The 66,995-nt window shown below is 42.7% G+C and overlaps 3 protein-coding genes across 6 annotated transcripts; 1 reads left to right on the top strand and 2 right to left on the bottom strand.

Moving 5' to 3' along the window:
* The first annotated feature begins 2,363 nt into the window (after positions 1-2,363).
* Positions 2,364-4,839, top strand: LOC133979557 (L-serine dehydratase/L-threonine deaminase-like). Its single transcript, XM_062418097.1, has 7 exons — positions 2,364-2,516; positions 2,629-2,668; positions 2,764-2,903; positions 3,270-3,361; positions 3,822-4,049; positions 4,160-4,284; positions 4,378-4,839. The coding sequence occupies exons 1-7, from the start codon at positions 2,364-2,366 to the stop codon at positions 4,569-4,571; spliced, it is 972 nt and encodes a 323-aa protein (XP_062274081.1). The 3' UTR covers positions 4,572-4,839.
* A 1,653-nt stretch (positions 4,840-6,492) lies between these two features.
* On the bottom strand, positions 6,493-50,575 carry LOC133978880 (probable E3 ubiquitin-protein ligase HECTD4). Of its 3 annotated transcripts, none has more exons than XM_062417221.1 (76): positions 50,032-50,575; positions 44,922-45,475; positions 43,151-43,240; positions 42,938-43,065; positions 42,002-42,110; positions 41,018-41,156; positions 40,094-40,264; positions 39,794-39,986; positions 39,510-39,671; positions 39,026-39,139; positions 38,773-38,913; positions 38,452-38,687; positions 38,168-38,310; positions 37,995-38,065; positions 37,795-37,900; positions 37,526-37,646; positions 37,313-37,441; positions 29,023-29,147; positions 28,466-28,619; positions 28,266-28,369; positions 27,916-28,114; positions 27,695-27,814; positions 27,492-27,596; positions 27,240-27,403; positions 26,793-27,038; positions 26,254-26,446; positions 25,942-26,046; positions 25,737-25,829; positions 25,482-25,650; positions 25,122-25,257; positions 24,878-25,022; positions 24,599-24,765; positions 24,253-24,399; positions 23,973-24,157; positions 23,675-23,828; positions 23,288-23,568; positions 22,940-23,126; positions 22,760-22,841; positions 22,464-22,666; positions 22,208-22,343; positions 21,824-22,006; positions 21,536-21,700; positions 21,266-21,435; positions 21,043-21,158; positions 20,826-20,929; positions 20,390-20,551; positions 20,107-20,255; positions 19,891-19,970; positions 19,479-19,642; positions 18,983-19,220; positions 18,733-18,869; positions 18,518-18,644; positions 17,645-17,782; positions 17,359-17,495; positions 17,110-17,270; positions 16,845-17,026; positions 16,548-16,753; positions 16,315-16,445; positions 16,001-16,206; positions 15,708-15,887; positions 14,065-15,464; positions 13,761-13,968; positions 13,440-13,663; positions 13,168-13,313; positions 12,983-13,086; positions 12,475-12,598; positions 11,727-11,917; positions 11,493-11,639; positions 11,206-11,325; positions 10,950-11,105; positions 10,736-10,839; positions 10,248-10,469; positions 9,950-10,116; positions 9,620-9,815; positions 9,205-9,427; positions 6,493-8,652 (listed from the first exon to the last, which is right to left on the bottom strand). In XM_062417221.1, the coding sequence occupies exons 1-76, from the start codon at positions 50,176-50,178 to the stop codon at positions 8,516-8,518; spliced, it is 13,359 nt and encodes a 4,452-aa protein (XP_062273205.1). In that variant the 5' UTR covers positions 50,179-50,575; the 3' UTR covers positions 6,493-8,515. The 3 variants fall into 3 exon arrangements, with proteins under 3 accessions (XP_062273205.1, XP_062273206.1, XP_062273207.1); XM_062417222.1 differs by having other exon boundaries at positions 22,760-22,838; XM_062417223.1 differs by having other exon boundaries at positions 37,319-37,441.
* Positions 50,576-56,749: 6,174 nt separating this feature from the next.
* On the bottom strand, positions 56,750-59,623 carry LOC133978976 (procathepsin L-like). Of its 2 annotated transcripts, none has more exons than XM_062417363.1 (8): positions 59,568-59,623; positions 59,188-59,288; positions 58,761-58,903; positions 58,397-58,594; positions 58,121-58,312; positions 57,594-57,759; positions 57,389-57,494; positions 56,750-57,119 (listed from the first exon to the last, which is right to left on the bottom strand). In XM_062417363.1, exons 2-8 carry the CDS (start codon positions 59,285-59,287, stop codon positions 57,020-57,022), a joined length of 1,005 nt encoding a protein of 334 aa, XP_062273347.1. In that variant the 5' UTR covers position 59,288; positions 59,568-59,623; the 3' UTR covers positions 56,750-57,019. The 2 variants fall into 2 exon arrangements, with proteins under 2 accessions (XP_062273347.1, XP_062273346.1); XM_062417362.1 differs by having other exon boundaries at positions 59,188-59,292; positions 59,568-59,606.
* Between the last annotated feature and the right edge of the window lie 7,372 nt (positions 59,624-66,995).

Here is a 66,995-nt window from a genome sequence, read left to right as displayed (position 1 = left end):
ACACAGACAGCAGGGCAGGGCTGATGAAACTGATGTGGAGAAGAGTAAAGGGATAAGCTGGCTGTGGAGAAGCACAGGTACACAAATGGAGAAAAGTCTGAGGGCCTCAAGAGGACTAGTAGAAAATGGCAGCTAGGGACACAGCCAGACAGTGACGATATGAATAATAATAGGTCAGTAGAGTAGTGCACAATGGTTTGGAACAGAAGATAACAAGTCACATTATTAGACATATTAGTAATTTAAGTACAATGTATTAGCCACTAATTTTGCTGCTGTTTGGTGCTGGGCAGGTAGCCTATAGTGGCTTTATAAGAAGGTTTTCCTTTAAAAACAGCTGAAAACAGCCAACTGTTGATATGAGAAGAGTTGCTTGCTGGAAGACCGGAAAAAAAGAAGAAACAAAATAATGCTAAAACACCCTGTAGAACTGAGGGGAACCTCAGAGTTTAATGACAATTCTCTTCGTCACTATGTCATTTGATCAAAAGAAATTTGAAAATAAATAGAAATATGTGATGGAATATAACTGCACAATCACACAATCCCAGAATAAAGTCATTAAACCATATCTCTGGGTTTGGTGAACATACAATCGTACATGCAAGAGTTAGTGAGTACTTAATCTCACATGAACTGAGTATAACATACAGCATGTAGACTAATATTAGCATTATCCCCACCACCAGTACTGCCAGTACCCACCTGATCTTTATCTGGACACTGTACACTGTGTGCAGTCAACTCCACTGTTACATGAAACTTGCGATAAACCACACAGTGTACATTACTGTAGAATTTGCATTTAAGTCATTTTCTGCAAAGTTATCATGTAAAAACAGCTGCCACAAAACGAAAAATATATATATTTGCTTCAGTACAAATGCTGTTCTCATATGTTAAATATGTTGGTAGGATGAGGGATAAATATGAGTCAACAATATCCAACCTTCATATGTTTAACCAAATATGAAAAATAGTAATCTACAGGGGATAACCACATATATATATATGTATATATATATATATATATATATATATATATATATATATATATATATATATATATAATATATATATAATGCTGATATCAAACAGCAGAGGAATGAATTCACACCTGAAGACAACATGGCAACAATAAATAAACAATCACAGGAATGGTCTGATATTAAAGTCACAACCCTTGTTTTGAGAGTGTCCACTGTCCAAAACAGCTCTCACCTCTGGAGTCAGTGTCTGTAGGCTGGTGGATGTCTCAGTATAGATAATCTTTCTACAATATTTCTTCCTTCTGAAATGTAGAAAAAATAAACACAGATTAAACTTTACTCAACCAAAGCACGTCCACATTACATTTAAATACAGTAGCCTACTTGAGTAAATATACTAAGTTACTTTCCACCACTGCCTTCAGTTTAATGTTAAGTATCTTCCCCATTTCCAAATCGACACAATAATCAACCTCATTTTAAAGCACTTTATTCCTCTCATCCAGGGACAGCTGTTCACACTATAACTACAGTCCATATACACTGGGGCACCGGATCATTCAGGTTTGAACCGTCCGCACTGTGGCTGCTCATGGAGCCCGCTTTTGGTAGTTGGGAGAAGGAGCCGAAATAGTAGCGACTCTTTTGGTAATGCCAGCGGCGCCTGCGACTTCCTTTAGAGGGGAGAGAACACGCAGGGAACAGCGTGTAAAAAATGTAATGGGAGGGTTTCAAGGGAGGCGAGAGAAGAGTGTGAAATGATGTAATAATGCGTAAAGTTTACGCAAGTTTTTTGTTTGTTTTTTTGTTTGTTTACATATTTGCTCTCAGCTAAACAAATAAATTAAACATTATTTTTAAATATGACAGCAAAAAAGGGAAATTAATCCTTTTTTTGCTCCTATTTGCTACAACGTCCCTCCAGTCACACCAGCGCAAACAATATGAATGTCCCAGTTTATACCAGATCCTGATTCATCCTAGAACATTTCGAATTGTCTAATAAAGTGGGATGTGAAGTCTATTGAGAAAAACTGTATTCATCCTCACGGTCACTGGGCGGGGACTGGTGGCCGAATTACTGACGCTGATTGGTCAGTAAGTGTGCCTCCTGAGCCGTGCCCACAGCACAAGTAGGTATATATGCACTTACAGCTGCAAGAGGCAAACGATTAAGGAAGTTTTTGACCACTTTTACCCACCACAGCTTCATATCCTGCCATCCATCAGACCCTGGTGAGTTGAAGCAAACATTAGAGGCCATGCATGCATCTTTTTAGTTGTGATCAATGATTTTGGACAGTTATTGACAAATGATTATTGATGTCTTACATTTAACAGACTTCTTTCTCTGCTTCTCTGCTCCACAGTGAAATGAAGACCAAGCAGCCTCTTCATGTTGCCACCCCAGTTAGGCAGAGTCTTGCCCTGACTAAAGTGGCAGGGACCTCTGTTTACCTCAAGCTGGATTCATCTCAGCCCACAGGATCCTTTAAGATAAGAGGCATTGGCCATCTCTGCAAAACGGTGAGTAACTCACCATCTGTGCCGTGTTGATGTGATGGTGGGATTTGTCCTGTGACAAGCACCTGGGGTTTTAACATCCTTGACTGTGATTTCTCTTATTGGTTCTCTCCAGTGGGCAGAGCGAGGATGTGAGCGTTTTGTCTGCTGTTCAGGTGAGCAGCAAAGCAACCAACAAAATCCTTTGGAGAATTGTGTTTGCATCTGTTGATGTGTTTAGGTGTTTATTCATTTCTTCTGTTCACAACAGGAGGAAATGCTGGCATGGCAGCTGCTTATTCTGCCCGTCAGCTCGGGGTTCCTGCAACTATCGTCGTGCCAAGTGTCACCCCAAACCCCACAGTGGAGAGACTTAAGGACGAAGGGGCCACCGTGGTCATTCATGGAAAGGTTAGTTCATATGTTGCTTGCTTTTACACCCAAATATGACCTTTAGGACAGACTGAGAATACAATATGATAAGAACACACAAGCAGATAACATAAGAATTTAAGCTGAACATTACGATTAAAAATGTTTTTAAAGATTAACACTCAAATGCAGAAATGTAACCAAAGTGGGGAGTAAATTAATAGCAATCTATGAAGCCCGGTAAAGGTGTCAAAGATAATCTATATACTGTGATTTTAATACATATAGTTAGGAAACTCCTGATGTGCATTATAATTGTTTAAATGGTTATTTTTAGTCAAACATATTTTTGAAATATCATTTTAATTTAGCAGATTAACTGAAGTTGTGTCTCCTCTTTTTCAGGCTCTAAATGAAAGCATTGAATACGGACAACAGCTCGTGGCCAACAACCGTGGCTGGATATTCATCTCTCCCTTTGATGATCCTCTCATCTGGTGAGACAGCCTCTGCCTGTCTGTACTTCAGGGATTGTGACAGCACTTAATTTTCTTGTGCACTCTGTGGAGACATTTTTGAAAAGTAATCTTTCTGCTGTCAGAAGATAGAGAAGGAGGGAGCAGTGATAAGGCAGCTTCTCCCCCCACTCATAAGAGAATGAGATTGTTTTAAAATGAGCAAACGACTGAGTAACACCTGTCTTATCGCATACAGCATACAGAACAGTTGCAGAGGTGTTATGTCAGATACACTATATCTTATCACAGTGCTAACTATGAGGGGTCGTAAGATAATTCATTTGCAAAGAGGACGTCACAGTCAAACACAACCATAGGTCATTTACATCATGGGCTGCTTATGATATGATCAGCATTTTCTTTTAAACAAACACTTGTCCTAAATTCATTGTTGTTTTCCAGTAAACTGACTGGGCAGGCTTGTGTTTGTGTGTTGCAGGGAAGGCCACACATCTCTGGTGAAGGAGCTGGAGCAAGACATGACTGAGAAGCCGGGAGCCATCGTGCTGTCGGTGGGAGGCGGAGGGCTGCTGAATGGCGTGGTGGAGGGATTGCGCCGTGCCGACTGGGCTGATGTGCCCATTGTAGCCATGGAAACCCTGGGAGCACATAGCCTCAATGCAGCCATGAAGGCCGGAGAGCTAGTCACTTTACCTGCAATTACCAGGTATGTAACTTAGTCATGGATACTATTACACCTAAATAACATCATCCTTCCTTATTCTCACACAGTTCCTCTTCCCGTGGCTAAGACTGACCTTTCTTTTTGCTCTCCAGTGTTGCCACCACACTGGGCCTGACGAGGGTCTCCGCACAGACTATGAAGCTGGTGAATGAGCACACAGTTTTCTCAGAAGTAGTCACAGACCAGGAGGCTGTAAAAGCTGTGGAGAGCTTTGTAGGTGAGTACAATCTGGGCCTGAACAGAAGCACACTGTAACATGACAACAAGCAGAAGTGAGACTGATCTCCCCTGGTGTCTCCTCTATGTGCAGATGATGAGAAGGTCCTGGTGGAGCCTGCCTGTGGTGCAGCTCTGGCAGCTGTATACAGTGGCATCATCAAAAGTCTGCAGGATGAGGGCAAGCTGGCAGGGAGCCTGGGCCCTGTGGTCATTGTGGTGTGCGGCGGCAACAACATCAGCATGGAGCAGCTATGCAGACTGAAGAAACAGCTTGGTATTATCTAGTGTGGCAGACTACCTCAGGCTTTCCCAGCCTTTCCTCTATTCCTCCATCAGCTGGTCTCAATCCCAAAAAACCTATAATTCATGTGCTCCATAAACCGAATCATTCCAGACTGTGAGACTCTCCTGAGCACAGAGACTGACAGACGTGAGACTGATGCTGGAGGGATGTTTTGTTATCGTAAAAATATAATGCTGCTCTGGTAGAGGTAGTTGTAAAGAAAAATGTAAACAGTATTTAAAAAAAGAAAAAAGTATACACACAAGTGTATTTAGCTTGCTTGCTTTGTAACTGTGATTTTTGTGTGTGTTGTTCTCCTGTTTTTGTACTAAAATGTATTTAAATGTGAATAAATTATATTTCGGAATATTGTGTCAAGAAGCATTTCCTTCTCTTTACAAAATGAGTTAAAATTAAGATGTTAAAGATATTTCCTGAGATCACATGATTGCAAATGTTCATACTGTTTATCCTTCAACTCTTTTATAAAAGACCACCCACCAAATTTTTATAAAACTACATAAATTGCACTCACCAAAATACATATGAGAAGATGAGTACAAGTTGTAGGGTATACTGTATATGATGTGTACATGAACTGTACATTGCACAGCACCTGTTCTACACATGGTATGTACGGTACTTGTCATGGTATTTACAGGCTGTTGCAACAAGCTTCCGTTAACAGATGAAAATGGAAATCTAATGGAAAGTGATCATTATTTAGGCTATAGTAGTCTTAATAATTCATCCTACAGATTTGATTGTGATCCTCTTCAAGTTTGTCTCTTCTCAAACAGTTCTTTATTAAGAGTTGCAGCCGTGCTTCTTTATTAATGAATCAGTTAAAGTTACGTTTTTAAATATGACCTAACTTTGAACAAAGCAGGAAGTGATATCAGCTGTCCAGTCAAGCATGTTTCCATATCTTATCTTCAACGCTTCAAATATTTAGGATTTTTATGACAATGCAGTATATTTCAGCCAGCTCAAATGGCCTCCATAACATTGGTTGCAAAAGGTGTTTGTGGGTCAGTCACATGAGCACAGCAGAAGTGTCCACACCTTTTGAAAACCGCTGACACTTCCTTGAGTTTGATAGGCTGACTAGTGAGGGATGTGCCACTGTTCCAGGCTGTTTATTGGACAGTGGGATTGTTAAAACAGGGGTGGTGGTCACTTATGTCAGAAAGAGGGGAGACAGCTGTATGCCCGCAGCAGATGACTGGTTCCTTTGAAACTACGCAGTCAACATGTTGGAGACGTTCCTTAAATTCCTTCAGGGTGGCACTGTGCTTTCTGTAGTGTAAACAGAAAACATTTGACTGCTTTCTTGTTATTATGTCACTACTATTGCACATACAGTGGCTGCAGTCTGTTATGTGATTTACCACTGCTACTCCAACTGATAACTTTTATCAGTTGAGTTTGTACTGAAACACAAAAATATCAGACCAGTTCCTTCAAATGTTTGCTGATGAAACTTTTTTAATTGTCTCTGCAGTCTTAGATAATTCCCTTTGAGAACAGCACTTACTGGACAGACTGAATCAGCGAGGTGCATGACTGGGATCCAGCTTGAACTGGCCTGGCCCAGCATTTGCTGCTTTGGGGTGTCCGGTTTACAGGCAGTGGTGACGTAACCAGAGTCTGTCGCCGGGGCCTTACATAAAAAGCATGTCCTCAAGGAGACAAAAACATACTTCACAGACGTCATTCATCATGATTTACGCTCATTGTCTATACAGACATGTAATAGGCATGTCCGCTACACCATGCCAGTCAAGTATGCAAATGACCCATTATGCAATAGAGAACAACTTCTTATAAAACATGTTTTTCCTGAGCACAATGGATGTTTATCTGAATGGTATCAGAAGTGTATTGTTCATGTATAAAAGACACAAAGCAGGATATTCAAACTGTATTTGTACATGAAGACATTTCTTTATTGTGACACAGAAATCTCAAATGCCATCTGATTCTTTACATCTGTATAATCCATTTTAGATATGTTAAGTTTCTGATGTGCAGAGGTAAGACAGTAAAAGTTAAGTTAATGCAACCATAAATAATTGTAATAAATATCAAGTAAATGTACAGCACACATTTTATCGCAACACCTCTTTGTATGGATATGTCCTTTTTATAACCTTGTCCACTTCCACCCTGAGGAGGAAGTAGAAGATAGAGCGTCCCTGTTAGCAGCGGTATATTACCCTTCAAAAAAGAACAGAACCATAAACCAAAGTTGCAAGCATTTCAACAATCCAATATGCGTCAAATATCAATTCTGTTGTGTTTTTCAATCCAAGTAAAATGGCGATTTTACCCACACAAGAAAACATGTTTCACCATGAGTAGAAGAAGTTGAATCCATCTGAGTACAAGACAAAAGGTGATAGATTACTGGTATTTCCAAAAAATTCATAAAAAATAACAACACAACAAACTGGATATCCAACAGACATCACCTAGTTTGCTCATTTTAGAATCTTTTTTTTCTTGGAAGAGTAGTGCAAACCAAAAACAAAAATTATAAGGTGAAGTGAAGCAGCGATTAATAAAAACTGCCATCAAACATAACTTCAGTCTATTTACATTTTTTTTCCTATTTGATTTTTACACAGCTAAACATTTGGTTATGTGTGCAATGAACAAAACAAACAAACAAAAAACCCCAGCAGAACCTTGTTCATCTTTCAATAAAGAAAACTATAAAAAGGCAAAACTCAAATATAATCCACCGCCCCTCCCCGATGTGTAGATTGTGTATGTCGTTGGGGAACGAAGAGGGGAGGGGGGGGGGACCGCACATTCAGTAGCAGAAGCACACAAATAATGTGGGAGAGCAGCTCATGAGAACATCATCCCCTTCCCATTTCACAAAGCAACACAGGTTTCACAAACCTGAAATGCAAGTATGACAGAACCAGCAACCAGCAGGCCTCTCCTTGTCGTCCAGTCTACCTGACCTACCACGCTGCCGCAGCTACTCAGATGTAGAAAAAAAATAAATCAAACGCAATTTCATAAACTAATAGATTAATATGACTTTTTACACGATTTAAATACCCTCTCTTCGGAGACTCAGATAAAATGTACTCAGTTTATATAGGCATAAGTTAGTTTGTCCATTAGCAGTTCTTTTTTTTTTTTTTTTTTTAAACAGGCAGTAAACTTCATAATATCCTATACAGCACTTGTTCACATATTCTGCCTGCTCATAGCTGATGTGGTCAAAAATAGGCAGCATTACACGTTTTCTTTTTCTCAAAGTAGTCGTACCTCCGTCTTGAATGTCGGAAAAGTCTATGAAAATCATTTGGGTTTTCTTTTTCACACACAGCCAGCGTCACTCTCCAAAGAGAGGCTCTTACAGCAAAGGCATGTTTTCAGAAAAATCCACCCCACAGAAGGGTAGAGACAGAGGGAGGCAGCAAGGTTAATCATTCAGAGAAACAGACTTCAGCACACATGAATTGAACTTGCAGCTGTAAAGTACAAATCTGATGCCATCCCAATAAGGTGTTGTATTCACAGAACCTTGTATATCTGCTAAACCCTCTCTTAAAAAGGTATTGGCGGGGTTAAAGGTGATTAAAAAAAGGTGTCACAGTTGTTTCACTTCAATGCCATCCTCAAACTCAGTGCAACCAGAACAGACATCCATCAGCGGTGTCAGAGCTAGTTCAGATTATCTTCCCTGAATTCCTCAAAGTATATCAAACATAAACGTGGAGTTTGTGTAAACTGCGATAAAAGAGAAGCAGGGGTAAACATGCAAAGCACTAAAGCCACCAAAACTAAAATAAAATAAACGCTGTGGGTTTTATTGGGGCAGAAGAGCAGGTGGTCCAGGAGTTTTAGGTGGGGGGCAGGGACCAACAAAAGGGGGGAGGGGGAGGTATACTAGCTGGGGGAGGAGTTGGGTTGTCAAGTCTTCTTAGCCGCTGAGTGGGTCCTCGCGGTAGTGGATGGCGTAACGCAGTTTCTCCAGCATCACATCCAAAGAGGAGTACTGGGGCAGTTTCACCATGAACATGCAGGTCTCCACGCGAATGTAGCGCGAGTCTGGCTGACCTGGAAAGCAGAAAAAGTGGACGGTGAATCACAACAGAATCAGTTGCTGTAGCACATTCACTCCCTCCATGTGTCTTGTTATTGTTAGCACTGTTCATGTTTTTGAGTTTTTGAGTTTTTCATGGAACCGCTGGAGACTTATAAGTAACTGTGAAGCAAGCGTTAGCGATAATCCGCTTGTCTTGGAGATAAAAATGAGTAAGAGAGTTAACCTATCAGTAGCAAACCTTACTAAACTGTTCTAGCCTGTAGATTTTACACAGAGACTCAAGAAACTAATACAAAGAAAGATAGTTCTAATTCTGTGAAACATTTCTGATGTGTGCCATGTCGGTTTATATCTTAAAGTGTGTCTTGCAGAGTATCTCACCATTACACAAACCCATTAATATAACCAAGGCAAACAACATGTTCAAAGTCTGTCCGAGGTTGCGAGACAAGATGAGCTGCTATGATAATCACTATCAGTTGTAGTGCTAAGAGGAGCGTCACGCAGAGATAGCAGTCCTCCTGTCCAATCAGTGCTCTGCTGAAACCTTGATAGCCCTTTACCTGCTGCTCCGTCAGGGGGGGCGATCTTCATGGGGTATGGGGGAACGTGGGCTGTGTCCGGCCCACCGTCCTTGCAGGGACAAGTGAAGGGGATGCGCTCCTGGTTGCAGGCAAACTTGATGAACTTGCAGAGCTCCTCCTGAGTGAACATCTCCAGGGCGGTCCAGAAGAACTCGATGTGCTGGTCGGTTTCCATCAGACCCACTTGATACATGGTGTGAGCCTGCAGAGGAAGAGAGAGAGCGGAGATTTGATAAATACCACAAATACACAACAATATGAAAATGAGGTGTGCCAATGATTATATTATAATCATGAGCGACTGGCCCAGAGCGAGTTTGCATAATATCTGGCGGTGCGAAATGCTTCCACGTGTTTGTAATGTTCATTATTTTCACACATATGTATGCTTTACCTTGAGGAACTCCAGGTTGATGTAAGGCAAGCCGCAGGTGCGAAGCTCCACCTCGAGGGGGCTGAGCATGGTGAGCAGCTGCAGGGGAATGATGGAGCCCAGTCCTGAACGCACTGCTGTCATACACTCCACGTTCTGCAGCTCCCTCAGACGAAGGCTCCGCACCGCCCGCGCATACACATCCTTATTCTCCCAGCTGAACGCACACAATCAAACACACAATAAGAACTAAAACAGCAAACTATAGGTAGGCTACTATAGTTTGAAAGAATGAATGACAAGAAAAGCGACACTGCATGAATATAATCATCTGAGCAAGTTTCGCTGTACCTGACGGTGAGGCTACGACCTCCCTGACAAAGCTCCACCTCCTCTCCTGTCATAGTGACGTAGGTGAAGGTGCAGCAGGGCCGGCTGGGGGAGTCGGGGCTTTCTCCCGAATGGTGTTGGGAAGAGATCTCAGCGCACAGGGTCTCCAGCTCTGTCTCGTCACTCACCTGCAGGGTGAGGACAAAGAACAGAGGATAAACTGAGGTCAATGGCAGGTTGATTTTAGCAGGGAAATGCCAACAATAAAAATGCAGAGGGTAGGTAGGATTACATGAGGAGCATAGTAGGGTTCTCTTACATGTTCAAACTTTTTGACAAAGTTGTAGGTGAGCACGTCAGCCTCCTGCAGGTCCTGCTCTGGGTCGAGGGACTCGCCCACCAGACCCTTCCAAAAGGAGCCCAGCAGGTCCAAAGGTAGCGGCACGTCTGCACGGATGGCTATGCCCAGTAGCTGACCAAAGAAGTGGAGCAACTGTTCCTCTGCGTAGCTGATAGGGCAGGGGGTCAGGATGTACTTACCCTGAGGAACGCAAAATACAACCATGACTCATCTTATAACAACATCTGTGATTAGCTGTGGTCTACCAGATATGATTCTGTACTCAGAAACAGTACTTGGGAATGGGATTGGAACTGAATATTTGACTGTTTTGTAATGGCACTGGAAAATGTCCTCCCAGTTTACTGTACATGTTGTCAAAACTGTGAGGAAACATTGAGATTTCAGGCAGTATCAGGTCATTCAGTCAAAAACAGGCCATGTAGTCAGATACTGACAATCCTTACCTTGTTACGGTTCGCTGCAGCACTGGGGCAGGGAAGCAGAAGGGAAAGAGCAGAACTCTGTAACTCCTTACACACCTGCCATAGGAAGTGTCTGAAGGAGCCACCTGGAGAGACAATTTCATCAAAGCTAGAATTAGGTGGGAAAAATACACCAGGGTGGCCATCAAAAGACTGCAAGGTAGCACTGAAAAAGACGTAAAGGAGAAATTCTAACTTGTGCCATGAACTTCCTCCCCAGTGAAGCGGATGTTGAAGGCGTAGGTTGGGTCTCCTCCACTTGCCAGTTTCACACAAAGCTGGGATGATGGCATGCAAGACAGCTGGCGTGCTGCCTGACAGAAGTATGTGTTCTCTGATGATCTGATCTCCCCTGAGGGACACACGTCAGAGACACAGAGAGAATGTTTGCAAAGATCCCGTACAAGTGACATGAAACATTAAACATGTGAACACATGAGAGGATCGGCTACCTCCCACAATCTCTAGAGGGTCCAGTGTAATCTCTGGAGCTGCATGGTCAGCTGTCCGCTGTACTGTGGCGTTCAGTACTCTGTTCATTACAGTGACCTTAGTGTCATAGAAGATTAGACCTGTGACCAGTGAAGATAAAAGAAGTGGTGAGAGGGAGAAAGATCAGATTCACTTTGTTTTAGTCCAGATCAGACAGACAGGTGTCCTACATAGATCAAATACACATACATACACAAAGCCAGTTATCCCTATGACCTGCTAGATCTGTGCTGAGATCTTTGCTCACCTTTGGCCTCACATAACAGCGCTGCAATACTGTTCTGATAAGTGTGTGTCTGTCTCAGCTCCACCAGTGGCAGGAAGAAACTCTCCAGGGTGTTGTTGAGGGACTGTAGCAGAGCGAAGCGTAAACGCAGGCTCTCCACAGGCACATCTTAAAAAACACACACACACAAAAGAAAAAGTTAAATTTGGCTGACAAAGTGCAAAGACCTGCTCTATTAAACAGTGGTTTACTTACTGAGCAGGCAGGAAACTCGTGGATCGGCAACATCACTGGGGTCCAGGTAAACTTCATGGGGGTGTAGTCTGGCTGGCGTAATTGCCAGGTGACGACACAGCCTGTTGATGTACTGGACCAATGCCACGTCCATTTCCAAACTCCATTTTCTACAGGCCTTCTGGGCATGACGTGTGTCTATACAGGTGCACCTAGTACAGACGCACAGCTGATGTTAAATAGAGCTCCCACTATTATGTTTACGCACGTATAAATGCATAACAATAATAATCCTATTATAAAGCAAACATTACATCACATTCAGTGATCACGCTCTCCTAATTGTCACAAAGTAGTGTGAGATATGAGAAATAGCCTTGAATTCAATGATAGACTGGTAGGTCGTTGTAATCCTGTCAAACTGGTACGTTCCCTTTTAAATGAAGGACAGAAACTAAAATGCAAATTTAGGCAGATGTCATGCTGCATTAAAACTGATGACTAGCGTGAAAATCAAGAAGGCAGCCGACATTCATTTAAAATTGCCTTTTGTGCTTGTAAAATCTGATGAATCAGAAGTCATTCGTTTTTTAAAGAATCCTTTCAAAATGTAATTTAATTGAGGGTTTAAAGATGACATGTTCTGTCAAAACAAAACTGCAGGATCAGTTTCTGGAAAGCTAGTATATGCTTGTGTAAGTGTGTGTGTATCGTATTTGGGTTACAACAGACTGGGTGCTGGTTATTGGGGTCTAGTTCCCAGTCTCACCTTTCAAAGTGGAGGTCATAACCACAAGCCAAAATTGCCCTCCAGACGCTGCGGATGTCCTGCTTGGCTCTGTCAACTGCAAATTTATGGAAGCCTTCCAGCGTCAGGTACTTCTCCTCTGGGACTACAGAAAACAAAGTGGTATGTGAGGCAGCTTTCAGCTCCCAGATTCAAAATAAAACTACCATTTCCATTTATAGTGTAGTTAAGCATCAAAGCAGGGTTGTAGTTTCTCATTTTAAATTGTCAGTTGATGAAATAATTTAATATTCTAATTTTTCCTGAAACATGTTATTTCTATGGTTACTGTTCTCTGGCTGCTGTTCCAGTTTTGAAATACTGTAAAATTAGCCAAATCATTAATAAATCCATTGGCAGAGAAGTAGTTGATGACTAGTCATCAATTAATTGTCATTTATATTTTCATTATTTTTAGACATTTCATAAAATCTTTCCCAGACAAATTCAAGCAAGGGAAGGCAATGAAACTGCATGATTATTGTCAAACCTTCAGGTTTTTTAGCTGGAGATTTTTCCACATCTTTCTCATCAGGTCTGGATTTCTCTGGCGATTTGGGCTTCAGGACTGTTTTCTTCTCACTCAGTGCAGTCCTGGCAGAGACAAGTTGCGGGCAAGCTTAGTTAAATCACTGGATCAAAGTGTAAATTCAAACTGTAGTGCCAATAACTTACCTGACACTGTTGAGGACAGACTTTTCCTTGGTGGGAGGCTTGGTGATGGGCCTCTTGGTGCTCACTACCTTGCCTTGGTGCTGTTCTTTTCCTGCCTTGCTGTACTTGTTTTTATTGGGCTTGGGAGTGCCATACTTCCTTAGAATCTGGATAAAAACAAATTAATTTGACACACATAAATGTGCAAAGAGTACAAAGTGTTAATTCATTTGGGCCACCAAAATAAAGCCTATAGTCAACATGTGTATTTAAGTACCAGTTGTGTTACATACCTGAGTAAGTTGGTCCTCAAGGACTTTCTTGGGAGGCCGAACATTGGTGAAGAAAGTATGCAGTAGGTTGCCAGGGGTCTGAGAGTTGATCTGCTCCTTGCTGAGGTAAATGTCAGATACTTTAACTGGCTTGGCTGGTGTGAGGCTGAGCATCTGCTCCGAGTGCACACAGCTCTTAAAAATGTCTGTGAGGACATCTCGTGCTCCGGGTACAAGCTTGTCACCTTGACACATAGAGACAGATGGTTTATGATTTTACACTGGCAGAATTAATGTCACTGTATGAAAGCTGAAGATATCTAATCAGGGTAAAACACCAACCTCTGACTGACTTGTCCTGGAAGTAGTCTTCAAGAGCAGAGCTGCCCTGTGTATCAAACAGGCTTTGGTTAACACTGGAGGCTGTGAGGATCTCCTCATTGGTCAACTCCATTAGTTCTTCTTCACCTTCCAGACTGGACAAACCAATCAGGTCGCTGCTGTTGAAAAGACTGGCACGGATTTTTTCTACTTTGGCTCGAGAACGAACCTATAATTAAAGAAAGATTTCCTTAGGTTTGTGTTTATCTTTGCAAAAACACAATTGAACAGTTTAAATCTACTGTGATGCTTTTAATTAACTCACCTCAATGACAGCATAGCCCTTGATGGGCCGGGCCATGACTGCATTGCTCTCCTGCGAGGTGACTGTGTGCATAGAACCCCCATCTGACACTGATGGCGTATCAGCACTGTCCAGAGGCTCTCCCAAGCTGCCCAGGCTCCCCAGGCTTCCTGTACTACACAAGGAGGTATCTAAACTCTCCTGACTAGAAACAGTCTGGGGATCTTGGGGTCCCTGCTGGGGGTACGTAACAGCAGACGCTGCAGCAGCAGGGGTGAGAAGCGGAACAGCTGACAGTTCCTGATCAACAGAAAGTTCACTGGCAGTGCGGGAGACTCCCTGGGAGGAGCTGCAGATGGAGGTCTGGCTGGTAGAAGCTGAAGCACTCACACTCATGGCTGGAGTCACGCTACTGGAGCTGTCAGGACTCTCAGGACCTCCGTTGTTGGGGAAGGTGCGTTCAGGTTCAGAGCCTGCTTTGCCATCCTGAGGGCTAGAAACTCCGGCTCCAGCTTTGGGCTTCTTGGGGTCCTCTTCCTGCAGAGGGATGAAGACCTCATCTTTGAAGAGCCCTCCATGTGCGTTGCAAGCTCTGCGGATAGCGTTCCGAACCACTGCCTCCTCAAGGTGCGTGGGGATACCTGAGAGCACCAACAGGCGACTGTGAGCAGTGGGACCTACCAGGGCCTGGCAGGCATCTGTCACTGCATCGCTGGTCACACTCAAGCCCTGGGGATCCTTATTGGCAAGATGTCGCAGGATCATCAGCAAAGTGAGGCAGCGGTGGAACCACAGCATGTCTTCAGGTTTACTACCCGCCATGTTCAACAGGGCACTGTCGCTCTCTGACAGACGGGCACCTCCACTTCCCCTTTTCCCAGAGACCGCTGCTGCCACTGCAGCTGCTGCTCGTTCGCGCTTCATCTTCACCTTCTTACGTTTGGATAGCAGGCTGGGGCTCTGCGGTGTCTGGCCTGGGGATGATGATGAGGATGAAGAAGAGTCACTTAGGTTAGGGGCGCTGGTAGAAGACAGGGCTCCAACTGAGGAGCCTCCAACATTGAGGGGAAGCGTCACCTCTGCCACAGCCAGACAGACCTCCATCAGTGCATGGAAGTAGGTAGAGAACCGGCTCTGCTCAGCTCCCAGAGCCAATGCAATGCCCCCAGATGAAGACCCCCCTGCTCCTGCCCCTCCAGCCGTCCATCCCTGAGTCTCCCGGTCGTACAGCTTTCGGAGTTCTGTCTGCATGGCCATGAGTACTGCTAGGCAGGGGTTAAGCAGCAGAGCTATTGAGCTGGACAGACCAGCAGGACTCTTGCGCTGCTCCAAGTGGTGGATCTTCCGCAAGAGCTCAGCCAGCAAGTGAAAGATGAGTTCTTTGATGGAAGGAGCCAGATCAGTGGTCCAAAGCAAACCACCTAAAAATTATAACATAGAAAACAGTGAAAGTTTATACTGGCAGGATTTAGTATAAATGATTTGAAAGCTTTCCAGTGATGTATGCTATTAGTATACATCATATTTAATCCAAAAAGGTTTGTTAAATGTGTCAAATTAAGTTTAAAAATTCTAAACAATACCAGAGGTGCATTATACTAATACATACACTGACTATACAAACACATTAATAGATGTGTTGTAATATCTGGTTTTCAACCTACCGAGCAGTTCTACCACTTGCAGCAGCACAGATGAGGGCACTGTGTCCAGCTCATCCTCTGATCGCTCACTGCTCTCACCCAGCTTCCATGTCAACAGTTGCTCAGCGAATGCCATGGCCAGAGGAAACTCAAGCGGCAAGGAGTGCAGCACAAGGACAGCACCAGGAGGGGGCGACACTCCTAGAATCAAGACAAAAGAATATTGAATACCATCTAATGCTGTAACAGATTATTTTTCTAACAAAACTTTGTGTTAGCCTATATGAACATCTTTTTGGGGGTGAGATACTCACCCAGTTTGATGTGAATCTTATCAGTAGGGATGATAACAGAGGGGTATTGGTTGGTGGTGGGAGGGGGAGTAAGGCCTGTGTTGGTGGGTGAGGCATCCAAAGGATAGCACACTGCCTCCATCAGGTTTAACTGGCCATTTCTACGCACTTTGTGACCCAGGCCATACACCATGACTCGTGCCCAGGGAGCTTTGTACAGGCTTGAGCTAATGGAGTAGACAGGAGAGAAGTACACATTTTCATCAGGACATGGAGAGGTAAGGAATCTGGGTTCATCCTGAATTATCAAAGTTGCATACGGCCAAGGGACTCACTCTTTGCGACAGCCTAGCTGGCTCTCTTTGCAGGACACGATCACAAATGCAGCACCTGGAAAACTGACATCCATGCTAACCTTTGACTCTGTAACAGGAAACTCCTCAGATGTAAACTGCTCTGGTGCATTCTGTTGGGGTGACAACATTTAACAGAATATTAGCATCTTTCCAAAGTGGGTGTGTAACCAGAGACAAGTTCATTATATGAATCACAGAACGGCAGAGCTGACCTGTAGAAAGCAGCAGATCTGCTTGGTGAGCTCCAGCAGGCTTTCCTCTCCCTGATGCAAGGCACGGGTGATGGCCACTGTCAGCCACTCCCGGATGGGCTGAGAGTTTCCCTGGTAGAATAGATCTGTGGGAGAACAGCTCTGGCCCTGGAGGTTGTGAAGCAACGACTGGGCCAATAGGATAGAACCAGAACTAATAGTGCCATCTGTAGGAAGAAAAAAATTAGAGCATTCATCAGAAAAGCAGAAATGTCACAGTGAAAGATCCAGTTATTCACAAGATATATTTACACTGACCAGGGAGGGGTGGAGCCAGCAGCTGATTAGACAGAAGCTGCAGGTGTTCCAAGGTGATGTCACGGATAGCAGGTATGTGGAAAAGACGTGTGAAGGTGTGGGGATTCTTGGGGGCGAAGATGTTGAGCAAGGCCATACGGCAGTATAATCGAGCCAGTGCACTCTCACAGCGAAGCAATTCCCTAAAACAACGCAAAAAACTGATTTTGTGCACAAGTACAGTATGCATGTGTATAATGTTCTTTCCCATGATACTGCATGTTACCTATGAATCTGAATGTTGCTACTGTCTAGTGAGACTAAGCCATTAGCCGCAGTTCGCCGAGATCCAGCGGGAGGGCGCTCCAGCATCTCAATAGGGTACCAGTACCTCACCAGCACGCCCTCACTGCGCAGGTAGGTCTCGACCTGTACCAGCTCATTCACCTAGACAAAAACACACAACAAACTAAGAATTAATCTATGAGTTTCTGCTGATGACACAAAACATTACAGCATTAAGTATTGTACTTACAGAGTCTACATCAAGCACAACTCCATGCAAACCAAAAGTCTTCAACATGCCCCGGATGGCAAACTTGGGCAGGGCTGTTCCCCCTGTGGTGCTGTTGGTATTGTTGCTGTCTGGGCAGCGGATGACCACAGTCAAGCCTGTGTTGAAGCAGATTATCATTGAGGTCAATCTTATTCAATGGTGAAAAAGCTTAGTAGCATGTGTCACATTTAGACTGTTTTAATACAACGCTTTAAATGCAAATTTGAACTTAGTTTGGAGGCATAGGGATGTAAGTGAAACGCACCTTTGCGCACTTTATCAATTGTGAACTTGTTGGCCTCATCCTTGATATCCTCAATGGTAGGGAGGTAGAGGTCGCGAGGAATCCCGCCATTTTCTTCATAGAGGAACTCCACTGTCTGTCTTGCTATGTCAACCATGCCTGTTGTCATTGAAACACACCACAGAGATAAACAGTGTCAACATTCTCCTTAGTTAACCTGTATTAATATTTATTATATTATATTCCCTCTTTGTGTTTCCTTGGACAGTGTTTCCCTGTTAAACTGCAGTGGAAGAATAGTTACAAAGCACAAAGTAAGACAAAATACATTTTTGCACAGAAAGAGGACTGTGGATTTTTCCCCCCTTCACTTGCACTGTATGTGCATTATGAAGAGCTTCTAATAGCCAATATGAACAGGAGGAATGATTATGACAAGAAAAATGTATTTCAAAATTTCATTTTGGCACCTGACATTTGACAGACTTGAAAAATTGTGAATCTGTCCTTTAACCTAACATTAACACAAAATATGCACAGGCTCAAAATGGATTGATGGGAATGAACTGGTATCCACAATCCTATATTTTTATTTCTATTCTGCCCAAATTTTCATTCAAGCAATCGTCTAACCCAAATTGATTTATGAGTTATTAGGGGTGCCAAAGTTGTCCACTTTGATTCTGATTGTGTTGTATTTCTGATTAAATTCAAACACAAAAAGGCTTTCACAACCTTGTAACAACTACTTGAAGTTCACGGATCTGCTGAGCTCTTTAATCCTTGTCTTGGTCAAATGATGTGGGCAACATGGGGTACAGTGTCTGTTTTATGTTATGTCATTAGCTATGTAAGACTGGAATTTTGTTTAAATGATATTCGTTCATTTTTTACCCAGTTGCAAAGCTCCTTTGATTTGGTCCAGACCAGATTTCCTCTCAGCCTCGTTGCGGAACCTCCTACGAATGGTAGGGAACACTTTGGTCTCCCAGGCCTTTACCAGCAAGGCATAGTGGTCCTCCTAAGGTCAACAAAGTCAAACAAACAATTATATGTATGAGAATAAAACATTTTTAACACTGTGATTATAAAATGAAAAGCCCACTCACTCTTGGAACATCATCATCATCCTCATCATCACTCTCATCATCTGCAATTGGTGGAGGATGTGGATCAGGCCCAGAGGTGACCAGATTCTCGTAGCTCAGCTCCACCTTGTAATGGCATGACAAGTCGCTGTTGTACTCTGTGTAGAAAAGAACAAACAGATGTGATATTTATGATATTTATGCAGAAATAAACAGTTAAAGTAAAAGCATGCATGACTCAGGATAAGCAGTAATAAGGGGATAGATATACGTTGCTGGGTGACTGCCACTGCTGCGATCCGACAGGGGGGTCCATGGGAGCCAGAGTCGGACGTAACACTTGCACCTGCGTCATTATCGCTGTCTGAGGCCATGGCAAATGGTAGTGCTTCAAAATTTGCACTTATCTCCTCTGCAAGGTCTACGCACAGGTCAGCAGCATTCCTGTGTGCTTGGCCTTCTGCGTATGCAAATGGACGACTCCCAAAGTTGGCCCGAATCTTTGAGTTCTACAAAACAGTGGAGAAACAATTTGATTAGTTGCATTAATCCCAAACTGCATCACTGAAACTGCAAACATATTATATTGCTTATGTTACCTATGCTTGACCTGTGCTATGTCATTTTTATGCCTATACTTTTATATTGTTCTTCAATGTACAGCATATTAAACTTGTGCTTTTAATGAAATATACCATATAAATAAAATAATCATTGCCATTAACTATAGTTAAAATATAAAGTCACTTGAGCCAGCAGACACCCACCTTCTTTTGAATGTGTACCAGGGGCCACATTCCACCAGCTACATCCTCAAGAATGGGGCCGAGCCGCTGACCACAGTAGGTAAAGTACACCCTCCCTTTAGGGGCCTGACCAGGGGGTGGAGGAGTACCCTCAGAACGCTCCCAGCCTATTCCAGCCACGTCACCTGTGTTTATGAAAATGCGGGATTACCAACTGGATTGTCTCAGTAATTACACAATGTCGCAAAAGGACACCCTTTAAAATTTGGCCACTCTAAATAGAGCTCATATTAAGGAAACAAGATCGTTTTTGAAAGGATAGTCAAATTACAAGCTACTGAGGAATTCACAGTACTTCAAATTAATTGCATACAGAAAGGATCTCTAGATGGACTAAATCAAACATGGAGAAGAAAACTGTCTCCCATCTCACCAGGAAGTAGAGCCACATCTAGCCTCACACTCTTCCACTGGAGCAGACTGGAGCCATTATAATGTACTGCCCTACCATTACTGACACACACAGACACAACAAAGACAGAACACATAAGAGAAGGGTAGCAGTCAGCACTCCAGTTAAAGACAGAGCAGTGGAAAAAGATCACAAAGATGGAATCTCGTAGTGTTAATATGTAAGGAGTTAACATACTTGTGAAAGAGACATGTGCCAACAGGGTTGGTCCATGCTCCATCTCGCTTCTCTGCCTCAGTGGCAAAACCAAAGGAAACAATTGGCCCACTGTCCTCCTCAGAGTCTCCATAGGAGACAATTTCTATCTCCCAGTAAAAAGACGGGGCCTGCAGGGACAAAGACAAGCAAAGTAAAGACTGTGGACAGGCAGCAGTTTATCATGTTAATCTCACTAACGTGTTCAAACAATCTGAAATAGCAAAGATTAATACAGGAGGTAATTCCACAGTGATGAGCCTACCTGAATTGGTACAGGAGAGGTGGCATAGATGAAGGTGCCTCTGGGCAGCCCTCCTCCAGCACTGGGATCAGCCAAGAAGGTGACTGAGGTCAGGCGGGATGAGAACATGCAGGCGCGGACTGGGGGGAACACTCTGGATGGACACCAGGTGATTTCCTTGGGCTGGTGATGCAAACAGAGGGATAAGATTAGTGTGACCAAAAATCTGAATGTGTTTAATCTATTAATTACCAAAGGGTTTGTTGTGAACACTCATTGTAATTTTCCTGCCTTTGGCTGATTGAGTCATTTAAAGCATGTTCAAGTGAGTTTAGTAGTTTTATATTAAGTTTTAAAAAAGCTGAGTTATCATGTTTTCTCACTTGTGCTTGTTGTCAATCACTGCAAAAATGATTGTAATGAAAACAAAAACTATACTACAAATCTGGACTCTCACCTGGCGTCTGTCAGTCTGCAGTGGTGGAGGTGGTGGCCGAGCACAGTCCCGGTACAGCATTCTTACTCTTTCACATTGAGCCTCGACCATGCTGAGACGCTCCCCTGCACAAGATTACATAACGATGTCAGACACAGCTGCCAACAGTGTATGAAGTGATACAAACTAAATCCATCCATGCGTTTGAGAGGTTTGGGGTCTTATTGTGTATTCTCACCAGGGCTGCATTCTTGGGCAACCAGGTTGAGCACCTCAACAGCCGCAGGACACTGCTGGATGAACTCTTCACAGAAGGAGCTATCCTCCAAGAGCTGTGCCATCACTAAGCAGGCCCTGAAAAACACAATCAGGAACCTTGTGATTTTTGTTCATTTTCTACATCATTATATCACATGATAAGAATTACAGTGTTAAAGGGCTTCATATCAGTGTTTACTAACCTGGTTCTGATTTCAGCCAGCAAGCGAACTGCAGCCATTACTGGGCTGGAGCCATCTCCTGTAGCTGGTAAAGATGTGTGAATGGAGAGACTGCCCTCTTGTGGCAGAAGCATGGACTGCACTGCTTGTACCACCTTTTCCGTGATTGACAGCTTGTACAGGGGGAGTGCCTGACAAGTTGACAGTGAAAAAGAGACAAGTGAAATTCAGGATATTCCTTTCCAATAAAAAAAAAAGATCAGTAGATGTGTTTGATGCTGGAGCTCTTACCTCAGATCTGGGTGTACAGAGGCGTGATATGGGTACTGTCAGGATGTCTGAGGCTTTGCAAGCTCTCCTATACTCGCAAGAGGGGAATTTGACAGTTGCAATGCCCTCCTGCTCATTGATGGACATAACTATGCCCACACTGCCCAGCACTCCTTTACCTACAACCTGCAGAGTGAAGGAAACACATTTCAATTTCAACATGTCAATACTTTCAACTAAAAAGATGACACCACGTGCATGTCAATGTGTGAGCATAGCATCACCATTGATTTGCCTCCCTTTACTAACCTGGACCTCAGAGCCAATCTTAATGGTTTCTTTGAAGCCACCAAGGGCGCAGAGTGCAGCAACTGCCTGCCTACCAATGGCCTGAAGCTTAGCCAGTTTCCTGCCACTGCTGCTACCATTCTCCAAGATACTTTCAGCGTACTTCCCCAGCTGAGGGATGAACATCAGCGCCCGGGAGAGCACCTACCACAAAAGTGGGAAAGCATTAGGTTTAAGAGAAACAGCATCGTATGGATTCAAATACATGTCAGTCAGAATAAAAGTTACTTTTTCAACCGATTAAATAACTGAAAAGTCTGTTGTGATGTTCTTTGTAGCAAATAATCTGTTACCACTACCTAGAAAAAAATTTGCTATGAAGGCAAAAACATGATAATGCTTTACTTTTTCAGCAGTGGAGGTCCAGATTTGAGCAGTGTTGGACTCTGGAGCGGTGAGCAGACTATGCAGCAGAGCAATAACCTCAGCAGCCATACTGTTCGCAACATGGCCACTGATGAATGGCCTGACGGGGTCTGACCTGTTTAATGGAAGTTTTTAAGTCAGATATCACACCTACAATCAACTTATACAAACAGACAAATCCAAACACACTCTCAGTGTGCAAAACTAGTAAATATATGACTACTTGTTTACGTACCTGGCTAAGTCAGCATTTCTGTCCCTACACACAGCAGTCTGTGCAGTTTTCTTCTTGTCACCGGTGGTGATGCCTCCAGCAGTCTCTTGGGCCAGCGTCTCCACAGGTGGACCTACACTCACTATCAGACCAGACTGAGCCCACTTGTTGGCCTTCCTCAGGGCAGCTGATGCCTCCTCTGTTATCACCTCACAGCTTCCACTCTGTAGAGGGTTTAAAATAGGACAGCAGAGTTAAGGATGGCACTTTGAATAAAGCTAAAGACACTTTTTTTTATAGCATTTTAAAAGTCTTACTTTAGTCATATCTCTGTCCATCTTGACCACCTTTTCCATGTTTGCTCCAGTGCCAAGCCGAAAAGGACGTCCCTCTGAGCTGCTGCATTTTACAGATGTGGGATAATATGACATGTTACAGAAACTTGGAGTAAGCTCACTAATGTGAAACAAAAACAATGATTTCTGGGGTATTCTTACCTGAGAAGTGGTTGCAAAACCTCATGAGATGACTGGTCTTCTCTCTTGTGGATGAAGATTGATAGCTTTCCATCGACCGCTTCTCCCTCCTCCCCAACATCCTCAGACTTCAGAGCTCCTTTGGAGCTGGCTCGGGACAGACTAGTGTCTGGCTCAGAGGAGCTGGGGGAGAGCAGGGTTTGGCAGCCTGGCAAAGAGGTAACAGTGTAACTAAAAGTATTAGCAGGACATGCTCCCCTAGTTTAACATGTTTTTGGCTTTTCAATTTTTAACAACAGAGCTTATTGTTTACAAATTCCACTCCCACCACAAACATGTATTCAGTACTCAAAGTTAAGAGAGACTAACCTGGTACTACATAGTCTGCCAGCTTGGCCAGCAGCAAAGCAGCAATACGTGAGGCAGGGTCACTAGCGTCTTGTTGCTCAGCATCTAGTGTGTTAATAGAGTAGCTCCATGAAGGTAGTGCCACGTTCCCACAGTCCTCCACACTCATAAGAGGCAGGGCAGCTCGGCATAGCTGGAGGATGATTAGTACCAGCTTTGGGGAAGGTCTCTGGTCAAGCAGCAGAGACAAGAGCTTAGAAACACAAGCTGGCTGGCTCAGAATAGCTTTTCCTATGTGGCTCCTGGAACACAACAACAAATACATACACTGTATAAATACACACATATACATGACAATACACACAACGTGATATCAATAAATACATGATATACACACATGACATTTACCTAGAAAGGTCATTTAGTAGACTGAGCACATCCTGCAAAGCATCGTTGCCAGCTGCCTGATTCCCACAGCACTCAGTGGCTCTGGCCAGGTGATTGGTTAGCAGGCTAGACACCTGCCGTGCCAGACCAGAGTGTACTGCATCTGTAGACCCACCTATGAAGAGATAGAAGAATGATTATTGACCTATCATTAAAAATATACATAATACATATATAAGTTCTTCTAGCCTTCACTAGATATTTGACACTTTTTATGCTGTTTACATTTGATCAAAGTCAGTAGCCATAAACGTATTACCTTCGACCTTCTCCCACTCAATGCAGCGGTTGGCCAGCACCTGGAAAGCAGCCCAGGCCATGGTGGCCACCTTCTGCTTTTTGGTCTGCTTCTCGTTTGAGCTGCATTCTCTTTGACCACTCAAGCTACATAGACTATCCATGAGTTGAACCAGCCCACTCCGAACCAAGCACTGCTCCTCACTCCTATTGTAATAAAGATAAAAATATGAGGGTAATCTGTGCATCTAGTAATATAAGAACAAATGAAAAAAGGAATAATACAAGATTAATTCTCTTGCCTGGTGTAGGGGATTGTGCAAAGCAAGCCAATACTGTTGGCACAGGCAATGGGGTAGCGAGCACATAGTGACACCACAGATGTCATGGTCTCCCCAAAGGCCTCCTGCACCTGCTCTACCATTCCACCACAGGTCAGCTCCTCAATCCTGGCACACAAACACAGATGTGTAGAGTAACCAGACTAAATCAAACATTTATCTGAGTATATGAGAATGTGTGTGTGTGTGTGTGTGTGTGTGTGTGTGTGTGTGTGTGTGTGTGTGTGTGTGTGTGTGTGTGTGTGTGTGTGTGTGTGTGTATAGGGTGGGATAGTGGTAGATAGTGGTTATAGCTCCCTTCTCTTACCTTGGGCCTCCTTGCAGTACCATAGTGACAGGCCCCACCAGGTGGGTGACCCCACCCACTCGGACTGCAGCAGTGAGTAATTCTCTCATATGAACAAGTGCCTGCTTCCGTGTGCTGCCACGTCTCCACCGTGTCTGCGCAGCAGACAGGAAACTGCTGCTTGACACCTACAGAAGATATAAAATATCTCAATGTTAGACCAGAAGTTACCTATTGATTCTCATGCAGCTACAGACAACTCCGTTAAAAAATGGAATGAGTGATGAGTAACAGACTAACAGCCTGGTCAGGTGTAGTCCCAATAAAAGCAAAGAGCTGTCCCAGCAGCACACTGTATGTTGGTTTGTCACGGCTGTCCTCAATGGCCAGAGACTGCAGCAGGGTAAATGAGCTGCTGCGATGACTGGTAGGGTGGTGTCGCCTCCTACAGGTACAAAAGAAAACAAGGAAAGGAATGTTTTCAACTTAGATTTATTCCCATAAGCCTCTCACGTTAAATCTATTAAAACAAATGGGGAAATACCTTTGAGGAGCATGTGTAAATTCCAAATCTTGGTTAGCAATCATCTCCAAGTCAGAGGGTGCAGACATGCTGCGCAGGAAGACTGGCTGCTTCACCATGGGCATCACAGTCTTGGCATCTGACACTGACTTAGACGCTAGCATAAAAAATGACAATTGAAAATGAACTGAAGTCACTGGCAAAGACTGAGTGATGGAAACACTGATAGACAAAATAAAATTGTGATACATTAAATTCAGACCTCTTTGTCAAAAGTATCAATAGAGATAATAGAATAAGTCTCCAATCCCAATCCTGCTGCCCCACAAGTTAGTTAATTAATTAGTAACAAAGGATAACTAATAATAAGATTATGTATACCTGGTCCTGGTGTGCCAGCAGGTGTGGTGGTCAGGCTTCTGCAATGTGGAGCGATTGTAACATGTAGTAGCAGCTCAGTGCGGTTCATCAGACTCTTCACCAGTGCCTTAGTTTTAGCCAGTGGGGTGCTACTCCTGAGGTGCATAGTGTTAACCTCCTGAAAGAACTTCTCCCTGTTGGTGCAGATACATAATGTTACAGAATGAACCGACTATGACAACCCAGGTGGTGGAGTACTGATTTATGTGAAATTACTTGCCTCAATGCAAGAACAACATTCTCCAAGTCACTAAAATCAAGTGGGACCTCCTTCAGGGAGCAAAGTAGTTCCAGCTCCTTAATTTTGTTCTGGCACAAATAAAAAAATTTAAAAAATGAATAATTAATACCACAGTACAGTGTAGTGGTAACGCTATAATCTCTTGAGAAAAAGTTGTCAAGTGTGTATGGGGCATGGTACCTCAAAGAAGTGGTAGTCGTGAAAGAAAGGAGTGTTGTTCTCCAGTTTTCCCTGCTGGGCCTCCTCTGCCTCATTCTGCCACTTCTGCTCCAGTTCTGCTACACTCTGAAAGCCACACAGAAGATAATCAGACACAGAGGAAGACACTCTTTGGTGCTTTTCAGGTAGGCGGCTGAATTTACTTTTTGTTAGTTAAGCTTGGGTCCTTTGGATGACCTCAACCTTAATAAAAATAACCTACTGACAACCTATACTGATGTTTTTAAGTAATACTCTCATATTTTCTTCGTATAGTTCATGATAGTAGTTTACCTGCAGCTGACGCTGCATTGCATTGATCTTCTTAAAGGTCTCAGCCATGATCTTACAGACCAGGTCATATTCCTCTGCGTGATCCTCACGGTACTGGTAGTTGACGAGTGACTGAAGAGCATCCACCAGGCTTAGATGTTTTATGACACATGATACAATAACCTCCTCCATAACATCTGGCCTGATCACCTCCCTTCAAGACAAAAAAATAGTTGAGAGTAAAAGTTATTCTTTTAACAAGAAAACAGTTTGATTATATACAGGGTTATGCAATTAGATAATTTATTCAAAGTGATATCACCTCTGTTACCACAAAAAAGAGAGAAAAAAAAGTCTCAAAAAACTGATCTTGATTAAAGTTATATAGAAAGTATCCTTTAATACTACTTCGGCCCTCTTTGGGCTTTAGCTTTACCATCTCAGTAGTGTTTTCTGGGTTTTATTCCATGTAAATACATTAATGACAGATGTGGAATATTGACCATTGTGATGTTACATGCAAACTCTTTATACTGTGATGGCATGACCCTCCTTCTTACTTGATACTAGGACGAAACTGTGGTCGAGCCCTTCCAGACACCTCTCGTAGCCTACCCATGATGCCAGGGGGCAGGCGTATACGAGGCAAGTCAAAGTAAGTCCCTGGCATAAGGCCCGGGGGTGGGATGAGCACATCAGAGGGGTAGGTGAACTCCCGGTCCTCCTCAATGGTCAGAGGCAGAGGTGAGGGGCTGGGCGTGAGGGCAGGAGAGATGGCGCCGTTTGCTTCAACTTGCCACTGACACCTGAGTAAAAAAAGAAAGGTTGTTGTCAAACATGCGTTCTTTTTAGACTGTTTTCCGCATTTTCCTTGTAAATGTGGATAATCTAGTTTATATGTATATGTTGTGTTCTACTATATTCCACTGAAGAATATGTTTTAATTCTCACAGTGACAATCAATACCTAGGTGTTTTTTAAAGCTATTTTTTATTTGGCTGTGTCACCTTTGCAGCAGCTTTGAGCAGAGCAAATCATGGCAGGCATCCTCCTCTCTTGTCACCTCTGGCCCGTTATACAGAATGCGGAGCATTGAGCAGGCCAGCACTGACAGGCCGAGTGCAAGGTCTGCCAGGAAGGGGAGGCCTCCAGAGACATCCTCGGATGACTCCTGTAAACAAAACAAGATGAACGTTTTCAGAATAATCTGTTGTGCATCATGTTTCAAACTGGGACATGCCACTGTTACCATATTTTACCTGAGCTCTGACAGTGCAGGAGAACCCCCACATGGCTTTATCAGGGGTGTTATGTTCACGCCCACTTCTCATTTCAAAGGAAAAGGTCACTGTGTCACCTTCAACCTGTAGCAGGACAAGAAAATAAATGTGGCTCTTCAAGACTGTGTGTCGCTGTGTGTGTTTGTGCTCAATCCGTCTATGTGTTATACGGCTTGTTTTACCTTGACAAGGTCTTTGGGCCATCCTGTCCCCAAAACACTGCGACTGCCATATCCCAGAGTGTTTCCTCCATATTCTGTTACTTTACGACTGTTGGTGTTGGGACCAGCATAGATAACCAACTGAAATATTAAATAATATGTTTAGAGTGGCACAAAATGCATGTAACACCTACAAAAAGATGAATGCCACTTAGGCTGCAGTGTATTGTGAGAATCAATACCTTGTCGTAGTCATACTGTGAAGAGCAGCGGGAATCAAAGCGAAGGTACAGACAACGGGCTCCTGGGATATGTACAGTCTCCTTGAACTTATAGTTGTCTCGCACAGGATGCACTGTCTCTACTGTCTTCCCAGCAGCCCACGGGGCAGGGATCTTGAGTCCAGTCAAGAAACCTGGCTCCTCACGTTCATCAAGAATTCTAATATTAAGGATAGGGACACAAACACATTACATCTGATACATTTCTGATCACCTGCTATAATCATGATCAAATCTGATGTGTTGCATTAAAAATCTGATGTAACAATTAATAACTGACAATCTCTTTGGCGGACCTTGAGCAAACTTACTTGTCATCAGGAGCACATGCCTTTGCCCCCTGCCCTAGAGAGCCACCCATGAGTGGAAGATCTTCATTGAAAAGTGGAGACTGGGTCTTTAGTAAAAGGGCAGTCTGGAAAACAGAGTGTGGAAAGATTTTTTAGTGATGACTGATTTTTCCTACTTAAGGAAAAATGTTTTTTGTCTTTTGGACGGGCAAGACTCCAACCTGGCTGGTGTAGAGGACAAGCTGGACCAACTGAGGCATGAGGGCGTCAGCGAGCGTTAGGGTCTGCAGGTTGGGGTGCATCAGAGAGGTGAGCAAAACTGGCAGCAGATGCCCCAGCATGGTGGCCTTGGTTACCTGTTCCAGACCTTTCAACCTGAGGATAAAAACAACAGGTAAATCATCTGAAAATAAGATTATGTAGACAGAGGCACTAAAATAAAAGCAGGGTGGAAAATTATCACCAGCCAATGTGATTTAAAAAAAAAAACAAATTATGGCCGTAAATGATTTTTTCATGCACTCACTCAGGATTTTTGAGGAGGCTGCAGCATTACTTAAGCTTTTGTTAAATCTTGTTTCACTGTGAAATTGTGCATTAGAGCTCATAAGCAAAAACATGTCTGATTTTTAATTTTGTCAGTTATGTTTTTATACAGTTGACAGCACAGCTTAACTTTAAAAAACAAGTCTACTCATGCAGTATAAGTGGCCATTTGACCTATAAGTTAATTTTCCCGCCCTGCAAAGCTAATTTAAAGTGGAAGTCAAAATTTCACCTGGTTTCCCTGTCAGGGATGTCGCTGTTAATGAGAGCTGTGGTCACCTGCTGCAGTGTCTCCAGCACCTCATCACATCCCACCAGGATCTTGGTTGCTAGGGACAGGATGCTGGTTTGGAGTTCCTGAAGACCACACGCAGAATATGCCCACACTTCGGTAATACTGCTTCCAAGATTTTCAGTGATCATACAGTATCTCTTTCACGCAATATCATAGGTGTTCACACATCAATACTTGTGTGAAGTTTTGCTATTTTTCAAACACGTTGTTTCCTGCTGTTATATAATTGGTTGTTCGTGGCGCGCTTTAGCAGCAGCAGTACGTTTTCTTCTTCTTCGGTGGTTATGTGTATTGTGACTTGGGTTTTGACCGGTGAAGTTGAGCTGGTGAGTTGTTGTATAATGTGATTTAAACTAGTTTTAAATATCTTAAATATGTCCGTGCCAATAACCTAGTTATGTTTGTGTGTTATATTTTCAGTTGATTACCTGCTGACGGCACGATCACTGTATGAAAAGCATGTGTGGAGTTGCTAATAAACACGTGAAAAAGACAGATTGAGTGTCGGAGCTGAGTGTGACACTGTTTTCGCCGGTCAAACCACCCCGTGCGGTGGGATTTATTTATTTAACTCAGTTAGGTTAATAAAAACCGTACAGTAATCAACACTAAGCCAGCCCCGTGACGGAGAAGCGGAGGTCGGACAGTGTCGACGACGGCGAGCTACAGGAGGCTAGCGTGGAAACGAAACCCGGCGGAGCTTCCCGGCCGGTAGACGGAGCTTCGGACCCGGTCCATGCCGTCAAAGGATATTGTGTGATTTGTGACTGTGCTTACGTGACTTTCATGGTGACTGTTTAGCGCGACGGCATAGGATAAGCCGATCGCTGCAACACACTATTAGCACGTTAGCTAGCCGCTAAGCTAACGGAAGTGACGTCATCTTGGTCCAGGTACGGAGACCGGAAGTAAGCCTTCAAAATAAAAGGGTGAGACATTAAAAGCATGGCGGACTTTAAGGAATTAAAGAAAAAGCGTTCCTATGCACAAGGGGCTTTTACTAGGAGGGCAAATGCCATTGAGTTCAACATGGACCTTTTAAATGAATATGACCTCAAACTTGAACTGAGGGCGTTCAAGGGCAGCTATGAAGAGATCTGTAATAGCAGTTTCGATTACATTGCTGTTATGGAAGAAGAGGATGAAAGTGGCTTCGAAATGGATGTAGCTGAGGTGAAGAAAAGGCTGCATGCTTGTCGCACAAAGTATCAGGAAACAGAGACAATGGTAAAACAGACTTTGTGGTCCCGCTGTGCATCGGGTCAATTTGGCGGTCTGAAGGCGGACCTCAAAGAAGTGTTTGGTCAGGCTGACGCAATCCTGTCAGGCCACTTGACCCATGAGCAGTATGATTTGGTGCGCACAGCATTAGAGAACAGAGTTGAAGCACTGGAGGAGTTCGTGCGAGACTGGGATCGCTACGTCCCGGACAAGGAGGTAGATGACATGCGGGTCTGCCTCAAAGTCTACAAGGAAAGGAGAAGAATGACTATAGTTGCACTGACTAACTACATGCACCAAAGCAAAAGGTCAGCGCATGGCGACCTTGGTGTCCTGGCAAGCGGTGAAGAAGACGATGGTCATGGCGGTGGGGACAGTGGAGGAACGACCACCTCTGAAAAACCCTGTAGGCCCCCGGACGGTAGCAGGGGTAGTGGCACGGCGCAGGATGATGGGGCACAAGGCACGGGCCCCCCGTCGGGGTCTCCCCAAGCGCCACCAGAGAGACATCCACCCCAATGGTCCATGAACCCAGCATTTGACCCCAGCTTCTCTAGCACACCGCAGCAGCAACGAGGAGCGCACGCTGTGCTACTGGATAGTGTTGAGGCAGGACGGAGCGTGTCTACCACCTCTCGGGGGTTAATCGGGCCCAGGATTGCGCTCGCACCCCTAAGCCTACCAAAGTTCTCTGGAGACAGGAGAAGCTATTGGAGATGGAAGAGTAACTGGGGGACCCTACAGGCATTAGCTGAACCCACAGGCTCCCCGGAGTGTAGGCTCTTTCACCTGCTGGACAGTATCGCTGATGCAGTAAAACGCGAACTCAGGCTGTCTCATTGCCGTACTGCGGAGGAGGTCTTCCGGGTTTTGGAGGACTGTTATGGGGACATGTCGCAAATAGCGGACGACATCGTACTGGAGCTACAGAACTTACCAGCTGTACGCAACAACCAACCGAGGGAGGCTTTGCAGTTGATCCAAGCGGTGGAAAGGGCGTTGTTGGACCTTATAGATTTGGGTTGTGAGGACGCCATAAAAAACCAGTTGGTGATCCGGTCACTGGAAAGTAAGTTGCCAGACAATATGAAGGAAAGGTGGCTTTTGTACCGATGCGACGCGGCCAGCAACGTCAACCCACGTAACCGGTTCGACAAACTATGGCAGTTCCTGAGAGATCAGAAGACAGTTCTGGTGCAACTGGAGCAGTTACAGATCACCAGACGACCGAACTCTGCCAGAGCTGGTGAACCAAGCCCCCGTGAGAAACCAAAGGAAAGATCGGGGGACCGAAGGCAGGAAAGGCGTTCATTTACCAAGGCCACGGCAAGCGAGGCGAGAGAGGAATCATCGCGAAATCCTTGTGGTATATGTGGCGAAGATGGGCACACCGGACGTCTATACCACTGTAAGACATTTAAGAAGGCCAACCCGGCTGAGCGGAGGGCTCAAGTAAAAAAGACAAAAGCCTGCCCCAAATGCCTAGATCTCCACGGGAGGGACAGTCCGTGCAATAAAAACTTTCTGTGTCGTAATGACGAATGTAAAAGAGGTGACACCCCTCCAGATCACCACTTCTTCCTGTGCCTCAAATCACCCGCCAAAAGGGACTCTGTTAGGGCAGACACCAAGGGGGAAAAGAGGAGAGAAGCCCGTGGTCCGACCGAAGAACAAGAGACTTTGTTTGCGAGTTTAGGTCTGACTCCGGAGCAGCTGGAGGCTGTTCGGAAGGCCTGCACAAATAAGGTGTCCTCAACAATATGTGCTGGCAAAGATTTGGTTGATGAAAGTGGACTGAAAGAGCACCCGGTCCTCATGATGTTGGTGGAGGTCACGACCAAGAGGGGAGACTGGGTCGGAGCCCTGATCGATCTAGCCTCCGATACCAACTATATTACTCACCAAGCAGCAGAGAGGCTTGGATTGGCAGGTGAGCCAATCACACTAGTCGTGTATGGTGTAGGTGGTATGGAGGCGAGGGTTGAGACAAAGAGGTACTGTGTGAGCATAAAAGCAGCCACGAAAAAGGGGACATGGCGGCTCCATGAGATGCTCTGCTATGGACTAGAGGAGATTGCCAGAGTGGACCATGCAGTGGACTCAGAGCGCCTGGAGAAGTTCTTCCCTGGTGTAGTCAAACCGGGGGAGTTGACCCGCCCGGAGAAAGTTGAGTTACTTATCAGTACCCGGGAAGGTCGTCTTGCCCCCCAGCGGATGATGAGGTGCAGCGATCTGGTGTTGTGGGATGGTCCACTGGGAAAAACCGTCAGTGGCGTGCACCCGGACCTTTTTGAAGACATTGAGGTGACTGCGCGCCACTCATCGACCCACTTTGCATGCTCCATGAGAGCGGAGTCCAGGAGGGTCGAGGTTCTCCATCACTACTGCCCCGAGCTAAAGAGCAGCGTAGAAGTCGGAACTACGGCTGCGTGCAATGCTGAGGTCATGAAGTGGCTGCAGTGGGACAGCATTGGGGCCGCCTGTAACCCTATGTGCGGTGGTTGTCGTTGTGGAAAGTGCGCCCCTGGGGGGAAGGAGATGTCCCTCGCTGACGAGCGAGAGTTAGAGATCATCAGGGGAGGTCTGACCTTCAAGTTAAGCGACAACCACAGTGACAAGCCCCACTGGGACGCCAGGTACCCCTGGAAAGAGAACCCTGCTACCCTGCCGAACAACCGTGAGGCTGTCAAGGCGGCGTTCCTGAAATCGGAGAAGCGCCTTGAGAGGGATACGAAGTGGAAGGAGGCCTACGCAAGGCAGGTGCACGACATGGTAGCCAGGGGGGCCGCAGTCAAACTTTCCAGGGCTGCGATGGACAGTTGGAACGGAGCTGTGTGGTGGGTCAACCACCTGACAGCACCCAACCCACACTCCGTCTCCACCCCGGTAAGACTAGTATGGGACAGCAGCCGGGAATTCAGGGGTGTTAGCTTGAATTGCATCCTTCTGAAGGGCCCAGACGTCTTGAACCCCATCCGGGCGGTCCTGCTCCGTTTCCGGGAGGGGGAGCACGCGGCGGTTGGAGATGTGTCCAAAATGTACAACTCAGTGTGGTTGGAGGATCAGGAGGTGCATGTCCATCGCTTCCTGTGGAGGGACTCTCCGGCGGATGACATCGAGGACTATGCCGTGGTACGGGTGAACATGGGAGATAAGCCGGCTGGTTGTATCGCTCAGGTGGCCATGAGGGAGACCGCCCATCTTCCCCAGTTCGCCGACAAAGTGGATGAAAGACATGTCATTGTGGACAACGCCTATGTGGACGACATTCTGGTGTCCCACAATGACCCCCAGAGGCTGAGCGAGATCCTTCAGGGGGTTGAGGCCATTCTTGCAACTGGGGGGTTTTACCTTAAGCCATGGGTGCGGTCTGGCCAAAGTGGGAGGCAAGACGGTGTTCCCACCAAGACTGAGACTATTGTGTTGCCCAACCAGTTACGCGCAGAGGACAACAAGGCCCTGGGAGTGGGTTACCACGTGGGGGAGGACAAACTTTTCCTCATGGTGTCCGTTAATTTCTCCGCAAGGAAGAAAAAGATGCGCACTGAGCTCGACCTCACCATGGAAGACATAGAGGAGAAGACACCGGATCCCCTCACCCGCCGTATGTTACTGAGCCAGGTTGCCGGGCTTTATGACCCCCTTGGTCTTGCGACGCCCCTGAAACAGAAGGGTGTCATTCTTGTCAGGAGGGCCTTTCAAGAGGCCGGCACATTGACTAAGGATACGTGGGATAAACCACTGTCTCGTGAGCTGCACGGGAAGGCGATTGAGCTCTTCAAAGAGTATGCCCGGCTGAGTACCATCACTTTCCCCAGGAGTATTACACCTTCCGGCTGGCGGGGTAAACCCTGGGGGATCACATTTTCCGATGGGAGCTGTGACTCTTATGGGGCGGTCCTCTACCTGCGCTGGGAGTCTTCAGGGGGTGTTGTAACCCGACTTGTGGAGTCAAAGGCTAAATTGACCCCCCTCGACCAGAAGGGCGACGCTGTTAAAGCTGAGATCTGTGGAGCCGTCTTTGCTGCCCGGCTGAAGGGATACATACTGAAGCACGGGCGGTTGGACGTGGGAAGGTGGTACCACTTCGTCGACAGCCAGACTGTGTTGGGAGCCATCCAGCGGGAAAGTTATGGGTTCCAAACTTTCTTCGCTAACCGTGTGGGTGAAATCCAGAAGGCCGGACCCGTGACAGATTGGTGGTGGGTCCCCGGTCAGTACAACGTGGCCGATTTAGTCACGAGAGGGTGTTCTCCCGAGCAGCTTGATGGTGACTCCTTATGGCAGAGAGGTCCCGAGTTCCTGACCAGAGCGGTGGAGGAGTGGCCCATGAAGTCTGCTGCAGAGGTGGCCTCCGGTACCAGGGAGGTTGTGAGTAAGCTCCAAAGGAAAGCTTTCTCTGCCATCATTACAAGGGCTCAGGCGAAGAAGTTGTCTGCTTTAAGCTGTCCTACCGGTGTGGACGCCATGGTCGGGGATGGTGCGATCACAGGGCCTTCTACCGTCGATGGCAGGGGACCCTCGCCAGATACTGCCACAGGGTCTTCATCAACAGCATCTAGCGCCTGCAGTACGAAGAGGTTTTGGGGGTCGGCTCTTGTAAGTCAGATGGATCTTTCGAGGTTTGCTACATTAACCAGGCTCTGTGGGGCTGTGGGATACGTCCGCAGAGCTGTGCACTCCTGGGTACTCGGCAGAGATCGAACCGGCGAGCGAGAACAGTGGGAGGCAGTACTCACAGTCCAGGAGCGAGAGAAGGCATTCAAGGACTTATGTCTCGCAGCCCAGGCAAGTGTGACCTTCCCCACGACAACACTCAACCGTCTGGTTGTGAACAAGGACGGTGCAACGGGCCTCTTGTTGTGCCACGGCCGGATCCAGTCTGTTGATAAGGGGGGACCTGGGGTCCCGCTGATCCCCTACAAGGAGCGGATCAGCACCCTCCTTGCTGAAGAAGCCCACCGTGCCAACCATGAAGGCGTCGCCGGTACCCTCCTTCGGATGAGGAAAAAGGCCTGGGTAGTGCAAGGTCCTAGACTCGCTCGCAAAATTGTGGACTTGTGTATTCATTGTCGGAAGTGCAGAGCCAAGTTATGCTCTCAAGTAATGAGCGATCTCCCTTCTGTACGCACCGGGCCAGCAGCTCCTTTCGAGTACACAACGCTGGACCTGTTTGGTCCATACACAGTCAGGGACGGTGTGAGGCGGCGCACAAAGAAGAAGGTCTGGGGCGTGGTCTTCAGTTGTATGGCCTCGAGAGCTATCCATGCAGATTTGGTCGAGGATCTATCGACTGAAGGCTTTCTCAAGACTTATCAGCGATTCACCGCCCTAAGAGGTCATCCCCGTAAGCTCTGGTCCGACCAGGGCACCAACTTCGTGGGGGCCAGACCTGCGCTGGAAGACCTCTACAGCTTCCTGGCGTGTGTCGACAAGAAGGAAGTCCAAAGGAGAGCAGTTGTGGCTGGGACTGACTGGGTGTGGGAGTTTAGCCCAGCGGACTCGCCACATCGGAATGGGGCAGCGGAGGCAGCTGTCCGTGTGTTGAAGAGGTCATTGAGCAGTGTTGGTGAGGTGGGCGACTTGACCATCCTAGAGTTCCAAACCCTCCTCTACCTGGCTGCCAACCTTTCAAATGAGAGGCCAATCGGAGCCAGAGCTCAGGTTCAGGAGGAGACTGTGGACGTTGTGACACCGAACTCATTGCTGTTGGGTCGAGCGGGACTTAGAGGGGACACCCAGGGTTTTGAATTCCCTACCTACCCGTTCAGTCGTCTGCGAGCAGTCCAGGTGGAGGTGGACAAGTTTTGGAGACGTTGGAGCCAGTTGGCAGGGCCTCACCTGTTCGTCCGGCAAAAGTGGCATTCCCCAGCCCGGAATGTCTCTGTTGGTGACCTGGTATGGGTTGCAGACCAAAACGCCCTCCGGGGTCGATTCAGGCTGGGTCGTGTCGAGGAGGCCTGCCCAGATGATAAAGGTGTTGTCCGAGACGTCAAGGTGAAGATTTGTCATAGTCCTCCCATCAGCCTGTCCCAAGTCAGGAAGGACAAGGAGCCGTGTCCTTCCACGGTACTACACAGAGACGTCAGAAGACTGGTGGTGTTGCTACCAGTCGAGGAGCAGGAGGAGGCTTAACTTACTTCCCTAAGTACTTGAAACTGTGGACACTTGAATACAGGACTCAGACCAAACCTGTGTCATTGGACTGTTATGTTGTTTCTTTATTTTGTCACTTGAGAAGTTGCAAATTATCTGTGTATTACATTGTTTATTAATAATAGGTATTGTGGCCTACCATGTCAATGACAAGTAGCCCAAGTGGGAGGTGTGTGAAGTTTTGCTATTTTTCAAACACGTTGTTTCCTGCTGTTATATAATTGGTTGTTCGTGGCGCGCTTTAGCAGCAGCAGTACGTTTTCTTCTTCTTCGGTGGTTATGTGTATTGTGACTTGGGTTTTGACCGGTGAAGTTGAGCTGGTGAGTTGTTGTATAATGTGATTTAAACTAGTTTTAAATATCTTAAATATGTCCGTGCCAATAACCTAGTTATGTTTGTGTGTTATATTTTCAGTTGATTACCTGCTGACGGCACGATCACTGTATGAAAAGCATGTGTGGAGTTGCTAATAAACACGTGAAAAAGACAGATTGAGTGTCGGAGCTGAGTGTGACACTGTTTTCGCCGGTCAAACCACCCCGTGCGGTGGGATTTATTTATTTAACTCAGTTAGGTTAATAAAAACCGTACAATACTTTATTTTTATGTCTGTAAATAAAAAAACTCCAAATAGTCATAGCAAACTTAAGTTGTTTCATCCTTTTATCCGCAACCATGATGAGCAATATTTAAAAATAACACATGGTAACACTGATATCGATAAAAAGGCAAAGAGCACAAAAGAATATCCATGTCCTGCTGCTCCCTTTTGTGGGTTGCTTTCTCACCAATAGACAGGCAGACAGACTCCATGAGGACAGAGGAAGGGGTATTAAAGGGGATGTTTACCTGTACCTTCATTGTTTCCCCTTGTAGGGAGCTGTCACTGTCGTCATTATCATCTGGACGGATAAGAATGGTGTTACTGAGAAGGTGGTTCTGAACAGCCATGAGGTAGCGCAGACAGGGTGAGACCACCTACGAAGAAGGAGAAACCATGTCAAATTGGTATGAATGCATTCTGACAAAGCATGTGGTTGTAGAAAGCACAGATATGCATACTGGCACAGTGGAGAGCAGCTTCTGGAAGTCATCTCGGGCGACAGTTTGACATTTTGTAATGAGGAGACAGGATTCCCGGACTACTGTCTTGAGGATACAATGCAGCAGCTCATCACTCAGTCTGTAAAAGAAAGAGAAAGACACCTTAAATAATGAGATCATTACAGTGACCTAACTTTAAGGTAATGCATGACATTGTTCTGTGCCATTTGTCAAATGCATAAATATAAAATTATACCGCACCAAATAGTTACAGGGTTGCCTCTCACCTGTAGTGGTCATCTTCTTCACTCCCAAATCTATTCTTCTGTAGTTGGTCTGCCAAGTTGGTAAGGATGACATCACGAAGCTGAGAAAGGCCACTGTTCCTTTCACCTGAGTATCACACAAACAAACACCATGTAAGATATATTCACAAAAAAACAGTGAAAGTGACAGTTTTGTTAAAATCAGTGTCTTTAATAGTCACCTTCAGTTAGAACTAATTTCAGCAGTTTGTTGAGTTCAGCCTCACCCTGATACAAAGTATTCAGGCCTGAGCTACAGACAGACAGAAAAAACAAAGATTTGAATGTAATTTCAACTGTTATTTTCACAGAAACAGTAGACTATATTTGGAATTAATGACGTGTTAAAACGTACCTGATGGCCAGGCACACCTCTCTCTGGATCTCTGTTCCTATCTGATCGACTGGGGCCATGAGTAGCTGCCACAGGAGTAGACCTGACCGACGCACACTCTCCCTGTTCTGCTCCGACTGAGGATTGAAAAACCTAAACACAACCTGGACAGGACAGACAACACGAAAAAATGAATCAACACAAGAAAGAAAGAAAGAAAGAAAGAAAGAAAAAAAAAAAGAAAAAAAAACGGCAAGTCTTTTTTGTGGTTGCAAAATCTGTCACCGGCTCCACATAAAACTGACCTGGAACACCACCAAAATACAGCGGATGATGCAGGTATCTCCATTGACCATGGCCTTCTCCATAATGTCACAGATGCTGCTGAAGTGACGGGCCTCTATGGGATGTTGTTTGCCTAGTAGGGCTCCGAGGGGCAAGCTGTTGCTGCTGGCCGCCAGCAGATTGAGCTGGTGGATACACATAGCACCTACATGATGAAGCAGCTGGTTGATCACCTCGCCAGTGGCCACAGTTTCCTCTGTGAAAGGACAAGTAAAACCGATGATCACATCTCTTATTCAACTTCATAAAGAGAGCATCTGGTGTTTTGAGAGCACTTCTACCTTTGGGTTCTTTGATGACATGGCTCACTCCGAGCCTATGGCACACATGATGAAAGGCTTGGTTCCCAGGGTTGCACCACTGATCTATGTAATCACTGGAGCAAGTCCAGATCAAGTTGTTCAGTGCATCGTAACATGCTCCTACAAAGCAACATGTCAGAAAAATAATGTCAGTTAGGCAGACAATCGAGTATGTTACTATCTGCTATAAATTCAACATATAACAGTCCAATGTGACAAAAGTTGAGCTCACCTAGTCCAGCCACCTGGGCTCCCCGGCCTAGAGAACTGCCAGGAGCATCAATGAGGTCTGCACGGCTGCTGAACTGACCGTCAGCCAGGTTAAAGACCAGACTGGAGGCTAAAACTGGACAAAAATGAAAGATAAAGTTACTGAACACCGACAATATAAAACACAATAGAAAACACTGTGGTTACTTCAGTTTACACCACCAAATTCTTAATTCATTAGTTATGAAATTTACAGTATTGTACCAGTGCCACTAAAATGTCTTCGCTACATTTAACTATGTAATGCACTGACTGGATAGCTATAACTGTATACCATGATTCCTCACTTAAACTTAAACCACAAAAAAGATTGTAATCAAAACATTTGATATCGCTTACCAGCTAAACTTAACATGTAAACTCAAGTTTTTGCACAAACTCTTTGAAGGAAAAAATGTCACCAAAAAAACTATAAGAAAGTGACAGCAGTGTCTGTGTGTACTTACTTTTGAGTGAGGACAGGCTGCTGGTACCTCCAAACAGGGAACGTGTGGCAGAGCTCCCAGAGACACCAGGAGGTGAGACCAGCATCACTAGATAGGTTCCACACACATACATTGGGGTCTTTCTCAGAGTCTTTAGAGGGAGTCCACAGCTAGTGTTGACAGCTATGACAAAGCAAAAGAGAAATGTGAGGTAAGAAAAGATTTCATAACCACAGGAATCACATTAATTGTACCATACAGCGTACATGATTTCTGGATGACTGTATGTTTTTCTGATGAATTACCCGACTGTTCTTCTTTGACAGTGTTGGTGATGGCAGAGCCTGTGAGAGCAGCCAATGTGGCAGAGTGGGAGGCCCGGAAGCGTGACATTCGACTCAAGAGAAGTTCATTTAAGCACTTGGAAGACTCGCCTTCCTTGCGAGTAAGAATAACCCTCTCCTGCAAGATGTCTGCAACGCACAACCCTGTCTGTGTCTGCAACATGGACAGGGGGGAGAGAAAACATCAATATGGAAATACAAAAATGAACAAGTTGAATATGTATAAATCTACTGTATATTTTCAGGGCATGCACTACTCACCGACAGGTGAAAGACATCCATGAAAACAGAATGGCCTTTCTGAGTCTTCTCATTGAGACTGGCTGGGGACCAGACCCAATACAGGTAGGTTCCATCTGAGCATAGGTGCAGCGTGGTCATGCTGCTGCCCACTGGAAAGTGATGGGCTGGCATGGGCACAATCTGGCACACCTGAAAATGGTCAAGCAAACATTAGCTTGGGCTATGGCTACACTTTAATTTTAAAATAATTTTTAAGAGCTGGATTTAATGAGACCACATCTCTGAATTGTCACAATTAGTCTGAACACTGCTTTTATATACATTCATTAATATACTGTTTTGTCGTTTTCCACTATAGAGACTTTTTTGCGTTTCCATTAGGGATAGTACCTGGTACCTGGTACTTTTTTAGTACCTGCTCTGCCGAGGTTCCAAGCGAGCCGAGCCGATACTAAATGTGACGTCAACAGACTGCCGGCCACTGATTGGTCAGAAGAATTGTCACTGGAAGAGTCATGAGCCGTCCCCACACAAGAATCAAACCCAGCATTTTTAAATACAGGCAACAGCGTTACAGCTATACGGCTCAATTTTCTTGTTTTGTGTGTGACAAAAAGCAACATACAGCAGCAAGTACACCACTGCATCAATGTCCTCCATTGTTTATGTGTTTGTGTCGTGTATAAAACGAAATCACGGCAGTTTTGCGCAGCCGTGCTATGACGACCCCGCCCACGTTGAGTAGGTACTATTTTAATGGAAAAGGTCTGTCCTGGAACCGAGTCGAGTTGAGCCGAGTAGTGCTAGAACTGTATAGTGGAAAAGCGCTATATGTATGTCCTTACTATTCTCAATTGTGCATTTTGAAAAAGAAACAAGACAGAGCATGCAAAAAATAGTAAATACTGATTTAACATCTAATACAAAATAATAAAACGGTACCTGGAGGGTGAAGGGGTCAATGACCTGGCACAGCTGATGAGGCTTGGCATCAAAGGAGGAGGGACGATGGAGGAGGCGACCACTGCTGAACACCACCCACCCAGGCTCCAACTCTTCATTTCGACAGTACACAAAACCCCTGCACAAAAACAAACACACTGCATTCATCTCTGTATTTTATACAAATTGAATACTCCATTTTCCTATTTAAAATAAAGACATTTTTGTCAGGGACCCAACTGATACACTTGACAGTAAAATAAGCTAAATGAGTTGAGTAGCAACAACAAATCACATCACATTACATGTATACATTATCTACCAATTGACTGTGTTAACATTCTCTGCAGTCAATAAATTCCCACTTCTTTCCACAGAATTAAGCATCCTGTTTGCCCCATTCAGTGCTGACTGTGACAACTATATATCCTCCAAGAAAAGCTTTGGCGTGCCAGTTCAGAGCAATTAGGGGTCTATAAATCTAGTTGTTTGTAGGCCAATGCTAAGAATTGTGCAAGTTGCTGTAGGTCATTTAATTTTGGTTCCTAGAGATACTTCTAGCATACAATTAGCAAACTCACAGGCCTAAAACTGGCACATAAATCTTTTCTGCAAGCAATTCTACAAGTGAAAGACATGAACTATGGGCCCTCTGGATCCAAAAAACACATTGAAAAAGGAGGCTGTCCTTGTCTTGCAAATTGGGTTATTTGCTTACACAGTATGGAATTAAGATGCAGAGCACACAACGCCCTTTTTCAAAATCAACTGAGTCAATCAAAGACAGCTAAGGAGGAATTGACTGTGTGTGGCAGATATCAGTTTAAGACAGTCCAGGAAATAATGTAACCCAACTGTTTCTTTGGGATGAGTGAGTGATGAGGAGTATTTTTAGTGTTTCACTTTCTCTTTCTGTCTTCCTCTTTCGCTATTTTCTGAATGCTGCGGATAAAGACAGGCAGACGGGAAGGAGTGTCATATTACCTCAGTGTTCCATGTAAGCCAGAGCCCAGCTTGCTGAGTCCTCTCCCAGAGGAGTTAGTGGTATACAGATAGAGTCCGTCTGTGGCAAGACAGCGCCCCAGGTCAGTGTCTGCGAGACATGGGGACAAAAAGGATTCAATAGGAGGGTAATGACAGACATGAGATAGACAGTTGGGATGAAAAGTAGTGGGAGGTATCAACAGAGGAGTGGCAAAACCAGGCGAGAGCATAAGGATGTAAGCAAGACAGAGGCATCTGTTAACTTAGCTTGTCTTTTCAAATTTGAGGATTTTGTTGCTTGTAGTGATCTAAGAAAACAGACTTGGGTCTGATCTAGTGTCAGGTTAGCTTTAAATGTAAAATTTGCAAACTTGCTTCATGGCCCTGATCAGCTTCCGTCACTCTACAAGGTCAGCTGATCAATAGCTCTAGAGTGAGTCATCTCCATCTCCTCCTCTGCTTTATCCCCTAAACCTCTCACAGTCACAGCTCCTGTCTCTAGTTTCACCATAAGCCTGAATGTTTTCACTGTATGCATTCATACAGTATACAGAGAGAAGAGGCCAACTAAGCCTTGTACGAGGTAAAGCTCTTTCCTCCCTCCATCCTTGCTGGGATTTCAGACACTTCATGGTAATTACTTAAGACAAAGTGAATTATAAATAATCTAATGGTGAATAAATAAATTAGAAAGGAGGACATTATTATGATATCAATTAAGACAAGTGCCAACCTCTCCACAACCACATCCAGAAAACTGCATATATAGACAAGACAAGATAAATCCACCACCTGCACCTGCTATTAACTACTCTTCACATCTTCTGGTTTTACAAATGTAAAAGTTCAGCACACATCCCAGGGCAAACATGAGAGCCATCACTGAAAGATATCAGTTAATGATTTAAAAAATATATATATTTGAAGGGTTTTTACCTTTATTCTCTGCTCCTCCGGCAGAGTTATCAGGTGTAGGAAGCATGTCCTCAAAACCCCAGGACACACTGTGTTTACCCCCCAAGAGGCAGGATGGAGAGCCTGGGCCTCCTTCCAAGAGTAGAAGTCTAAAGCAGGAGAGATTCGGGGTGCTTACACGTCATGAAAGTCACTAATAATTACCTATCAGGAGAACCAAAGTCATGCCCTTACCTGTACAGGACATCTGAAACAGGGAGCTGGCCCAGATCGGTTTGTTTCTGCAGGAGGTGAACTGTGTGGATGAAGGTCTTCAGAGATCCCCTGGAAAACAGTTTGGCAGGTTAGTGAGAAGGCCTCAGCATGAAACAAATGGGAAAGCTCATTGTTACACATTTCTGAGATGATAAGTGGAATCATGCCAGGCTTGAATTATGGAGGGAATCCCATTCAATTTGCTGGGAATTATTCTGCAATGTTTTTTTAATCTGAACAAAAGGCTATTTTCCATTCAAATGAGATAGATGATTTTACACTGCCACTCTCTGCAGGGTGTAATGAGCATCCTACTTACTCTCGAGCAGTATTCATTTACTGCTTCGCCACATCCAAGACTGAACTATTAACAGAGCACATTGAGGCAATTCTACATTCTACATTCACATCTATTGAAGTGATACTCTGCAATTCTCTCAAGCAAAAAAAAGAAAAATGTTTGTCAGTGCCACTTCAGAAAACCTCCTCAACGGGGAATGAAAAGAAAAAGGAAGGGCGGATAACAACGAGACATTTTTTAAAACAACCATATCACATAGCACCTGTGTGCTATAACCCAGGAGCTGTACACCAGTGTATGTTTGATTCAGTGTTTACATGTTTCCCAAGTGACAGACAACACGGATGAGTCATGTGTCAGTGCCCCCCCTCTCAGCCGTAGTATGTAAACACCTTGTCAACATCTGATATCAAAGCACGTGGCGACACAGTCCTGCACATCGTGAATTTACTCACTGGCCGCATCAAAGGTTGGGGGTGGCGGGTGGGGGTGGGGGAGGGGTAGACCTGATAGCTCTTTAATTAGCTCCCACTGTCTGTGAAAAAGGCACTGGGGCTGGATGGTTCCGCAGAACAAAGAGCTCTCAGCCTCAACAGAGGCCTAACAAAGGGTGGAGAGTTCTGGTTTTGACAAGTCAAGATCAGTTGTCACCAGCAGAAGCCAGAGGTCAGGCTCAAATGCAAAAGAACAAGCTCATTTTACTCTTCTGTGGGCCAGGTGACAAAAACAAAATATATTAATACATGTATGAGTTTACTTTCTTTTTATGTGTACAGGAGGAAAATCCCCATACAGTGCACTGTGCATACAGTAAGGCCTCAGCAGTTGATCCATGCATTTTGCTGGGTGCAGAATTACTTCCCTCCTGCAGGAGCATTGCTTTCCAGCAGTGCTAACAGCTCATGCTAACAGACTATGCGGAGCTCCGGTTGAGAGCACTGATTGGGGGTCAGTACATCAGAGCACCGTGCTGACACTGAGCTGATTGACTTGTTTGTCTCAGAGTGTAAATATCCAATCAAAATTGCTACAGGGGGTGACAAACCCCCTGGATTGAGCATTAAATCAGACATGATCAGTCATGCAGCATGTACACTGAGGAGAGAGAACATGAACTAACTTGTAAAGTTACTAATTAAGAAACTTACTACTGAAGTAAAGTTTTCACGAAAAAGATACACTCTCATACATTTTAACCAATTTTACTGAGCAAATGAGTACTAGTTACTAATAAAGTAACAACAGGCCTGCTCTAGAGTGATTGGCTTTTACTAAATATTGTTGGTTGAATACACTGTCTAAAGGAAGTATTTTTAACTCAAAAGCCAATAGAAGGGTCCTACTAAGAAGTGTGAAGGTGGGACAGTTAAGAGAGTGACTCAGTGACTGACGTGTCTGAAAGTGAGATTTTCCTGTTATGTCATTGTGTCTAATAGGTGTACGGCTCACCTGGCACAGGCGAGCGCCACAAGTGCAGCGGCAGCGTTTTCTCTCTGTCTGGGTGTGTGGAGTATCTGTGTCTGAGTGTGCCCCTGCGTTTGGCCTGACTCCTGGGCGCCATCTTCGAGCCAGGAGCAGAGAAGCCCCTCTAGGCCATTCAGACAGTCGGCAGGCTCTTTACTGAGGCTGAGCGGCTGGCAGTCCCGGAGGCAGGCTAGCAGTACCTCTGCTGTAACACCGCAGAGCGCTGGGTCACTGCGAGTCTGGGACTGCAAAAGAGGGAAGACCAGCAGCAGACCGACACGGGAGGTGAAGGGCGCCTGCTCGGGTTGCTGGAGCAGACCTTGTCTTTTGAGCAAGGCCAAGGTCTCCTCATCAGCCCCTCCAGTCCCCTCTCGCTCCTGCTGCTCCTCCAGGGCCAGCTGCCGCTGCGCCCCCCACAGGCCACGCAGAGCATTGAGTCGATACTCCAGCAGGCGGGCATATGCGTTGCTCTGATTACCACAGACAGCACGCAGACGTTCTGCCAACTCTACCGGGTTCTTTGTCTCAAAAGTTAGGATCTGAAATGAAGGACAATGGTGAACGGTGAGAGAGAAAAAAGAAAAATAGTTTAAAATATAAGGTTTACATCAATAGCAGTCATTATTGTAACAACTGGTCTGCAGCTTTAAGGAAAAAAACCCTAGAGAAGGCGGACGACATCCATGTTTTTTAAATTAATTTCTACAAAAGAAAATGTAAATACAGAGTAATACATTTAACATGAGAATAATTTCATATTTGATCTGCTTATACAGTGAAATTTAAAAAACAAAAACGCTTTTAAACTGGCATTTTTTAACAAAACAATGGGAAACACTGTCAGCAGACTATAAAGAGTTTGTCCACAAGGTGCACTAGGGTGTAGTCTAATACGCCGCCAACATTTTAGTTCAAAACTAAGCTAATTATTTCTATCACGCCGATTATCTATTCGTAGAACTTACACCATCTCTATAGTACAACTATGAATCCTTTCAGCAGCATAAGCCCTCCATCTACACTTCTCTGCACTATGAATTAATGGTCAGATAGCGAGGTACATTTAGGATAGCTTATCAGAAGTGAAACAATGCGCTTCATGTGCACTTAGGCAGCATTTCAGATATTGATTACGCTCTGTGGGCCACGAATCATGGACTAGGAAAAAAATCTATGATAGCGTTTAGCAGGCACAATTTGTATTGATTCTATTTCAGGAATGCTACTAATGTTACAGTTACACTCCTTAACAGGATGCTGGGCCTTCTGCACCTTGCTCTGCAAAACACTGCTGCAAGTGGATAAAAATAGTCAGCATCAAAACACCTACGAAAACAGTGCTGAATGACCCAGTCAGTCGTACAGCTGGACAGAAATGTAGAGAGAATCCGAATAACCAAAACTAAGAGGACAGACCCAGACCTGACAGCAAATGATGCAAGGACGTCTTTTTTTTTTATGTGTTGCTTTGAGTGTCTACCATAATACCAGGTAGACACTAACAAACAACAAAGCTACCTGTTCTATTTCAGCTTTGCTCTTTATCAAAATTTCTCAACATAATATTGAACACTACTCTGTTTTGTACAGGATCTTATATATCTTTACATGTGCCTCCCCATATCTAAAAAGCTTTAATTAAAATGTCTCACCCACAGTCATGTTACCATTTTTGCTCAGGTTAAATTATCCCAGGGATGATGCAACCACACTTTGTATTCAATACTGTAGGCCCTCAATGTAACAGCATGAAGTAGCCCTCAATTCATGCAGGCCGCCACACTAAACAGCACATTTAGCGACATCCTGTGCACTTTCTTAAGTCAAAAGTACAGCTGTCAGTAATTGTGCCTTCACTGTCACTTCCACTATGTTTCTACTTGTTGTAGAGTAGAGGAAGCATGATGTCAGAAGATGTGTTGTCCACTGAGTACCTGGTTTTGAGTTTAATCAAAATGACAAAACAAAGGGTGAGTGGTCAAATTCAAACCCACTTATTCACATTCATTAATTAACCATTAGTCATCTCTCAGAGCTGCTGGTAAAACAGATGCACTTATATCAACCGAAGTAAACAGCATGTGGTTGATTGCTGCTGGTAAAAATTCAAGTTAGTATATAGTTATAACAGATTGCTGATCATGGTATTGATACTAATACTAAATGTAATGTGGTAATTAATTGCAGACAAACAAATAGCAAACTGATCATTTATAGCATCAGTATATACCACAAAAGAGGCAAATCAAGCCACTGAATTAGTACAGCTGAATGCATGCTGTGCATTGTAAAAATGAAGCAGGTAGTGTCTGTTGATGAGCACAAAAGCCTCAGACTGATCTCAGCATAGTGCCTGTGTGAAAACATTCAGCCGAATTGTTGAATGAATTGTTGAACATGCCACTTGCCCATCATGTAGCTGTGAACTTAACCACATTTTAAAATGAATCCACTGATTTTATACTAAACATCACACGAGCAGCACTGTAAGTCATAGATTAAATATATATATTTTGTGGTTTCCTTGGCTTGTTAAATGTTGACCAAACAAAAACTCTTTCAAAATGATTCTTTTGAAAATACATTTGTGCGTCTGAGCTAGAAATGTGAAAGCTTTGCCTGTTGTTAAAACTGTCATCAAGTAGAAACCTTGAAATGTGAATGGTTTATCACTGATGTGAATCCCTCCATGAGTGGTGTTACATGAAGTACATGAGACTCAGTTCACACTGGGCTTAGGATCAAGTTGTTGGTGCTAATCTTAAGGACGCATGCAGCAATGGCAGCAGTTAGATAACGATACAAACCACACAATGGATAACAAATGGTATCATTCATCAAGTGGTTTGCCATCTCTGTCAGTCACTGCCTCATGTGCATCATTGTACAGCGACCACCAATCAGACATTTGTCTACTGGCACGTGAATATGTGGTGTAGTACTGCAGCAATTGTCCTCTAAAGGCTGCTGGATACTACCAGCTCCAGCTTTATTACAAGGTAGAGTACCGAAATATCGAGGTTGCAAATATACATTTTTACCTCGAAGTTTCTATCGGCATCACTATAAATTCTCTGTAATCTAACAACAGAGACAGGTCCGGCTCAAAGATTGTGCCTTCAAAATAAAAGACTACTCTAGCATTATCACATTTACTACAGTTTGTTTAAACACTTAAAACATTAAAATGACCTCTGCTTTGCGCAAGAGTGAACTAAGGAGTTTAGTTTTTTGATATAACTGTGCTGTCTGTTGAAAAAGTAGAACCCACCCCTCCCGACCAACTATTTATTCAACGTTTTTTAATTTATTTTTTATAAATTTTTATTCTTGTATAAATCGATTCCTTTACAAGTCACTTTTAATCTATGTGCAATATTTGTTATTAGGTTTTAGTGCAATATCTGATGGATAATCCAGAAACCACAGTAATGTGTAGGCTGTTGATGTTCCTGTATGTCACTTATGTCGTACGTAAATTTAATGTGATTGTAGCCACTATACACTGTTGTCTAAGACAAATTTCCTCCTTGTGGACAATAAAGTTTATTCTGATTCTGATTCTGAAGAACAGTTTATAACGATTCAAATTCAACCGTTATCGGACACAACATGTCTTTATTGTATTACGAGCACAGTGGCACAGATTATTATTTTGTTTTCTGTCAAGTGTGCTACTAGAGAAAAACTGCAGTTCCACTATTAAAATACCACAACAGCTACTCTATGACAGTTTTACTTAAACATGTGAGGATTCCTGGGTGCATTTATTTGTGTAACCAAGTAAGATTAAATGTTTCCTGTTTGGTGTAATTTGACGAGTTTTCTGCATAGAAAAGCTGCAGTGACACTGTCAATACAGCTGAAGATGTGCAACTTGACACCTGAGGTATGGGGGCTATATGCGGTGTGTGCCCCATTTATACCCCGCTTGGTTAAAGTCCCCCTTTTTCTTTTTCTTTTTGTTCCTACAGTTGGATGTTTGAGCTTCACTGTACAGAATGAATGTGTCTCTGAGTTTAAGGGGTGGGTTTGCAAACATGATGTGTGACATCACAAATGATTTGGAGCCAATCATGGTTCAATAAGAAAATTTACAAAATTGCGTTGTGGAAACTTGAAGCCTCCAGTACACAAACACTGAGAACAGGCTTTCTTGTGTCAAACTATTAAAACTTTTGAAATGAGAAATATAAACATATTCATACATTCTGGATGATGTTCATTTCCTTAAGATAAACTATGATTAAACATATTCGTCTTTTTCTGAACTTAACCAACTGTTCTACCTGTTCTATTATTTGCCTTTACCCACTTAATTATTATTCACATTACTGATGATTATTCAGCAAAAATCTTGTCTAAATATTTTGTGAAATCACCAATAGCCATCACTACAATACTGTCACAATATCAATATTAAGGTATTTGATCAAACATTTTGTGATATTTGATTTTGTCCATCTCATCCAGCATTAAGACTAATACTAAACTGAAAGATAGCTGACAAAATTAACACATGGGGGGGAAACAACATTAATTTAAGGATATAAATCAGTTAATTGGACTTTTGTTGTTGATAAAGCAGGCCAGATTAGAGTATCTTTATTACAACATGTCTGGGAGAGATCTTTGTCTTATCTTTAATTTTTACACATTACATAATAGTGTAATAAGTGCTATAAGGATAAACACTTGTGAATAAATTGTCCATTAAAGTCTACATATAACACATTTCTGCCAAGCTAAGATTGAAGTCATCTGAGCACTTCTATTTTGGAGAGACAGCAGGAACTATGCTTTCATGTGTGTGTGGAGCTCTACAGGGAATCAATAACAAGCAGGGCAGGGAAACTTGCAAACGTTAGCGTTATGTATCGCTATCACTGACGGTGTGCTGCAGCTAAGAGTCAAAACACATTTTCGAACCGAAACAAAAACAAAAAGACACCCTGATCGTAACTGTGTGTGTGTGTGTGTGTGTGTGTGTGTGTGTGTGTGTGTGTGTGTGTGTGTGTGTGTGTGTGTGTGTGTGTGTGTGTGTTCAGCATATATACATACATATATCACCCTTTGTGTTTGAGGTTTCACCTACCTCTTGCTCGGTGTCCCCCTGCTCCGATACTCCAATTTCACTGGGCAGCTCGGCCAGATCTGTGACCCGAATGAGTCCGTCGTGGAGGAAAATGGTCTCCTCCTTTACCGAGAGCCACTGGGAGGAATCCACAGCCCCGGAGCCCATCGCTCTCTCCTCCGGCAGTGATGCCAAAGGGGTCGAACATTAAAAATTCAGTGACAAGAATGACAGAAACGCCCTAGCTAGGCTGCACGGCGAGCTACAATAGCATCACTACAGTTACTGACACCATGTTATCTGTCCGCGGTGTTTGACCGGGCAGGCTGCACTGCAGCGGGGCGAGCTGACGGCCAGTAGCCCGGGCAGTGAGCAGGCAGTAACGGCAGGTCGTTGAGCTAACAGTAACGTTAGCGGCTAACTTACCGTACGGTGTCGTTATCACCGTTACCGAGCAGAGTGGGCGTGACACTCCTACTAAAATATAATAACAACGACACCTTTTTAAACGACCGTGTTGTCAGGACAAAGACTGCATCTGTCGTGAGCTCCTCTCGCTGTTAAAATGTGACGGCAGGCGGCTTCGCTAACGGCTCAGCCCGCTGTGTCAGTGGCCGGAGAAGATAATGAGCGTCCCAGCTGTCAGAGCGACGCCATGTTTCCAAGGCCAACAGCAGCTCCCAGCATGCACCGCGGGGCCAGACAGAAAAAAACGCTGTCAAAAACATTCTCCGTACATGAGTTCATCCTGCTGCCTAGCAACGATTAGTACTTTAGTCGATTAGTTGTAAGCGACTAAAACTATTTTGATAGTCGATTAATCGTTTTAAGTCATATTTTGTAAAGAAAGACAAAAAGTCAGCTCCTGAAAATTTCAGGAAGTAGTGAGTATTATATTATATTATATTATATTATATTATATTATATTATATTATATTATTTTATATTATATTATCAACTAGGGGCATGTTGAAGTCACTGTGATTAAGAGTGCCTTACTTATTACTTATTATACTTTATTTTATTCTAAGTGCATTCTTTCTTAAAAAATAGTCCATAAGGACGAAAATAAATTACTACTAATGTTTGCAGTAGTTATACAATGCACTAAAATTAAATTCTGCGCATGTGAACCATCCAAAAAACAAACAAATTAAAAAAACAAAAGGCCCTGGCTCTGGGTGCTCTGGGCTTAGCCCCACATCTTGTCAGTTCCTGGATCCACCCCTGGTGACAACAGTTACCTCTGACAAGTAACATTAGTATTTCTGTTGAGAAAAGGCCCAGGTCCAGATGATAGTTTCAGAGTTGATATGAACCTTTGTCGTAATGCGTATACTTTCAATTATTTTTTATTTCAGAGGTATCAAGTTAGCAGAGAACAGAAGAAAAAAAATTGATGAATGAGTTATTCTCAATACATGATAAATACATAAAAGAATTAAGACTCACAACACAGCAAGTCATAGCAGAAGTAACTGCTATATGGACAAAAGGTACATCTATCATCTCTATTGGTTGTGACAAAGCTGACAGAATTGATATATTTCTCAGAAATGAAGCAGAGATTATAAAAAGTGGAGAAATTATTCCTGGGAGAATTTTATTAGTTGATTTTTTATGCTAATATAAAGTGAGAATTATAAATGTGTATACACCTCTCAATAAGGCAATAAAAGTTAAGATATTCAGGAAACTGCATGAATTATTAATTGTAGGATATCATACAGTCTTATGTGGAGATACAGATGCCAATGATCGAATCCCCTTACAGCCTCACAGAGTTCAAAACATGAGTGAATGCTGTGGTGTTAAAGATTTTTACAGGACATTACATCCTACCATTTAGGCTACTCATTTTGACAAAAATATACAAACAAGGATTGACCACATATATGTCACAGAGGGTATTTGAGCCCCACTGAAAATGCAGCTCTCTATTTACTTCCATATTCACTTCCCACTATTCAAATTCAGTTCTGAGAAACATAACAGGTCATTGAGGTTGTACAATTTAAAACAGTCCTGGAGTCCTGCAGTTTTGCTACAGTTAACACTACACTACAATGTAAATATGAATATGATTGCACTCTGCTGTGTCATCCTTGACATACACTTGAGTATGTAGTTCAACAGTAATAGTTTCTGAATTTGTAAATAACAAACAACTGATGTTGCTGATATCTTGTTAACTCTCATGGCATAGAAAAGTAAAACAATATTCAAGGGTTTCAATGCTTATATATATATTTCAAACACACACACTGCCATTTGCACTTTCAAAGAGATGCAGAAAATGCTGTATGAAATGTAAAGCTTGTATAGTTCATTGTTGCTGCACACTGCAGATTAGTCTATAATCATGTGAGCTGTGCCATAATATCAGCTTCTCTTTCCAGCCTTAGGCACCGCTTATAAAGAAAAACAGGAATCCCTCTTTTTCTCATGATGCCTGAATTCTGCACTCCAGCAGTGTCTTTTTCTTCTACTTTCTTAAGTGCTTCAAGTAGGTCAGAGGCTTTAGTGAAGCCTCCAGAGCAGCTGGAAAATTTAAACAAAATTCATTAACAGAAACCAACTTAATAATCTGAGACTGGCACCGTCACCACAAAAAGTTGTCTTAGAATAACATGAATAAGCTTATCAGAGCTTCAAACCTTTTTCTGCTCTGGCATTTTTTTCTTCTTTGGCAGTTTAATGCAGTATTGAGAGACAAAATCCATCAGGAGAGAGTGGAGACAACACGGTTGCTTAAAGCTTTCAATCTGAGCAGCCAAGCTGTAACATTGACAAACAAACAAGCAGGAGTCATTTACAACCTCACATGTAGAAATAAAAGTGGGAAATAAAGCAAGAAAAATCTAGAATAAGAAGTGGTGTGTGACTCAGAGAGACACAGACAAAGAAACGGAAAGATATTATAGCATAGATGGGACTGAATAGTCTTACAATACATTTGCTGCTCCAGACTGTAGTAGGAGTCTCAATCTTTTGTGAAATGTAAATATAACTATATTTTAAACCATAGAACCGTAGCCTGCTATCACTCCCCAAATGATGGCAGACATAGTGTAGGTTGCACAGTATCAAGGCCCTGGAAGTGGTAAACCTAAATGGAATGCACCCGTCTTTAACATAGTTAGTGCCACCTGCAGTGTTCCTGCTACGACATGTCTGAATATTTGCTGTCTTCTAGGTGCAACCATTCAATAACCAAATCTAAGTGATTAAAGGAAAATTCTGTTATTTTATAACCTTGGTCCTGTTGTAGCAAACATACCTACAATACAGTTTACTCTACCATTGCACTCTCCATTGTTGTAAAGAATGTGGACACTCTGCTGGAAACAGCTTTTTAATTATTTCAAATGGCAATAAGACCCCCAACACAAAATATCTCTCCTGTGTTTCATTCAATCATTTTATCTACATGACTTATTATTTTCTCAACCTCTGAGCTGCTGTGGTTGCTTAATTTCACTGAAACCTGAAGACTGAAACCTGGAAGTAACTCAGGAATGCATAATACACTAATAATGGATTATTTTGGTAATAGCTTTTAGTTTGGTTGGTTAAAGCCATGTAAGGGTTGGACTACATAAAGCTGTCTCCAGGAGTGAATTTTTTGTTATGCTCAACTACTATAACGAAATACACAAGAAAGCACAAAGCAAGATTTCTTTCAATGTTCTGACACTATGAATGAATACTTTATTACTGTTCTTTAATATATCCATCCCTGTTCTACTGCAGTAGATACAGCAGGGGCCTGTCGGTAAAAGTAGGGTTACTAAATTATATGAAAAACTTTGCTGAATAAAACCCAAAACCGCCTTCAATCTGAAACATGACTGAAGAAAAAGACGAGTTCCAGGTTTTACTTAGCACAGGTATCCATCAATCCTGCTATTGTGGCTGGTCTATATTTTGAAATACAACAAATGTAAATTTTTCTTCTGTAAGATTCTTCATGAAAAATAAAAAAAATTCAGATTTGGCCTGTAAGACTTATATTACTGACTGGTGCAATCACAGTGGTAGGAAGTTTTTGTCTCTGTGTTCTGTAGATCATATTTCTTCTTCAAAGGAGGGATTTTGTATTTACATTTATCCAGATGTTTGAGGCTTTCACACATGAGCTGATTATCTGCAGGACCGAGAGTAAACAAGTTGACTACTGATGCTGTTATACTCTACAGAAGCTTGACACACTTTCTGAACCTTTCAATAAGTTATCATCAGTGGTGTTATTAACATTCTACACCACCTGCAGGGGGCAGAGCTCAAACTACTGAACTATGTATCAGTAGTTTGAGCTCAATGAAAAGGTTAATGCCCTGAGTGACTTTAGTAATCCCAGTGGAATTTTTGTAGGTTCCTATAAGCTGCAGGCCCTTACCATCACATTTCGTCCTTCTAATAGCATTATTTCTTATCAGGCAATATTAATTAATTTAATAAATGTATAGTTTTAATACCAATATTGTACTTTTTTGGTCTATCATCAACTTCAAACTTGCTCACTCACATATAAAATACAGTTATCTAATTGTTGTTTTCTCAAATTCAAATGAATAATGTCATTGGGACAAATTCAAATATTATCAGCTCAAAATATTACAAGCAGGCTGACAGGTGACCCTCACTGATATCACTGAGTGTTTGGTTGATGGTCAGATCCTGACTTCATTTTAACTCACTTAGGCCCTGTTTATACCTGGCATTAAGTGGACAGCTGAGATACACCTGTCTCTATTATGCATCTCGAGTGGTCTCAAACTGACTTCTTGTGTCCAGATTTAGTTGCTGCCTACATCACTTCCATGAGAAGGTCAAATGGCCCCATTCATAGTTATTACGTCAGTCACACAAGTGCCAGATTTGTTGTTGGTATTGACTAAAGAGCTAAGAGCAAAGACAAATGTTTCAAGAACTAATATGTGCGGGCTAACCCAACAGTTCCGATTACTCCAACCACGTACATCCTGCATTGATGATATATTTTTTATTACATCCTGGTTGGGGACATGTCAGGACACATTACTGCGTACACTACAAGACATATGTGGTCAAATGCATCCCAGACCACCTCGGCAAGTGGTTTGAGTGATCAGATCACAATGTGTATTGGAGATCGTTTACACTTGTATTTAGTGCTGTCCACTTGTGTCTGGATCACCCAAGATGCATGCTAATGCCAGTTAAAAACAGGGTCTCATACTGAAATGAGGCATTGATGTTTTTTGTCACCTCACTGATTATAAACTAATTAACAATTTAAGGACTCTTGGTATCATTATAATTACCTGCAATTTATACTGCACTGCAAAAGGCCCCAGCAGAAGTGAAGGGGTTATGCATTATGTAAGGCAGTATTTCCTCTCTGCATGGATGCTTTGGGAAATAGTATCACCCACAGGCTCCTGGTGTGTATTACTCCACAGGAGATGGGAATCCTCCATCCATCTTTATGAAAGGAGGTTGTTTTCTTCAGTTTTGCTGTGACAGATGTTGCAAAAGTAGCTGTAATCCAGAGTCTTTTCTAAGTTGGCTTACTTAGCGTCACTTTGACAGGCAATCTATTTGTACTTGTAGAGGGTCTATAGTTTGTTTTTTTGTTCCTGACATTGTTTACAATGACACTGAAAAATGACACTTCTCACATAGACAAGTCAGTCTCTAAATGCTTTGCTATGGACAATCTCCAAGGTGTGTTGTTAAAACTGGGTGGAAACAATTGAAAAGTTCAAGTGAATAGCTGGCATTTAGAAAAAGACTTTGTTAGAGAGAGATTTCCAATACCTCTCACATGCATCCTGGATCCACAGCAACAGCTTTGCTTTGGAGCTTTCTTGTGTCTTTTGATGATTTTTGCTGCTGCTGTGATGGGTGTTAGTGAGTACTGTTGATGTGCTGGCCTCTGTGTTAGACAGCGGAAACAGAGCTTTTAATCAAGAATGGACACTCTTACCCCAGTTTTTACACAATGTACAATGTATTGTAAACACACAACTAAGGGCAAACAGTGTGCAGTGCAGTGAGCTAAAGCTACTTCAAGTACCCTGGGATTCATGAGGGAGCTATAATTATGTGAGCACACATTTATCAAATTCCTATCACAGTTATGTTGACCTGTGATAATTGTAATTAGCAATATGGTCTTAGCATTAGCTGCATCCTATTTATTTCCATACTTCTGTGACAACAAGCCACAGATAATTATTTTTTTGACTCATATACTTTTGGCTATTTAATTGAACAAAGCAAAGAATAACTTTTTTACACCTGCAGTAAAATTACATAAATCAAGAAAGCGTAAATACATCTACATGACTGATTTGCATTACTACATGCCTTTGAAGCATCCCATGTTCATGTTGCAAACAACTGTAATTGTAACAATTGGAGTCGAGGGACCTAAAAATGAGGTTGAGAGGCTAACTAAAATTTGATGGCTTGCTGAATACATCTAGCCAACATGTAAGAAGTACAAGTAATGGATGTATTGTTCGGTGTTAAACAGTCCTAGGCACAGCACTGCCTCGCTGATATGTAATTCATGAAAATCTCTAATATCTGAAAGCCACAGCATTGTTTATACACTGCAGAACATCAGCAACGATATAATTGTGAATAAAAAAATACAACACAGTTATTAATACATCAATGTTTATTTTTTTTCTCAATGTAAAATGTTTTATTTCGTTATATTTATTTACATCTTCATAAAAAAATTATTCTATTTAAAGTGCACCACAGATACCAACTTCTCAATAACAACAAAAAGACTTTTCTCCCCACAACTCTTGTGAAATTAAAGTGAATTATGTGTCACTGTTCTCCTCCTTTCTCAGAAAAGTCCTGGACCTGCACATCCAGTAAACATGAGCAACAACCAATCAATGATAGGTAAAGGTAAATCTGTGCAAACATCCAAAACTTAAACTTAGTGAAATAGCATTTCCATTGGTCAGATAGACGGAGAATGGAAGAATTTTGAGTTTCTTGTTCAGACCAAGGGGTAGCTGGCTGCAGTAGCAATACCGCACTGGTTGTTTTTGTTCCTGGTCATCATAATGTATCCCTTGGTTCCCCATGATAGACCCCAACTAGAGAAACACACAAATCACCAACAATATTTAACTGTTATATGTAACACAGGATCATAATCATAATACTAGTTAATATGTAGAGGCGTTATGATGTATACGTTGAAAGAAGTCAAATAATGGTGTTTGATTTAAGAAGTTGACAGCATCCTGACTGAGTTTGACTTCACTTGTGCAACTACAAATAAGTTACTGCTAAAGCTTCCTGTGAAAACAATATCATGGTTTCAAATGTGACACCGCTTTCTGTTAAATATGAGCAGCCTTACCTGTTCTTGACAATCCAGTAGTCACGTCCGTTTTCAGTGCCGTAACCTACAGCCAGTACACCATGGTCCAACTCTGAGCTGCTGCAGTCGGGCTCATCATACACTCCTAGAAACACACACAACAATGTTCAGTTAAAAAAATCCAACAAACTCTACATTTTATATATCTGATCTTTTCAATAAAAGGCTAAATAAAACTGCTCACCTGATTCATAGAGCTGGAAGGATGGATTAGAAGCATCAATTGCAACTGACACAGGTCCAACGGTGGCCACAGCCTGTTGCAGGGCATCTTCATCATCGGCTTTCACATCAACGTAGCCTGTGCATTTGGCACCAATAGTGTCAGGGTTGTAACGGCACTGTCCATCCTATTTGAGAGAATATTTACCAAAGTACACATAATGGAAATGGTCATTAAATGTTGAACATTGGGATGTAAATCTATGAAAAAGTGATGGAATGCTTTATATAGATGGACTGTTTGAGGGTTTATGTCTCTGAGTATCCACAAGATGGCAGTATTATATATCTCTCCCATAGGGCACTATCAATCTCACACACTTTGAACACTATCTGAAGGAATTGGCACAATAAGAAAGATCACAACCATCTTTCAGTGTATCTTCACATTGTATCTAACCACTGCTTTTTAACATGATAATGGCAAATGGCTGTTTTAAAGATTATGTCTTACATCCAGATAAAATCAACAAAATCATTTCTGTTTACCTGAGCCTCATAAGGGTAGGACTCTTCTGTGTCTATTCCTCCATTGTGCATGATGTACTTGAAGGCGTTGTCCATCAGGCCTCCACCACAGCCCATGTTGCCAAAGTCACCAGAGCAGTCAACCAACTGCTGCTCGCTGAGAGACACCAGCTTCCCTGTCTGTCTGAAGTGCTGACCCTCCAGTGAGCCAGTCTGGAAAAGGAATAAGTGAATTTGTAAACAGAAAGCATTTCTGTAAAGTTATCTGCATTACCACAGGAGCAGGGTTGTACATACTGTACTGAAGGCCCAGCAAGAGCCGCACTCCTTCTGATCTTTGACATCAGTGACGTATCCTTTGTCCCTCCAGTCAACAGACTTGGGCGGATCTGATCCCTCGGGCAGGCTGAGGAAGGCAGAGCCTTTGCGAGGCAGTGAGGCATTGAAGGAGCCCAGACAGCCCTGGGAAACCAGACGTTTGTACTCTTCGTTTTCCTGTTGAGGAGGAACACTTGTTAGAGTCTTCATCTGAAAATGTCATTCACTTTATCCTCATAAGCTGATTGCAACCAAATGACAAACCGATCTCCTTTCTTCTGTTTTAAGCTAACACACATTTGGGTAATGAATTCATCATTTCTTTTCTTTTTTTTCTTCATACCATGTCAGCAAAGAAGGTCATGCCAAGGCGGTAGGACTTGATGCCCTCATCAGCCATGATGTTGTGCACCAACACCAGTTTGCGGTTGTTGATCCAGATTTGCTTGCGGAGAGCCTCCTCTGATGGAGAATTGTAAGACTTTCCTGCCAATCAGAGCACAATATTAAATTTAAAAAAGGAACATTATCAATGATTAATAATTCATTGTTGAAATAATTTTCGAGCTAAGAGATTCCCCTTTATAGACTGGCATACAGTACAACATTTAGTCAGATAAAAATCCCTTTACTCTGTGTAAATAAGCACACATTATTAGCAAATTGAGGTCTTACAGACAGTATCTACACTGAAGATCAACCAAAACCTACTGTACTTCACAACAGACCTCAATAAAAGATCGGTCTGATAAGAGTTTTTAGTGTCTCACCAAACTTGAGTTTCCAGGCGTGGAACTCCAGGTCCTCCAGAGAGAGGCTGGCACAGCTGGCCACAGCCAGAACAGCAGCAGCAACCAGCATCAGCTTCATCCTGACTGACATACAAACACAAAGAGCACAGAGATTCTGGGTGACTTGCGGGAAACAAACAGGTTCAGTTCAGCTTACTTTTTCTGTGATGACGCTGAATGTCACATGCACTCTACGACTTGTATCATTTCTACGTTGCAGTTTCTTTGAACCTGTTTTTCATCTCTCCCGGAAACTCTTTCTCATCTTTATGACCCTGTTCTTTGCAATAATACACCTGCAATACAGGAAGTGTGTGTGGGATTGTTTGTGTGTGTCTGTCTGCACTGTTGTTGCTTACCTGTGTCTATGTCGATGTGTGCAGTTAAGCTTGAGGTCAACACAGAGGTCTGTAGATAATGTAGGGCTGTGTCAGATAGGAGCTCTTATATAGCTGACTACATTTATGACGTGCAGTATGTCCAGTCAGGTGGCTGTCAGCAGCTCATAAAGAGAAAGAGAGAGAGAGAAAAGAGAGAGAGAGTCAATCATTGAAATAGGGAATGAGTGAGTTATGCATTATAAGAAGTTCATGTGATACTATTCTTTTGGGAAACATATTTTTCAACCTCAGCAAAAAGAACAACATGATCATTACTCAGCAGTTTGTTTCTTGGGAATTACACACACTCATATCAAAGAAACACAGCATGCATGACTTTCTGTGTTAGTGTGATGCCTTCATGTAAAAAACACTTGAGAGTTTGTGTTTGAGTGCTCTCTGATTCCAGTAAAACAGTGATGGGGATTCCTCTTGAAGAACAAAACCAACAAAGACACACAGAGACAATAACATATTCATGTGTTGCATGAAACCTCACTAACTAAACTGTGCCATGGAAAATACATGAGTAGCCGTTGGAGGCATTTTTACTTCTCATAAATGTAGGTGGCACTTAGACTAAAACTCATCTTTCCCCCTTAAAAGGATCTCCCACATTGGACAGGAGTATTTTCTCTTTGATTGAATCAGAAACACAATGAAACGCACAGGAGCATATTGCTGCTACGCCAGAAAAAGAAAAAAGAAAGCATCAGTATAACGTGATAAGTTTCACCTTATAACAATATAAGTATCACATTAAAACGTGACGTTTCAGTATGACATAAACTTATAACGTGATATAAGGTGAAACTTGTCACCGTATAACGTGAATATTATATCATATTTAAATGAGGAAACGGTGTGCGGAGAACTGATAAGAACGTGGCTCATTTACACGATTTGATTATGTTCAACTTCATGCTTGGGTTGAGACATGATGAGATTCTGCTGTTACTGAGCACAGTGGATAATATTTAGATAGGCCTAAGTATGCTTACATTGAGATGGATTTTAAAATACATGGGCTGTATACTCATTCATCCTGCTGTATACAGACGGATGAGTCCGACCCTCTTATGGTAAGGTCATTCATTAACCTGTCATAGGAGGAGCCGCTACAGTCTGCAAGCATGCACACACGCATTAAGCAGCGCACAGGTAGTGGTCTTCTGACACATGTGACATATCTCTCTCCGTACACTTCGTGGTAGGATGAAATGGCCGCAGCATGTTTTAACCACAGATAAAGCCTCAATTCTAACAGCTGAAGGAAAGTAATCAGGTCACCAGCAGCGGACGAATTTCGTGACGCTGAGAAAGTGTATAGTACATCACGGGGAGTCCACCTCGCACCCGAGACCAACTATGACTTTCACGTTAAATACTGATACTTATTTTATACGCTTCCGTAAAGTAACCTTGTTTAATGTTTGAGAAACGTTTGCCTCAGAGTGTTTTGAGTACTTTGTGTGAGATTTTCTATGAAAAGAACACCATGAAATACAGTGAGGCTCCTTATAAACTATATTTGTAACATGTATATTATACACACACACACACACACGCGCGCACTCGCACACGCACACACACACATGCAACCATGCATTCGCTTTGTATTAATTGAACTCCTTGCTGCATTTGATATGATTGTATTATGATTCATGAGTTTCCATAAACCGTTATTCAAGACTTCCTCTCTGTTTCCACGCACGTCCTGTTTTCATCTTGCATGCAAGTTTGTTTGTTCTGAAAGTTTTACCTGTTCGTCATAGTCAAAAACTTTAACCGTCAGACAAATAAGAGCAAATATTATTTTCCAATCATATTTGAATGAATGAATCTGAATGAGCAGAAACCAGAACTTGGAGATGTCAGTGAGGTCAAGAATGAATTTTTATTAATTTGTGTCAGTCATGAAAATGATAGCAACCACAATGTGGATTCTTTTAAACCCTAAGAAGTAAAATAATAGCAAAACTGCTGTCTGACCGTTGATGGCCCAACCCGCCTGCTGTATTCTCTCTATCTATATGTCTGTCTGTCTGTCTGTCTGTCTGTCTGTCTGTCTGTCACAAGGCTTTTGGGTCATGACAGTATTTCAGACCATAAAGATGCTGTGAAGTGAGGAAAAACTCAGAGGTAAGCTAAAAGTTTACAATGTCACTAAACTCTAATTAACTTGTCTTGTGTTTCACAGAGTGTACAGTCTGTAGTGCTTCTACACATGCTTGGGGTCATTTCTTTGAAAACAGTGCAAATAGTTTGTATGCTGAAAACACTTGAATACACAATACATACAATGGAAATCAGTAGACATATACATCCTCTGCTTTGGATATATTACATGTATTGTTTTTAACACACACAAAATATCTGACCAACAGCTCTATGCATTTGCTTTTCTGCTTATTTAAAAAAAAAAAAAAAAAAAAAAAAAAGAATTGTAATGTTTTCAACCCAACAAGTCTGTGCAGCACTTGGACATTTGTGAATACAGATAACTTGCCCTTAGTACAAAAAGGGTTGGCTTGTAGTGTACAAGCAGAGAGAAGCTAATGGTGGGTTTCATTGTGAATTTAAGAATCCATGTGCAAATGTATACTAGTAGTGATGTACCTTCCATACTATAAAGCAATTACAACAGTGAAGTAAGATTAGATAATGAGTCAGCTCAGTAACAAGTAGGAAATCCTTATAAGTTCATAGATCAAGGTTTCTGTCTGCTCATGTGCATGACCTTGAATAAGAGCTTGAAGTAAAGCATGTGAACATGAGTACACACTTACATTTAATTGCACATACAGCATATGAATACTTGAGATACGTGTACTGCTGGGGAGGCTGACAGGTCGTGAGATTCTGCGAAGGCAAAATTGAAACCGACAAACTGCAAAGGGGTGTTGGCGAATTTCCATGTCATGTGAAGTTTTTTTTTTTATTGGTTTTTTTTTGGCATGTCATTGTTTTTTATGTCGTTTTCAGTTTGCATATGACTGTTATATTAGGTTATAGCTCTGGAAATGACACATCATCTATCTGAAATACGTGACAAAGGATACACAGTTATGCAATGTGGCCAAAGTTAAAAATGTTAAATGACACAAGCTTTTGCTGTCAGCAAACAGGCTGATTGAATTCAATAGAGTTTAGTGATGATGGAATGACAATACAGAGTTTATGATTTCAACATGGATTCATGTGAGCAGTAAAGTACATCTTGTTAGGATCAAGAAAAATACAAAAACAAATAGTTTTGAATGTGAACTTGTATCATATGATGATGATGACACCAATCTCTTATGACTCATTATCTTTGAGGTTAAATGTGGGTAAGTCTATGATTTGTCTTACTGTTAATGGTGACTGGTGACAGCGTGTGGACACCACATGCAGAGTTTTTGTTATGTGAGATACTGATAATGCTCACTTCCTCATATTAATGTCTCTCTGTGTACAGTAAAGTGTATGAGGGGAATGAACAAGGGCTTTTCCAAAACTGTCTAAAAAAAAACAACTAACTAAAAAATAGTAATATAAATAATAATAATAAAACAGGCATCTCTGCAGGTTTAAATAACTGATTGTGAAGGAAGAATGGAATGCTCTCGTCCAGAAACAAATAGCGAACAAAATGTTCACTATTGAAATCAAAGGTCTTTCTGGAGGGCTGATTGGAGGGATTTTTTTATTACTCTTGGTTGAATAGTAATATCATATGGTCCCAGATTCATAGATGGGTTTCCATTTATTGGCAGTGATAAAAAGTATATGATACAAGCTTTCCAGAGATAAGAAGAAATACTGACCCAGATTAATTCAGTCTGAGAGGAGGTCTATCCTTACTTTGTCTCATGGAGGTGTCAGAATACCAAGTATTCCGATGTGAATACTTGGAATTCTTACAAAGCGTTGGATACTCACCTTTGGTCACAGTCCAATAAATTCCATTTCAAATTATGCTATTCAGATTTAATTTTTTAATGCGATTATTAAAGTTGAGCAATTCAACTTCAAATAAAAATGATTCAAATTCACTTTTTAGTGACATATTTCTGCCCATAGGCCAATGTTTAAGGTGCATACCATATAACTGCAATGTGTGCTTCCCAGTTGGGGGACTCTTGATGCATGCAACACCCCCCTCTCTCTTCCCTTGACCCCTGTCCCACCACAACCAAGCCCCAAATAAAGGCAGAGTGCCCAAAACATTATGTTTTAAAAAAGACATGTTTCTATGACACTTGTGGTGGCAGTTTTGCTTTACGCCACAATTTAAATAAGATTTGCACTGCTGTGTTATCCTTGGCATACATGTACTAAAGTGGGAAATAAGACAAGGTAAGACAAATAATCAAAAACATTTTTGAACACATCAGGGTGTAAGATTTGTATGCATCTCCTGACAAATAAAATTGGTACCCCAAAATCCTGAATATTGGCCTTGGTCATAGTTTATGGGGAGCTGAGTATCTAGTTAAATAGTAAAGGATTCTGAATTTTCTTGAATTTGTAAATCTAGATGTCTAAAAAACACTGATGCAACACATAAGACAATAGAGTTTATGAAATGAATGAACAGATGGGGTGCATTGAACAGGTTGCAGAGAATCAGTAAAATGTGATTAATATGAAACAAGAATATATGTATAAAATGTAATAAGGGATGTACCATACTTTTATTTCAAAATAAGAAGCAGTGGTAGATCACACTACAATAACATGTAACAGGATAATGTGTTTATTCCAGTCATTATTTCTCAATGAGTCATTATTTCTATAGTTACAAAGTCATCTGGGAATGTGTTATTGAACTTGAACTACCTTGCAGGTTGTTTTGGAAAACAGTAATTTATCATTTCTGAAAGTATGTGCAATTAGGATAATTGCTATCATAATAGATGCTACAATGTAATTATTTATAGAAATGCCCGTAACACATGGCATTAAATTAACTGTGCAATTCAATTAGAAATAAAATAAATAAACAGTTTATTGTAACATTTTTGTATTGCAGGTCTTTATAAATATATTAAATTTACATACATGGCATAGAAAAGTAAAACAATATTCAAGGTTTTCAGAACTTGAGTATTTCAAACACACTGCCATTTACACTATCAAAGAGATGCAGAAAATGCTGCATGTAATGTAAAGCTTATACAGTTCATTGTTGCTGCACACTGCAGATTAGTCTATAATCATGTGAGCTGTGCCATAATATCAGCTTCTCTTTCCAGCCTTAGGCACCGCTTATAAAGAAAAACAGGAATCCCTCTTTTTCTCATGATGCCTGAATTCTGCACTCCAGCAGTGTCTTTTTCTTCTATGTTCTTTAGTACTTCAAGTAGGTCAGAGGCTTTAGTGAAGCCTCCAGAGCAGCTGGGGGAAAACAATTTAAAAATCATTAACAGAACCCAATTTAATAATCTGTTATAAAGGCAAACTTAGACAGGAGACTGGCACAACCACCACAAAAAGTTGTCTTAGAATAACATGAATAAGCTTATCAGAGCTTCAAACCTTTTTCTGCTCTGGTATTTTTTCTTCTTTGGCAGTTTAATGCAGTATTGTGAGACAAAATCCACCAGGAGAGAGTGGAGACAACTCGGTTTCTTAAAGCTTTCAATCTGAGCAGCCAAGCTGTAAAATTGACAAACAAACAAGCAGGAGTCATTTACAACCTCACATGTAGAAATAAAAGTGGGAAATAAAGCAAGAAAAATCTAGAATAAGAAGTGGTGTGTGACTCAGAGAGACACAGACAAAGAAACAGAAAGACATTACATGTAGCATAGATGGGACTGAATAGTATTACAATACATTTGCTGCTCCAGACTGTAGTAGGAGTCTCAATCTTTTGTGAAATGTAAATATAACTACATTTTAAACCATAGGACCGTAGCCTGCCATCACTCCCCAAATGATGGCAGACATAGTGTAGGTTGCACAGTATCAAGGCCCTGGAAGTGGTAAACCTAAATGGAATGCTCCCGTCTTTAACATAGTTAGTGCCACCTGCAGTGTTCCTGCTACGACATGTCTGAATATTTGTTGTCTTCTAGGTGCAACCATTCAATAACCAAATCTCAGTGATTAAAGGAAAAATCTGTTATTTTATAACTTTGGTCCTGTTGTAATTCTTTTGGCAAACATACCTACAGTACAGTTTACTCTACCATTGCACTCTCCATTGTTGTAAAGAATATGGACACTCTGCTGGCTTTTTAATTATTTCAAATGGTAACACAACAATAGGACCCCCAACACAAAAAACCCTCCTGTGGCTCATTTAAACCATCTCCATGATTTCTTATTTTCTCAACTTCTGAGCTGCTGTGGTTACTTCATCCCATTGAGACATGCAAACTGAAACATGGGAGTAACGAAGGCTACAATATTGTAACCCTTGTTGTATTAGCAAAAGTGGAGCCCTCCACTGGACACTATGAGTACTACTCTCCTCCAATCACACGTATTCACATATACAGTCTATGGTATTCACACAGTGAGCTTTGCCTAAATGTAGCCGACCAATCAGGATGTGCCTACCAGAATACATGTGAAACCCACAGTATACAAGGCAGCATTATCACTTTCCAACATCCCACAACCTCTTCAGTGAGTAGTTAAGGGGGGTAGGGCCCATAGGTACAGTGGGTGTGTGATTGGAGGAGAGTAGTATACCATAGAGTCCAGTAGAGGGTGGAGCATGTGTGAGATAGAACCCAGGAATGAAAAATACACTAAGGATGGATTATTTGGGTTATAGCTTTAAGTTCATTTCAGTCACAATAACAGTAAAAAACCACAACATTCAGATTTGGCCTGTAAGACTTACCGGCTGGTGCAATCACAGTGGTAGGAAGTCGTTGTCTCTGTGTTCTGTAGATCATATTTCTTCTTCAAAGGAGGGATTTTGTATTTACATGTATCCAGATGTTTGAGGCTTTCACACATGAGCTGATTATCTGCAGGACCAAGAATAAACAAATAATACAAATTACAAATAGTCTTAATGTATATTTCTTAAACTGAGCAACTGAGTTGACTACTGATGTTGTTATACTCTACAGAAGCTTGACACACTTTCTGAAACTTTCAATAAGTTATCATCAGTGGTGTTATTAACATTCTACACCACCTACAGGGAACAGAGCTACATAGTTAAGTAGTTTAAACTCACTGAAAGGTTAAATGCCCTGAGTGACTTTAATAATCTCACTGGAATTTTTATGGGTTCTTTTAAGCTGCAGGCCCTTACCACTATATTTCCTGCCTCTATCAGCTTTATTGCTTCTCTGGAAACATCAATTAATGTAATAAATACATAGTTATTAAGTTAATAATATGTTGTCTTTTTGGTCTATCATCAATTTTAAACTTGCTTGCTCATATAAAATGCAG

Source organism: Scomber scombrus, chromosome 4, assembly GCF_963691925.1.
Source record: "Scomber scombrus chromosome 4, fScoSco1.1, whole genome shotgun sequence".
In the NCBI taxonomy this organism is placed as follows: Eukaryota; Metazoa; Chordata; class Actinopteri; order Scombriformes; family Scombridae; genus Scomber; species Scomber scombrus.
This window is presented reverse-complemented; position numbering and strand designations above follow the sequence as displayed.

Excerpts from the sequence above, each read along its gene's own strand:
- LOC133979557 (XM_062418097.1), top strand. The coding sequence starts at position 2,364 with ATGAAGACCAAGCAGCCTCTTCATGTTGCCACCCCAGTTAGGCAGAGT. Across the intron at positions 2,517-2,628 it reads TTGGCCATCTCTGCAAAACG|TGGGCAGAGCGAGGATGTGA; the intron begins GTGAGTAACTCA and ends GGTTCTCTCCAG. Across the intron at positions 4,050-4,159 it reads ACTTTACCTGCAATTACCAG|TGTTGCCACCACACTGGGCC; the intron begins GTATGTAACTTA and ends TTTGCTCTCCAG.
- LOC133978880 (XM_062417221.1), bottom strand. The coding sequence starts at position 50,178 with ATGGGCTCCGGGGCTGTGGATTCCTCCCAGTGGCTCTCGGTAAAGGAG. Across the intron at positions 39,140-39,509 it reads CAGCCTGTCCTCACTCAAAA|TTTTAGCCTCCAGTCTGGTC; the intron begins GTAAGTACACAC and ends ATTTTTGTCCAG. Across the intron at positions 13,314-13,439 it reads TTGAGGACCAACTTACTCAG|ATTCTAAGGAAGTATGGCAC; the intron begins GTATGTAACACA and ends GTTTTTATCCAG.
- LOC133978976 (XM_062417363.1), bottom strand. The coding sequence starts at position 59,287 with ATGAAGCTGATGCTGGTTGCTGCTGCTGTTCTGGCTGTGGCCAGCTGT. Across the intron at positions 57,495-57,593 it reads CTTCCAGCTCTATGAATCAG|GAGTGTATGATGAGCCCGAC; the intron begins GTGAGCAGTTTT and ends GTGTGTTTCTAG. Across the intron at positions 57,120-57,388 it reads TACTGGATTGTCAAGAACAG|TTGGGGTCTATCATGGGGAA; the intron begins GTAAGGCTGCTC and ends GTGTTTCTCTAG.